The sequence below is a fragment of the Hibiscus syriacus genome, unplaced genomic scaffold, assembly GCF_006381635.1.
Source record: "Hibiscus syriacus cultivar Baekdansim isolate YM2019G1 unplaced genomic scaffold, ASM638163v2 tig00116996_pilon, whole genome shotgun sequence".
Taxonomy (NCBI): Eukaryota; Viridiplantae; Streptophyta; class Magnoliopsida; order Malvales; family Malvaceae; genus Hibiscus; species Hibiscus syriacus.
In genome coordinates, this window is record NW_024063512.1 from 314,252 (window position 1) to 386,340 (window position 72,089).

The 72,089-nt window shown below is 34.1% G+C and overlaps 6 protein-coding genes and 1 pseudogene across 7 annotated transcripts; 4 read left to right on the top strand and 3 right to left on the bottom strand.

Moving 5' to 3' along the window:
* The first annotated feature begins 16,196 nt into the window (after positions 1–16,196).
* Positions 16,197–18,406, top strand: LOC120193557. Its single transcript, XM_039196044.1, has 4 exons — positions 16,197–16,306; positions 16,574–16,859; positions 18,014–18,176; positions 18,371–18,406. Exons 1-4 carry the CDS (start codon positions 16,201–16,203, stop codon positions 18,404–18,406), a joined length of 591 nt encoding a protein of 196 aa, XP_039051975.1. The 5' UTR covers positions 16,197–16,200.
* Positions 17,619–20,114, top strand: LOC120193697 (protection of telomeres protein 1b-like). 2 transcript variants are annotated; one of them, XM_039196132.1, is made up of 4 exons: positions 17,619–18,274; positions 18,349–18,429; positions 19,162–19,284; positions 19,843–20,114. In XM_039196132.1, the coding sequence occupies exons 2-4, from the start codon at positions 18,406–18,408 to the stop codon at positions 20,080–20,082; spliced, it is 387 nt and encodes a 128-aa protein (XP_039052063.1). In that variant the 5' UTR covers positions 17,619–18,274; positions 18,349–18,405; the 3' UTR covers positions 20,083–20,114. The 2 variants fall into 2 exon arrangements, with proteins under 2 accessions (XP_039052063.1, XP_039052065.1); XM_039196134.1 differs by having other exon boundaries at positions 17,619–18,429.
* A 1,631-nt stretch (positions 20,115–21,745) lies between these two features.
* Positions 21,746–22,165, bottom strand: LOC120193558 (auxin-responsive protein SAUR71-like). Its single transcript, XM_039196045.1, has one exon. The coding sequence runs from the start codon at positions 22,163–22,165 to the stop codon at positions 21,746–21,748; it is 420 nt and encodes a 139-aa protein (XP_039051976.1).
* A 1,995-nt stretch (positions 22,166–24,160) lies between these two features.
* LOC120193559 lies at positions 24,161–26,799 on the top strand (annotated as a pseudogene).
* Positions 26,800–29,965: 3,166 nt separating this feature from the next.
* LOC120193490 (protein TAPETUM DETERMINANT 1-like) lies at positions 29,966–32,059 on the top strand. The gene is made up of 3 exons (XM_039195972.1): positions 29,966–30,237; positions 30,411–30,515; positions 31,426–32,059. The coding sequence occupies exons 1-3, from the start codon at positions 30,135–30,137 to the stop codon at positions 31,767–31,769; spliced, it is 552 nt and encodes a 183-aa protein (XP_039051903.1). The 5' UTR covers positions 29,966–30,134; the 3' UTR covers positions 31,770–32,059.
* Positions 32,060–32,857: 798 nt separating this feature from the next.
* LOC120193451 (membrane-anchored ubiquitin-fold protein 3-like) lies at positions 32,858–35,428 on the bottom strand. Its single transcript, XM_039195939.1, has 4 exons — positions 35,335–35,428; positions 34,978–35,245; positions 33,818–33,988; positions 32,858–33,206 (listed from the first exon to the last, which is right to left on the bottom strand). The coding sequence occupies exons 2-4, from the start codon at positions 35,105–35,107 to the stop codon at positions 33,151–33,153; spliced, it is 357 nt and encodes a 118-aa protein (XP_039051870.1). The 5' UTR covers positions 35,108–35,245; positions 35,335–35,428; the 3' UTR covers positions 32,858–33,150.
* Positions 35,429–51,936: 16,508 nt separating this feature from the next.
* Positions 51,937–53,357, bottom strand: LOC120193461 (bidirectional sugar transporter SWEET10-like). Its single transcript, XM_039195949.1, has 5 exons — positions 53,164–53,357; positions 52,870–53,080; positions 52,628–52,786; positions 52,419–52,538; positions 51,937–52,311 (listed from the first exon to the last, which is right to left on the bottom strand). Exons 1-5 carry the CDS (start codon positions 53,241–53,243, stop codon positions 52,072–52,074), a joined length of 810 nt encoding a protein of 269 aa, XP_039051880.1. The 5' UTR covers positions 53,244–53,357; the 3' UTR covers positions 51,937–52,071.
* Between the last annotated feature and the right edge of the window lie 18,732 nt (positions 53,358–72,089).

A 72,089-nucleotide genomic window follows, 5' to 3' on the forward strand; every position in this document is an offset into this window, starting at 1 on the left:
GTCATAAGCCCATTACAAGCTTGTGTGGACTAAGTTAAACTCGAGATGATACATTCCCTTATGCCAATACGGAGAATAAATTCACATGAAAGCATAAGGTATATGAATCCCGAAGGTTACTTGCTAGGCCCATACGGAGAATAATTTCTCACGAGAACATCGCTTTCACCCCCACTTAAAAATGAGTTTGGAGTTCGGTTTAGAGCCTGAGATGAAAATTTTGAAAATATGAAATCATTGAAAAAACGTCAATACAACTATTTATTTAAAAAATAATCAAAAATAAATAATTAGAATCGAATAAATAAATTAAAACTTAAATTTGTAATTTTCACTCAAAAAGATAACTGGAAATTAATTTCGGCCTGACTCACTTACCTGTCCCCAGCAGAGTCGCCAAGTTGTCGCGACTGTCTTTCGGGTGGACCCGGAATTGGGCTTCGACTTGAAATGAGTGGGTTAGAGTCACCACCGATCACTTTAAAAAACATTTAGGTGGATCGGACACCATCTTATTTGGCCTACATTTTACCAGAAATATGTCGGGTTCGAGAGTCAGTTACGGTCAATGAAGGATTAACAGCCTTGAACCGCCCTTTCGGTACCAATTAATTTGTCGGTTGTCTTAATTGCGAAAATTTAAATTTAAAATTAAAATTCAAAAATTCAATTCGAATTAATTATCTTTGATTGATTGAAAATATCCCTAAAAAGTAAAAAAAATGTTAGATAAGAAATAAATGTTAAATAAAAGAAAAAAAGAAAAAGAATAATAGTAAAATAGAAAATAAGAAAGTAAAAAAATAAAGAAAATACTAAATAAATCAAAAGGTAAAAAATGTTAAATTCTAAAAGTACTAAAGTAGGAAAAAATAAAATAGGAAATAAGTTAAAAGATCAAATAATAGTTATACCAAAACAAGGTCATGACTATAATCAAACACTTGCAACTATTAAAATTCGAATCGAAAATAAATAAAATGATGTAATACATAACATAAGGGATTAAAACACAAATTGGAAAACATATATGTCCAAAATAAAATAACACGAAATTTCCTTAATGGCTCACGTACAAAGTTACAAAGGAGTAGGTGCTCTAAATGATATTATCCCCTAATCAAAATTACCAAACCACTCCCAATCGAAACTACGCCGTTTTGTTGGGACTATATAAAGCCCAAAACCAAGGCAAAATTCATACAAAGCCTCATTTGCCTCCTTACCTCAATACCAGAAGAGAGAGAGAGAGATATGAGCTCTCTCAAAGGCTTAAACCGAGCCCAGAATCCGGCGAAGCTCCACTGCCTCGGTAGTCGCTAACCAGTGGTGACTGCCGTCCGTCGACGCCGGAGAAGGGAAAAGGTGTTACCTTTCGACACGTTTTTCACCCCTGGATACAACTCCGGGCTTCGTTTTGCCTGGAAACGCCTCAAAGTCCGTAGATCTACAAAGTAACCTTTCGTATTTTTTTCGCTTCTGTTTCGAAGGCTTCGGGTTTCCCGAATGCTTCCTTGTTGTTGGTTTTGTGTTTTTCTGTTGGTATTTGTGATCTATTGTGTTTACTTGGTTATTGGCTCCGATCTTGGTTTCAACGTTGTGGGTTGTTTTGGTTCTCGTTGTACTCGATATTTTCTGTGTTCCCGACCGTCGTTGTTTTGTGATGGCTCGATTTGTTGGCCGATTATTGTTAGATGTAAATGCCTGGTATGGTATTTATACAGCCCCGATGGGGTCTGTTTTTGGCTATTTTGGGGTCGATCTTGAATATTCTGAGGGCGTTCTATAGTGGATTATTACGGACTATTGTGATCCCTCGTTCTACGCCGACCGTTTCGCCGGTCGCTCCCTGTTTGACCGACCATTCGTGCGTGAATTCCACGTTTGTTCCATGCGGCGCCACTGCCTAATGCGAAAACCCTAATAGAATTTGGGCTGGGTTATACCCACCTAACCGGGTCTACTGGGTCAGGCTTACTCGGTTGGGTTTCCTTCATTTGGACCTATAAAAAAATAAAATAAAATAAAAATAAAAATAAAAAATGATAATAATAATATTATATATATATATATATATATATATATATATATTTTCAAAAAAATTATATAATATATTTTTTTAAATAATTTTCAAAATTATAATATATATATATATATATATATATTCAAAAATATCTCCAAAAACTATATATTATATAAAAGTTTTCAAAATATTTTAAAACCCATATAATATATATATATATATATATATATATATATATATTTAAAAATGTTTTAAAAACTAAATATTATATATAAGTTTTCAAAAATGTTTTAAAAACTATATATTATATATATTTTCAAAATGTTTTAAAAAAACTATATAATATATATATTTTCAAAATGTTTTTTTTTTTAAACTATATAATATATAAATGTTTTCAAAAATGTTTTCAAAACTATATATTATGTATATATATTTTAAAAATGTTTTCAAAAACTATATAGTATATATATATATATATATATATATATATATATTCGAAAACCGTTTTGTGAAAATTATATATTATAATTTTCAAAAACATTTTCAAATATTATACTCTCTATATATATATATAACAAAATAAATTCGGACGAAAATGAGTGTCTACAATTTTATTACTTGACTTAAATTTTATTTTTCTTCAAGTCAATTTTATAAATTTATGAATCGAATTAATTCGAGTCGAGCTTTTTATAAATCAAATGATTGATTTTTTGAATGTGTTGGATTTTGTTCACTCCTAAAAGAAAGGATGATATGTCATTTATAGGTGATCATTATAATATTTTTTTTTATTAATCTTTACAATATCTTAAGTCCAAAAAGTATATGGGCTGGAAATTACACCAAAAATATTAGGGTAAATTATGTCATTATTCAGTTAACGTTATTCTATTTTTCTCTTATTTTATTTAATGTATTTTTAATTTACTTACTGAACTTTTAAGTTGTTTATATTTTAATAGTTCTTAATTATTTTGGTATGCTGTGACTTTTTTATTGTTTAATATAAATAATTTAAAATATAAAATAAAAACAGATGATAGTTGTCCATTATTCGTCGATGTTGGGTACTATCGTCGACGGTTGAAGATGGTGGTTGTTTATTCTCAGAATTCATCTTTTGCATCGTCTCGACCCTTTGAGTTCGAATATGACCTCTATTTTGTTGAAATATGCTTAGAATCTGATCAAAAATGAGAAAATCGAAACATTGGTCGTCATCAACCGTCGTAGAATGGTGGTCATTTGGTCTCAGATCTAATGGGTTGTTTCGCCTCGATCCCTTGAGTCCAAATCCGACCTTCATTTTGTTGGAACATGCTCTGAAGTCCACGAATAGAATATCGAAAATGAGGAAACTAAATGTTTCAGTCAAGATTTACGGATTTTAAAACATTTTTCGGTAAAGCAACCACCAGATTCAGACTCAGCGTGTCAAAGCGGGTCCCTCGATACAATTTGGTATCAAATAGTTGACGATTCTGATGGTCGACGATAGTCGACTGTAACGAGAATGAGCGATGGTGATATTATATATGGTTGGGAAGTGAGAATATTATTTTATTATTTATTTTAAATTATTTTTTATATTTTAATAATAATAATACTATATCATAGATTAATAATAAAAATAATAATTTATAGTGATCTCAATGAATAAATTGTAAAAATTAAAAGTACAATAGATAAAATAGGAGAAAAAATAAAGTTAAGTGGAAAACAATGTAGTTTACCCAAGATATAATGACTAGAACGATTGAGCATGTTGAGTTATTCATGTAATCATCGGGATCGTACTCGCATTTTCTTCACAGATTCCTTTTCTTATGAATTTCTTTTTCCATTTTTTAAAGACATTTTTACATTTATTATTCCCTTTCTATAAATATCTAATATTAACAATAATTTAATCAAAAAAATAATATTAACAATAATAAAAAACATTAACAATAATAACACCAATTAATAATAGGGTAAAGTACACAAATAATCCTCTAACTATAGGATGTTGCTTTGTTGAGCCCATTGACTATTAAAAGTTGTAAAATAATCCATCGACTATAGGGTACTGTTTTGTTGAGGCCTTCGACTTTTAAAAGTTATAAAATGATCACTCGATTGTTCATATGTTTCAAATTCATCATTTTTTGTTAAAGAAATTTCAGTCGTCTGAGCTGAAAGTTAACTCGTTTACTGAAATATGATAAAAATCTAATATCAAACGCGTTTGAGCTATATTTTATAGATTGACTCTCCGTTTACATTTTGACGTATAGTCAATGTTTGAAATATTATATCATCGAGCCAGTGCTTGAAAACAACGATAGTGCTTGAAAACAACGATAGTGTTAGTAAATATCATTAAAATATGATTTTATCATATCCCAATTAACGTGTTAATGTCCAACTCAGACGATTGTTTAACAAAAAGGATGACTTTGGAATATATGAATAGTCTGGTGACCATTTTGTAATTTTTAATAGTCGTCAAAGGATCATTTTTTAACTTTTAATAGTCGAATAATTCAACAAAACAATATTTTTATAGTCGATGAATCATTTTTGTACTTTACCTTTAATAATACTAACAACAACAAAAACAATAAGGAGAATGGTGACAACAATAATGGCTACGTATTTAGGGACCTAATCATCGAAACAAAAAAATGTGAGTGAATAAAAAAGAAATATATCATAAAAATAAGGTTTCAATTGAATTAAATAGATTTGGGTTGAGGCATAAATCCTCTTGTTTCAAAACGATTTCATTTTGCATTTTTTTACGTTATAAAATCCATTTTTTGTTCATTTTCTTCTTTCCTTTTATAATTTTATTCTCTCGTTTTTCTCGATTTACCTAAAACTCGGCCAATTACCATCGTTTTCAACGATCAATGAGTCCTAAAACTTTTAGACCATTATTTTTTACACTTAAAATACGTATGTACCTTCCGTTTTATCATAAAATACATTAAATTTCATGAATATGATCTAGAACTCTTGGTTTCTTTTTTCGATTTAGGTTGTTCGTTGTTAGATGAAATTAATTTTGAGATATATTAATCATCTCATCATTCAAATTTAAAAGATATATTCTAATCATGGAAAATCAACAAAGACAAAAAATAAATATAATTAATTTTTTTTTCATATTATTTGAAATTGATATCTGAAATTGAAATAGTAAGAATGATTGACTTGAAGCGACAATGAAAAGTTAATTTAAAAATTAGTTTTAAATAAGATTTAAGACTAATGTGGAAAAACTAAGGGTTATTGTGAAGAGGGGGTAATTTTTTTTAAATAATGTTGTGAGTTTTTTTTTTTTAAGAATGTTGCATTTAGATTATTTGCTCGATTGTTATAGTGAGAACTTAAATTATATTGTGGTCTCTGTGACCCATTGGAGCTGCATTTCACTCCCTTCGACTCATCGATCTTTTAATTTTGAGAAAATAACCTCAGTGACCGAAAATGCCTTATAATATACGATTTTGACCAATTTTTTTTTCAATTTGCCAAAATGACCAACTAAATCGCAACGCGATCTCCAGTATCACAAACCATTTTCCAGATTCGCAACACGATTTTGACTATCGCAACGCAATAATACAAAATCGCAACGCGATTCTGACTATCGCAACGCAATAATACAAAATCGCAACGCGATTCTGACTATCGCAAAACTGAATTTCAAATTCGCAACAGGTTTTAGAAAATTCCATGCGAATATGTATATCGCAACGCGATTCTGACTATCGCAACGCAATAATACAAAATCGCAACGCGATTCTGACTATCGCAAAACTGAATTTCAAATTCGCAACAGGTTTTAGTTTCGCAACACAAATGTTTTGGGTATATAACTACGCAGCAGCAGCAACTCATAACCTAAATCCCTAAATCACAACTCATTACATCTCCATCTATCACTCTCTCCGGCGACATCCGTTCCTATATCCAACGACATCCTATATCCAACGACATCCTTCCCCATCCGACAACATGTTTTAGTTTCACAGATCGTTTGTTTAGTAAATTAATTTACAATAATGAAATCATCTAATGTTGATCATGTTTGGATAGATTTGTGTTTTGGAGGGTCATGGGAGAATGTTCATGGTGTTTTACAATATATGCCTTTACCCATGAATCTTTAACTAAAACTGTCATTAAAAAAGTTAACTTATGAAACTCTAATGTTACGTGTTGCAAATAAATTGAATTTAGAGCCCCTAAGTGGATTTAGGCTATCTTATCAGAGAAAAGGTAAAGTTTATTTGTTAACCGACAATGAAGATGTTGAACGATTCATTGCTTACATTAGTGTTTCGCAAGATGATGTTACATTGTATGTTGTTGAACCTAGAAGTAGTGAAGTTGGGTCAGTAGCGGGTAATAATCAACTAAGTTTTTCAACCCCAGTTTATGGTGCTCAAAATTTAATGGTTCCACCACAATTTCATCACCAAGCAAATTTTGTTTCACCACATTTCCAATACCAAACACAATCTCAAAACCCACAACCTTTCCCTAATCCAAATCCCAATCAACTTTCAGTACCAAATTTCGATTTTCGTATTGACCAGTTAGACGATGATGAGCCAACAGAAAAAATTGTGAGTACTAGTCAGTATTCGAAATTTGATCTTGGTCAATACTCAGATTTTGACGATGTTTCAGAAGAAGAAATAGACCCTGCGTGTAATGATTTTGATATTGTTCAATACCCAAATTTTGATGATGAAACAGCCGCTACTGAGGAAGATGTTGTTGATGATAATGAGTAGGAAGTTACGACTGTGAATGAACATGTTGAACATCCATTCTGTAATTCATATAACCCTGAAGAAGAAAAAGAAGAAGAAGAAATCCCCGAAGAAAAGTCCCCAAAGAAAATGCCACGGGAGTATAACTAGAATATGCCATAATTACTTCAGATACCGGAAGAAGAGTTGGTAAAGATAGTAGTTGATTGTTACACAAGAATTATTCGTATCAAGAAAGATGATTGTTTTGATACAAAGGAAGACTTGAAGATAGCTTTGTATACGAAATGTGTGGAAGATGCCTATCAACTAAAAGTTAACAAATCAAGCAAAGATCGTTTCGAAACAAGGTGTATGATTGACAAAAACTGTACGTGGCGTATGATTGCAAAGATGATAAAAGATTGCGAAATGTTTCAAGTTAGGACTTTTATTGATAAACATACATGTTCAAGAACCCAAGTTTTTCCTCACCATAGATAGGCAAACAAAAAGGTGTTTGGTGGTTTTCTGTCTGAGTTAATGTTTTTGAATGGCAGGATATATCGAGGACATAAAATTATGACTGACATGAATGCTCGGTTCAAGATTAGTATCTCATATTCTCAAGCTTGGAGAGCCAAATGTTATGCCTTGGAATTGTTGAGGGGGTCGCCAGAAGCATCGTTTGCCCAACTGCCGGCTTATTGTCACAATTTAAAGCTGAAAAATCCTGGGTCGGTAACTTATATCAAAACAGATAGAGATGGACGCTTTGAGTTGCTGTTTATCGCCATTGGTGCTGCAGTTAGTAAATCAATATAATTTTGTTGACTCATTTTTGTTAGTTACATGCATTTCACATTTAAATGATTATATTTCTTGTGTATATTATTTTGTAGATTCGTTCATTTATTACTTGCATGCGCCCAGTTATTATAGTTGACGGAGCATATTTGAAAGGTCGATACCTTGGAGTAAACTTATTAGCAGTAGTCATGGATGCTAACAATGGGATATTGCCAATAGCTTACGGGGTTGGCAAATTTGAAACCTCTGATTCATGGACATGGTTTATGGGGCATCTTAGGGATTGCATAGGTCCTATTAGCAATCTGACAATCATATCCAATAGGGCAAACTCAATTGACAACGCTGTTAGAAGGTGTTTCCCAGATGCTTTTCATGGTCTTTGTGGTGTTCATTTGTATAGAAATCTAAAATCAAGGTCTGCTGGTATAAAAAATACAAATGGACATACTGGAAGGCTGTAAAAGCTTATTGGGAAGTGGATTTTAATAAGCATATAAATTGTTTAAGACGTGTTTTGCCTCAGTGTGCTCAAACACTAGAAGATGTCGGGTTTGAAAGATGGTCAAGAGTACATCAACTTGGAGCAAGATATGATTTCATGACGTATAATAGTGCAGAATCAATCAACGCTCTAAGTCGTCATTCCCGAAAATTACCCATTACTATGTTAATGGAGTTTTTTCGAGCCTCTATTCAACAGTGGTACTACAAGAAAAGAAACCATGCAGGTATTATTTCTTTAAATTCGTAACTTATCATATATTTTACTAAGTATTATTTATTTAAATTTACAGGAACATTGGAACATAGTGTTACACCATGGACTGAAAAAAAGATAACGAAACGTGTTGTGAAGTCAACATCATGGAGAGTTGAACCATATTCAAAAACTTTGTTTGAAGTACTGGATAATAACTTAAATGGGCTTGTCGATCTAAATGCAAAGACGTGTAGTTGTATGAAATGGCAAACATCTGGTTATCCGTGTGGCCATGTTATAAAAGTTGCTCTTCATCTAAACCAATATGATTCAAGCGTATACACTATGGATTGCTACACTACAGAAGTATATCGACAGACTTATGCCGAGATTATCTACCCTATTCTACATCCTTCTGAGTGGGACATACCAGATGACTTACAAACATTTTTTCCACCAGCCATGGACAGAAGGCTACCTGGCCAACCAAAAAGTCACGATCGTATGCCGTCTAAGGGTGAAGAGAAGAAGAGATTGACATGTAGTCGGTGCAAGGAAAATAGTCATACAAGGTTGACATGTGGATCACCAGTGCCATCACAATCATCTTTTCCTCTACCAAAATATGGATCCTCATCAAAATCCAAAGCTCATATGGTGTCAAGCAAAAGGAAATCAAAATCGCAATCAAAATCAAAATCCCAATCACAACCGGCTTCACCTTTTGGCACTATTAACTTATATTATTTTTAAATACAAACGTTATATTATGTGTATTTTATGTGTAAACTTTTAACATTTTCAGTTAGGCATGTATTAGTAACTTGAGTTTGAACATTGCTATGATCTGTTCAGTTGTTATCACTTATTACACATTCATTTGAATATCGCAACGCGAATTTGACTATCGCAACGCGAATTTGATTATTGTAACATGAATTTAACTATCGTAACGAGAAAATCGCAAAGCGTATTAGACTATTACAACGCGAATTGACTTTCGTGTTGCGATTTTGGCTTTCGCATTGTGATTTTGACTTTCACATTGCGATTTTGAGTTTAGCGTTGCGAAAGTGTACCTTAACAAGTCTTTTGCCTTCAATATGATGCAGATTGAAATCAACAAATCAACTTTTACATTTTAATCAATTAAACAAGCACAAATAAGAATTATTTACACATCAATTAAACAAATCAACTTTTACAAATCAATTAAACAAGCAAAAAATAATAATAATTCTTATTTTCCTAATCAATTAAACAAATCAACTTTTAAGAATCAATTAAACAATAAAAAAAGTGTACCCCAGACAGTTGTTTATGCACCCATACATCAATTTCACGCAGCTCACTTTAGGATTAACCTGCAGAAACCAAACATTTGCTCAAACAACACTTTCAACACATCTAAAACCAACAAGCAGCAAATTATTGAATTCTAGGTACTTAACAACACTTGCATTATGGACACTTTCATAACGCAGATGCAGGTAGACAGCGTCTCGCATATATCGCTCTAGCTATAAAATGCCGAAACCATAAGGAGGTAGAAACTGTATACTTTCTGTCGTCAAACGCTCCAAGCACATGCATACGAGATGACCACAATCCCCTCTAGCTCCCCGCATTTATTGTGGCGCGGTCTCGTCTCTGATAACTGTAACATTGAACTTCTTTGGCTTCTTGTTTCCAGAATAAGTCCAATAATTAATCGCATCCAAGAATTTAGCCAAATGAGAGCTCTATCCCTTAATAATATCTCTCAAATCAGACAATGATATGTAATTTATCATGCTGTCACATACTATTGTTTTCAGGGATGGGAGCTGAAGGTCGATGAGAAACCAATGATTATGTTCAAAAACAGGGATAAACACCTGCAATCATAAGTAATAATTCAATTGCGCACTTATTTATGAACACCTTTAAAATATTTTAAAAATAAATACTAACCTTATCGACCTCCCACCATGCAGGATAAAGTTTAGCTTGTCCATTACCCAACACATATGATTCATCTCGTTGATTCTTCAAGTGAACTACGTGAAAAGACGTCGGTATAATTGTATATCGTGTATTTTTCCCTCATTTTCCTTATTATTAGAAGACGTGACACCCATGCATCAATATGCTGTTTTACAAAAAAAGACATATATTAGTGAATTACATAAATTAAAAAAAAAATTAATCAAAATGAAATATAAGAAAAATATAAGACTTACCCCAATCGAAATAGCCATTGTCTTCAACCCCTAATAACACACCCTACCAAGACCGATCAAGCAACAAATGCATATCATCGTTGAGTTTGTATATGTCAACGTAACACCCCTGGCTCCACTCATGTAGATAAAAATCAACTGCGGTCTTAGCCCAAAGGGTATTATCCAGAATTGTTTCTGGTAGTTTTCTTCTATCCACTTCATCTGCCAGAATGGTACTGGCCGGTAATTCATACGAAAGCCAACACGCATCCATCATATCTGGCACGTGAGAGGGTTTCTCAATAATTCAATATATTACACTGTGTGAATCGGGCTCTTGAATGGTGGGAGGGACCTCTTCAACGATGACAGGAGCCTCTTGAACGGTGGGAGGGGACTCTTGAGGGATGATAGGAGCCTCTTGAACGATAGGAGAGGCCTCTTGAACGATGACAGGTGAGTCGGGCTTCTTCTTACGGAGTCTTCGCACTATTGGGGTGAACGGAGACGTAATGGCACGTGCACGTCGTCTGATGCGTGAACCCCGTCGTGCAAGAAAAACCCGACGTAAAGCATCCACCTTATCGGGCCGCTAAAAATAAATTAATACATAAATTAATAAATAAACAGACATGATATTAAACAGTGAAAACAAAGACAAATATGTTTCAAACTTGCACGGTATTCACCCAAGTCATTATTCTATCATAGTTCACAAAATGCATCAGATAACATTCCAGAAGTAAGCACTTATATAAACATTTAAAAGGAAAACATATAGGTTTAGTGCATGTTCAAGGAATACATAAAGAGTAGTAGTTTATTCTTGAAACTTAAATTTACAACACTGTGAAGTTAGTATTTGTCTTTGTCTTTTGGTTGAAGTAATGCAATCCATTCAAGTTTCAATTTGCAGAAGAATAATAGTTTCTGAAACTTAAAATCGCAAAACGAAACTTAAAATTGCAACGCGAAAATGACTATCGCAAAGCGAATTTGACTATCGCAACAAGATAACCGCAATGCGAAACCAAAATGGCAACGCGAAACTAAATTCGCGTTGCGATTTTCATTTTCGCATTGTGATTTTCACGTTGCAATTTTTATTTCGTATTACGATTATCCCGTTGCGATAGTCAAATTCGCGTTGCGATAGTCATTTCCGCGTTGCGATATTCATTTTCGCGTTGCGATTTTAAGTTTCGTGTTGCGACTATTCTTCTTCTGCAAATTGAAACTTGAATGGATTGCATTACTTCAATCAAAAGACAAAACAAAGACAAATACTAACTGCACAGGGTTATTTTAGAATTGTTTAGCAGTATTGGCAGCAACCGAATAAATTTACTAAGCAATCTAAATGAAATGGTTAATCTAAGTGAAATTACGAGTAAATCAAGTTAAATATGAAAAATCTTAAACTTACCTTGTTGCGTAGAGTATGAACCTCATTATGCAATAATGCTACCATCTCACGTAGAGCGGCTACCTCACCACGTAAAGTAGATACCTCATCACGCCATGCACCATTATCATCGCGTAAAGTACCGACCTCCTCACGCAAGGCATTGACCTCATCACGTAACTCCCCTAACTCATCCCGTGGAGGTGGAGAACAGGGAGATAAATGTCGTGGCATCTTTGCCAGTCGCCTATCATGAGGTGATGGTGGAGAAGAGGCTCGATGATGTGACGGAATAGGTGATGACTCTCATTGTAGAGGTGTATAGTGTGGTCGATCAGGTGATGGCTCTGGGTGAGGTGATGGCTCTCGAAGTGGAGGCTGCTCATCATCCGTGCCATCAAAAAAATGCTTACTAGCTTGCCACCAATCAGTGGCAAGCTCAGCCTCCGTGGGTGTCAGCCTCTGTAATGGAGTGTTGGCCTCCTAACAATATAAAAGCTCAAACAAAGTTAAACGTGTACTAGTAATAACTTGTTTATATATGGTAGTATTTGTGTTAACTTACATCATTTATTGTCGTATACCGTAGTAACTCTTCCCAATCCAACAACCACTGTTTCCTCTTCTAGGAAATAGCCCTAGGAATATCATTTGAAGTTTTTAATGCATATGTCCGCATGCCGGGAAAAACCTCAAATATCCAAATCTACAAACAATATAATACACAAACATTAGTAATTGTTAAATAATTAATTATAATTTTGAAAACATTATATAGAAATTCTCACCTTAAAGGCCCAAATAAAGCCTGACAAAGTGTATTTGGAACCATCGCCACGCAAACTTTTTCGGTCATCAAAGGCAGACGACAACTTATTCCAGGTAGCTTTCCATAGATACGAACCCCACAGAAACAGGTTCCATGCATTTAGGTCATCTACCAATAATATTAGGTCCTTAGGAATAGGTTGTCTGGCCTCTCTGCCTAAAAAGCCGGCATGCAAAAGTACTAAAAGGCATACTCGGACGACATCGACGTCATCCATCCGAGTAAAACCATTTTTCTTATTAAATAATCCCGTCAAGTCGTCGAAGTGTAAATTCGGCTTCTCCATTGACAGCTCAGGAAAAACCCGGGATAACCATGATGGGCGGGTAATATGACTAGTGTATCGACCTACATCATCGTGTCCGAAGCGTAGACCAATGATTAAGCAAAACTCTTCCCGCCCAAAACACGTATATGCCGGTGGAAAATGAAACCATATCTCTTTATTACCACGTTTTATACTCTCGGGTAGATCGTTAGTCATGGTCTGAAGCCACAAATGGGTCAACATAGCATCTCCACCCGGATGTTGTACTTTCAACCATGGCCCGAAGTAAGTATCCTCAAACAATTTTCTTTGTACAGGTGAAAGCTTCGACGCAATTGTAGTGACTAGGCTTATTTTATTCCTTAAGGTCAATTGAGCCGAAAAAAGTTATACAAAAACAATAAACATACTAAGTTAGATATACCAAAAACTACACTGTGAAGATATACCAAAAACAATAATAAACATAAAGTGTATTAGTAGTTTATTTTTCAAACTTAAATTTGCAACACTGTGAATTTTGTATTTGTCTTTGTTTTTTGGTTGAAGTAATGCAATTCATTCAAGTTTCAATTTGCAGAAGAAGAATAGTTTCTGAAACTTAAAATCGTAACACGAAAATGAAAATCACAACACGAAAATGACTATCGCAAAGCGAATTTGACTATCGCAACGCGAAACTAAAATCGCGTTGCGATTTTGTCGTTGCGATTTTCATTTCGCGTTGCGATTCTCGATTTCAAATAGTCATTGTCTAAAATTGAAACTTGAATGAATTGCATTACTTCAACCAAAAGACAAAACAAAGACAAATACTAACTTCACAGGGTTAAAGACTAAACAGTTTAGCAGTATTGACAGCAATCGAATGAGTTTAATAAGAAATCTAAGTGAAATGGTTAATCTATTATTGAAATTACCAGTAAACTTATCATCAATTTCAATATGAAAAACCTAATAATAATACAAAAATTTCAAAATAAAAATAATTAAAAAAACTAACCCTCAGTGGTTGATTTGGTTGATTTTCCATTTCTGACCGTGAATGATTATGAGGGTGGATCTGAGAGATGGAGATAGAAGGATTTCGCTGGAGATGGGGACAGGTTTCGTAGGATATGGGGACGGATATCGCTGTAGAGAGTGAGAGATGGAGATGAGACTGAGTTGTGATTTAGGGTTTTAGGTTATGAGTTGCAATTATGGGATATATTAATATCTGTGTTTGGAATTTGAAAATAAAATACGCGTTGCGATACTAATGGCGCTTTGAAAATCCCATTGCGATAGTCAGAATCGCGTTGCGATTTACATATTCGCATTGCGATAGTCAAAATCGCGTTGCGAATCTGGAAACTGATTTGCGATACTGGATATCGCGTTGCGATTTAGAGACCGCATTGCGATTTTGTTGGTCATTTTGGAAAATCGAAAAAAATTTGATCAAAATCGTATATTATAAGACATTTTCGGTCACTGGGTTATTTTCTCTTTAATTTTTGTATCCGTTGATGTAGGCTTGTTATCTCTGCAATTCTTATTCTTTTCTCAGCTCTTATCCTACCAACTCCACATTCCCTTTTCTTACAAATCTAATTTTTGAATTCTTAACTTATTTTTTTTTAAAAAATTATTAAATTCTTATAGGAGTGATTAAGAGTTGAAGGAAACGCATTACAATACTAACGTTTCTCCTATTCAAACTTAATGGTGTCGCATGATGATCTATAGGTTTTCCATAATTATTGTAATAAACACTTCAATAACAACAACAACAACAACAAAACCCAATTCCCATATGCAATGGGGTAAGGGGGAGGTAGGGTAGTAGGCTGCCCCCAACGCCAGGTTGAGAGTAGCTTCCGTGGAAGACCTCCGGCAGTCAGAAAATTAAAAATATAGATAAAATGCAAAGCATGTATAAATAAATACATAAATACATAGTTGAACAGTATTCATATGCAGTCATAAATATCATTAATATTACATGCGCGTTTGAAATGGGAAGTAATCCCTGCAAATAAATCCCTGCGAAAAAATCTCTTCATATAGGCAGAAACGTAAGACCCGACTAAATTTAAAAGTGAAGAGAATATTACACAGAAGTCCACGATAGCAAGCCCAGTTCTAAGCCTTCATAAATACCAATAACAGAAACGTATAAAAAGTAGAATTCATGGAAATTACTACAAAGGCATTAAAAGAAGACAGAGATGATACACCCTAGAGATGTGACCCACACTACTCGACTACCCTAGTATTTAGTCTCCATACTTTCCTATCAGAGGTCATGTCCTCGGTAAGGGCTAAATCCATCAAATCAGATCTCAAGCAGTCTTCCCACTTCCGCCTTGGTCGTCCTCTCCTTCTGGCACCATCGACTGTAATCGACTATACCCTCCTGACCGCATCCGACGGTAGTCGCCTAAGGACATGCCCAAACCACCGTAGTCTTCCCTCCCTCAATTTTTCAGAAACATGCACCACCCCCAAGGACATCCTAATAGTAGAGTTTGTTGTCATATCCCACAGAGTCCTACCGCATGTCCATCGAAGCATTCTCATTTCTGCAGCCTCTATCCTCCTTACATGATCCTTCTTGGTTGCCCAACATTCTAATCCATACAACAACGCTGGTCTTATTGCCATTCTATAAAATTTTCCCTTAAGTTTTAGAGGCACCTTCTTGTCACACAAAACTCCAGTAGCAGCCCTCAACTTTAGCCATCCCGCCTTTATACGGTGTGTTACATCATCATCTACACCCTCATCTTTATGTATCATAGACCTTAGGTACTTGAAACAATCCTTTGAGGGGAGAACGTGTCCTTCTATGCATACTTTTACATCTTTATCGTTTTGGTCCCCACTGAAGTTTGAACATAAATACTCTGTCTTTTCAATATTGTAATAAATACTTCATTCAAACAAATAGTTTCATAACCGTATTATTTTATAAATTCTTTTTTTTCATTCAATTATTAAAAAAAATTTCCCCGTGAAGAGGGTATAAGTTCAATGGCCAAATGTAGAATTGCGTTTTTTAAAATCATTTTAGGAGTATTTTTTCCTAAAAAAAAATATATATATATAACCCTTTAAAAAATAAATTTGGCCTCCTTTTCCCTTATATTCTTCCCTTCCCGGATTTTTATTTATTTATAAAATTAGACATTGAATCCATAACAAATTGCAGACAGAGAGATGGGTGATTACAAGTTTCTTAAGATAAAGGACGCCATTACTTGCATTAACCAGAAAGTTGCCGCCATTGCCGACCTCAGTCCGCCCCATAGAACCAAAGGCATCTGTAAGTACCGCCATTTCTTAACTCTTTTTTTTGTCTGCTCGGCAATATATCGAGATCCGAAGCTTAGTTCAAATGTGATTGTGACTGGCTAGGATGACACCATTTTTTCCTTACTGTTTACAATCTTTCTATGAAATTTGTGGAGATGCGGAAGACGATTCTTTTTTTGGAATAATTCTTCTCTTTTTCGCTGACGTTCTTGATCGTTTTTTTTCCTGATTGTTGTAAACTTATTTTGATCGCCCAGAGTTTATGGTTTCTTTGCAGATTATATCTGTAAGCTGAAAATAATTGACGAGTCACATGAGTTCAGGATTCCCGTGCATTTATTTGCTCAACAAATAGATGATCTTCCTCTTGCTGCGTCTGTTGGAGACATTATTCACCTTTCACGTGTCAAGGTATGCTCTGATATCCAAAGTGTATTTTCTGCCCCCTTAATATTGCTTAGTTCATATTTCAACTTTTTTTTTAACTATACTTTGTTGAAACTCTTAACACTTGCGATATTTCAGTTTGTTATCCTATCCTGTCTATGCATGGAGAAGATTAGGTTTCTTGAGATCTATATATGAGAGATGGAGTTGAATCTTTAGTCTTTAGTAGGTTGATTAAAGATAGAAAGTGCCAAGCATAAGGCTGTCCGACTTGCTGAAAGTGAAGAAGAAATTCTGGAATATTTTGGCAATTGGGACATATTTGATGGATTTAATAGGATAAATTGGTCTGAGCATTTGTGCAAGATTTATTAGGGATCGTTTGGGGATGTGATTGAGGTCAAAAGTTGCTGGTGTTATTCTAGCTGTCTGCACAGTGTGAGCCTTAATTTCTTTATGATGTTTACATTTTGTTCTTACTTAGGGTAATGTGTTAAGGTTATTGAAATCTGATATATACTTTGAAAGGGAAAAAAACAGATATGGATGTAAAATAATTTGGGGAGATTTAGAAAATGATGAGAAAGAAAAAGATTGCAAGAGAACAAAATGTTAGGCATCCATGATTTTATGACATAAACATAATTACTTGTAATTTCCTTAATGCTAAACCTACCATAATATAAAATCACATAGGTGTCTATGGAAACTTTAAAGGCTAATTTACCAATCTTCTAGAGATTTGAATTTTGGAGTCTTATTAGGAAACTTCCTTAGCAACACAACATTCTGGTCCACTAAAAATAGAATAAATAATAGTTTTGAACTGTTGAAGTGTTATTTGTGTTTAGTTGTTCAAAAACTGTTGAAAGAGAAGCTAAGATAGTGTTAAATACAGAAATGCTTTAGAATGCAAAAGATTTCCTAGCAACCTAGTTTTTTCATCTTTTAGTCAAGTACTTAAAACTTCAAAGAGTTGTTTACATTTGTACATAATTAGTGAGGTAGTCGGCCCGCGTGAGCTAGCTGTTTTCTGTTACTATTATTGTTGTTAACTTGTTACTTATTTGCTGTAAAAAGAAAAGAAGAAGGAATACATTAAAGGGAGAACATGTGTATACCTCACCTTCTTTGGGGCACAGTATCTTGATAAAATTGAGATCTGTCTATCAACAGTATTACATCTTATGATTAAAGTTGACTTCATTTATGACTTATGGCTAACAAAACAGCTTCTACCTGTACAAGCACCCTATTGATGCTTGCTATGTCTAGTCCTTATTTACTTGTAATCTAACAGATTTATTCATTTATTGAGTACGCTCCACAGGCTGGAAGATGAAGTGCATAATCCACTTCCTCTACATTTTGAACCGTTGCCAACATCAAGAGATGTGCTATCTACATTTCCTACTGCTGGAACCATCTTAAGAATGCGACTTGATGTGAACTGCAGAACGGATATCCTTCAGTTGCTGAAAATTGGTCAGCGGGTCAGAAATTTTCAATGCTTCACTCTCTTACCATATCCATACATGTCAGCAATTATGATCGTCGATCAATACGTAAACTAGATCGGATGCCATATTGGATTCAATCTCCTGGACGCAGTTAACACATTTTCCCTGGAACTTATTGAAATTTGTTTTTGATGTTGTATTTTTAATTTTTGTATGCCCTTGATCAGAGGTTAACTGCAATGATGCGCCATTTGTTACATTGATGGACCTTCTCACACATCAAAAGGTATTGCACCCTTCTGCATTTTGTTTTGATCAGAAGGTATTATGCATTGATGGATGACATTCTCCCCACTCTCCCAGCCACATCTTTCTTTTGATACAAAAATGCCCAAAATATGCCTCAGCATCTTTAAGATCGTTTTAAATTTTGCATAATCTGCAATCTCTTTTCTTCCCTCACACACAGCCACCTATATTATTGGTCTGTCAAGGATCTGGTTGAGTTTGTCTTGAACTCGGTTGAAATTTGAAACTTTTTTGCTGCAACAATTGGTTTGGGCTTTATAGTGTACATATTTTGGTTGCTTAAGTTTGGGTTTGATAGCTGTAGTAGTTCCAACTGGCATTGGGTGTCAGGATGGACCGAGTAGTTGAGCACCGTTTGTTTTCTGTTCATTTTTGTATGACAAATGGTTCTCTTCTCTGTTTGATTGCAATTGTCTCGATTGGGACTACTCTCTCCTTTTATCTTGATGCAAGTGAGAAAGATGGTTGGTGAAAATGGCACGTGATAGGTGGTTATACCTAATATAATCTTTTAACCACCACTGGTAGGGATGACTAAGCTCAATGGTTTCATCTTTTTCAAGGGGTTTCTGTGAAGGGTAAATGGGGAGTGGCCATGGTTTCATATGAGACTTATCTCGAATGCCGTGGCAGGCTGGCAGCAATACAAAAACCAGATAATAATGTTTAACTGGAGTTGTTCTTATTTGTTGCTCGGGTAACCTTCCAGGTAGCAATGAAATTCAGGTGTATAATCCGAGTTGAGGATTTTCGATCTCGTGGTAGAATTTATAGGGTTAGGTTTACCCTAGTGGATCCAACTACCCGAATCTATGCTTATGCTGAAGATGGGGTAAGGACATTTATTCGACCATTTCTTTTCACATTTATAACTTTTGTGGTGATATATATAATCTTTAGACTGTTCTGGTGTAAAATCATTTTACATGAACTCTTGAATCCAATATTGCAAACTTTTTTTTTTTGATAAGAAATGGAGACCTCATTAAAAACCCCCTTCATGATTGATGAAACACCATAAGGTGAACCAGAAATCAGTGAAAGGAGGAAGAGTGTCTCAAATTTTATTCATATCAGGATAAATAAACAGTCGGAGATTACAACCAGAAAATTCAAACAATAGATACAGCCACAAACAAGAAAAACCAAAAATAAACCCCAAACCCACATCCTATCTCAGCCGATTCCCGACTTTGCTAAAACATCTGCCTCTAAATTAGCTGGCCTAGCAATCCAGTGGATAAAGCCTTCCAAGTTCCTAATATTGTAAACTAGGACCATTTTGTAAAATATTTCATTTGTCATGTGAAATTGAAGTTTACTAGTACATCATTTTGTCATTCCTCATGACTTGTAAATTGTTCAATTTTATTTTGCTGCATTTGTTTAGGAGAAAATTTTCAATGCTTCATCCACTGATGCACCGAGACGGAAGCTAATTCAATTGCTTGGAGTGCCATCAAATGATGGTGCCAGAAACCCGCCGTGGGTGCAGTGTTGCTTGAAGTTTCATCCCGTCAAAAAGCGCAGTTGGATATGTGATACAAAGCTTCTTGATTATCGAGGTTCGACTCTACTTGCTTTTGTATGTAGCCAGCTTAGGTTAAGCTCAGGAGAATCAAGGAATTAGTTACTCTTTTGCTCTTGCTAACTGTTATTTATGCCCAGTTACTTGTATCAATGGGGATTATGTTGATATGAAACCCTTTACGTTAATTAAAAATGACATGTTCATGGTATTGGCATTGACATTGTCAACACATGGCAATATAGTTGGCATCGATATGTACCTTCCCAAACTCATCGAAGCTTTAGTTCGCTTGTCCGGTCTCATTTACGGCCACCAAGTGTTCGACCAAATAACCGAGCCACTCGCATTCGCTTTTCAACACCATGTTAAGTGACAAACGATTTAGTTCTGAGGTACATTCTTTATCTTCTTTGATAGTTCTTTTGGTGACTTTGGATCTGCGCGGTTGTTCGATAGAATCCCTCGGTGAAATGTGGTTACTTGGACTGGGATTATAACAAGATATGTGAAGCAAAAGAGGTATGAATAAAGTGTTGATTTGCTTAATCGAATGAAGAATTATGGGGTTGGATTAAATGAATTGACTTCGGTTTATGTACTCTTCGCTTCTGCTAATTTGGGAGGTTCGGAAATTGGTTAGTGGGTGCATGACTCTAAGATAAAAAGACGATGTTTTTAAATCCAAAGCTTGGCGCTGCTCTTATTGACATGTATGCTAAATGTGTTGACAAAGCTTATGAAGTTTTCAAGACTTTACCATGGAGGACTTGCAATGCATAGTTACGAGATTATACCATTCCATGCCATCATTTTCATTAATTTAACGACCAAATTTAATGATTAGCGATTAAGGGAATATTAAATATGATATTATATCAATAGGGGTTGATTCAAGTGGTTCATGTTTAATGAAAACATAATAAAAAGTAATATTCAAGAAATTTCAATTATAGTTTCACAAATGTAATTTTTGTATTATTCACTTCATTTACTCATTGTTTTTTTAAAAATTTTAAAATAAATAAATTTATTTATTTTCCAAGTTATTTCTTTTTAAATATATAATGTTTAGATGTAAAATTGAGTAGAACCATATAGTCATTTCAAATATAAAATAATAATAATAAGTTAAAAATGCCTACGTTACAAAGTGAACCAAAACAAAAGCTCATTTTAAATGTGGATCCCCTATTCCCTCTGACTTGAAGGAAACACCGTGGTCATCTCACCATCGGTGGTTAATGATTATGTTACGTAACATATTTATGATTATTTATGATCGTTAGATACTTAAAATAAATGGTTGATATTTTTTTTTTATTTTTTTAATAAATATTTTTTTTTATTTTTTAATATTAATTTCAGTTATTTATTTTTATTTATCTAACATTCCTAAATCTATATAAAGTTGAAAACTTTTACACAATATAATATATATCGAATTTCTTTTATAAATAATATTTTTGTTGATTTTCTGTCTGATGAAGTCTTTAAAACTTATTTAAAGATCAAAGTTTTTGAAGTTTCATATCCTTTAACTAATCAATCTTTTAACATTATCATTAATAATTCATATATCAGATAAAATCAATTCTATAATATGACAAATATAACTATGCATTAGATTTTAAGTAAAAGCTGTTTGTACTAATAAATTATGAAGGTTACACTGCACCATTTTTCAATTACGTTGATGTATTTGCATCATCTTCCCCAAAACATCTAATCCCATTTTTGGAAGAAAAGAGGGAACTGCGAGCATTCAAGATGGAGTGAGAAGTTTATACGATCCATGGCCTTTATTCATGGTTGGCCGACGAGCAGGGCGGCTGTAAGCGAAGCTGCAAATCGGAGTCATTTCTCGATCCTCGCCATTGTCGATCTCTGCTAAAACTCGGTTGAACAGATCAACATCACAAGGAAGGAGGAGTGGACCTTCATTGCTGAAGCCGTACTCGAGCTCGGCGTCTTCTAACAACATCTGGAACGACGGATGGTTGGCGATCTCGGCCTTGATCACGAATCTTCGTCTTTGGGGTCCAACGTAGACGAAGAAACACCCTTCAGGCGCTACGTTTTCGGCGCGGTGGCTGTTCGGAGACGTCGGCGATCTCGATGTGTTGCAGAATCTATCCCAGACCTTCATGACCATGTTCTTCCATTTCCTCTTTACGATATCCATTGCACTCCACTGAGAAAAAGAAGAGAGAAAGATATTTCTTGATAAGAAAAAAAAAAAAACTATTGAGAGCCAACTTGTTGGTCTTCTTCAACCTCCATGCTTCCTAGTGGATAAAATTAAAACAACAATAAATTGAATCAAACATTGAACTGAACATATGATCAACCAACAACAATAATTAAAAAAACTCAACTAATAATGAGTAAAACGAAAGACAAAACAGAAACCTCTTGTGTTGGGGATTGTTGTTATTCAGCTCATGGAGAGCAGAGCACATTGTAAATTAATGGGGAGTTTTATGTATGTATGTATGTATGTATGTATGTGTGTATATATATATATATATATATAGTATTCCTTTAGGGAAGAATCTGAAGAAAAGTTAAGAGTGTGGGATAAGAGGCTAATTATTATGGTGACGAAAGATTCACAACACGTAGTAGGACTAACCATGTAATCCAGATTCTATATTATTTATTCAACACATGTCAATTCAATTAAAAACATTATATTTTATTACATGAGTATGAGTGAACGTACGGAATATATAATTTAGATATGATAATGTATCAGGTCGAATTTTTGGTTTATCTGAATTTAATCTGAGTTAAATTCTTCTTCCGTATTCGATCGATATGAGTTTAAGAGAGTCCTATTCGACCTTTTCTATCCGACCTAAAACTCGACCTAATATTTTAGGTAAAAAATTGCACTCAACCTGATCCGACTCGACTTATATATATAATTCATTTTTATTAATTAGGTAAATAAGGATCTAAATGAAAAATAATAATATAGAAATAAATATTATTATGAATAAATGTATTAAGGATAATTATAATTTTATGTTGAGTCGGTTTTTTTATTATCATAAACTCAAACTCGACCCGACCCGACCCGACTTTACATTTAAAAAAATTTGATCTAACTCAAAGTAAACCTAATTTTTTAAAATTAAAAATTGATCAGACCTAATTGAGATGATCAAAATACTTTGGATTCATATGAAATGACCATATTAAATAATTACTACTCTTAGTTTTTTAATTTAAATATTATATATACTTTTTATTAAATTTAAATATTATATAAATATATAAAAGGTAAACTACATGATTGATCACTTTCGTTTAAGTTTTGTATATTTTTCCTTACTAAATTTATAAATATATAAAGGATAAACATAATATTTGGTCACTTTCGTTTTTATTTAAGATATAATCACTGAGGGTTAACTTCCGTTAGACATTTAACGAATTGCTGAAGTGAATTTAAAAAATAAAAAGAGTAAAGTACACAAATGATCACTAATATTTGAATAAATTTCTGATTTCTCCACTGAAGTTTCAAAAGTAACAAATTGATCACTAAAACATGAAAAGCTTTCTAATTTCTATTCCCCCCCCCCCCCCAAAGATCCCACCACCTCCATTATATTCACGTGAAGCATCCTTCACACAGCACCAACCCAAGCAGGAGCTGGTCTGCGCTGCTATTGTGATTGAGGTAATAAAGCAGTTGGTGCAAGTATTACCAGCTTCATGATAGATACATGGTTGTGAGAATGCGAGACTTGGGTTTGCGTCTCTAGTAGTTCTCTGCAATGTAACATTGATGCTGAGCTTTGTTTTTTTTTTCAACAAGAACATAGAAATTTAAGCTCTAGTTTTGTTAATAAAATTTGATAAGATTAACTTGGAAGGATATACACTCCTATTCTACTGGAGATCCAAAGAATCAAGTATATGTTCAATGGTTCATTTCCTGACATGGATCCATAAACCGTTTAATATTCAAGAAGCTCCATGTTCCTAGTAAAGAGAAAAGAAAAGGATAGCAAGTTTCTATCTCCATTTAAACATAAGGTACCATCACCGTGTGGATTAATTGCAAATTGGTTGAATGTACTAGGTTTTTCATCTCTTTTCTCATACCATCTTTTACTTGATGCACCTTCCCTTGTAATCCGCTAGACATCTGATTAATAATTGATTTTATCTGAAAGACAATGGCACACGAATTATTATATATAATCTCTGGGAGGATGACCAGGGACTCTTGGAGCTTGATTTTCATGCGGATCAACATGTATGTCTCGAACGTTCTGGACTTTTTCTTTACTATTAAAATCTAAATACAAACAGCATAGAATGCATTTGTGATGTTGAACTTATGGGGTGAATTATTCTTGGCAGGATATCCAACTCAGAGGTGTTAACCGTGATGAGAAAAATATACAAATGGCAAAAGAGTATCCCAACTCTAGGACATTCATTGAGGGTAACTAACATCAATTTCCTCTTTTTCCATGGCAGAAAATTTATGATTTTTACCCATGGTAAAAGCTCTTTGTATTTTACTATGCCTTCGCTGGAGATAGCACATTTATTTATTGGCATATGTAATTGATTTATATTTTTTTCCCGTGTTCATCTGGCAGAGTTATGAATCGATACTTTATTTGAGACTTCCAGCTAAATTCAGAATCATCTTACGTGGGAAAGATGTTGAGCACCACAACATAGTTAATGATATGATGCTCACCGAGATAATAACCTATCGACCAAATCCCAGTGCCGAGGGTGCCCCCAAGGATTTGAATGTAATAATTGAATAGAAATATATTTATCTTCGATGTGCTTTGCTATATGCTTGTTTGATGCCTGGTTTTCTTGCACTTTTGTCATCAGCTGGCTGCTGTGGTGACCATTGGTTTTGTGAAAGATGCAAAATATCATATTGATGTTCAAGGTTTCAATGTTTATCACAAAAACCGACTCATCGAGGTTTGCTTTATATTTTCTTGTACAATGTATCACAAGGATTGCTTATAACATTTATTTCACTTGTATTTTAATTGATGCATTTAATGACAGCGTGTTTTTGCACTTTGCATCACGCTAGTCAAATTTACCTTCCATGTATTTTCCTTTAGACATTCCTCTTGCCTAATGCCTCCTTTATAACCTATTTCTCGAGCCATTTTGGAGGGTCTGGAATGCTGCCTGAAGTGATGGGCGTGGGGTTATAGGTATATTTTCGGCACTTGACGCACTTATTTAGTTTATTTGTTTATGTACCAACGTACTGTCCCCCCCCCCCCCAAAAAAAAAGGGTCTAATGTGCTTCCTTCTTATGACAGGTGTTTTGGAGGCTAATTTTATTGAGCCAGTTCATGATAAGCAGGGTTTTGAGCGTACAACGGTTCTTGCTAGACTCGAAGCATGACTAAAAGAAATGCAAAAAGCTTACTGGTTTGTTTCGAGCAATGCTAACTTCTCTTTCTACTGCTCTACTTTGGATTCAAGCTAATTTCTAATTGCTTTTGACTTCTTTATTTTAAGACCACCAATTATCATAGAATTGGCTATGCTCCACGGCGGAATAAGAAAGGTATAGAACAGTCTTTAGACAGAGGTATGACATTTCTCTCTCTCTCTCTCTCTCTCTAAAGACATGCTTGTTGTCGACAGTGAACTTTAAGTTACTCCCTGATTGATGTCTAGAATTTTTATCCTGTAGATACCTTTCTTGATTATGATCCGCAACAATCTACTCGATCAAATAAGAAGAGTACATACAGCAGCAAGAGAATGTCTACAGACTCGGACAAGTTGTATTCACCCTCAAATTGGAACAAAAGAGGAAAAGGAAGTCAGGGATTCCTAAACCAGTGGATGGTGGAAACGGACGTGTGTTTAACAAGTATGACAATAGGGAAAAGGCAACAATAGATACTACGAAGGTCACCACAAAATCCGGGAAAGGAATAAGCTCTTTTAAATCATCTTCTCCTCCTACACAAGATGTCAGCGATGATGTGTGTGAGGTCTTGCCTGAGAAACAAGCTAATGGGAGCAGTCAAAAGTTTGTTACATGCACAATCAAAGTCGAAGGTTATTTTTGTGCTTTGGTCATTTATGGGTTTCAGAATGACCCGACTTTAATCTAAAAGGTCCTTATTACTTTTTGCATATTAGAAAAATATGAGGGAGGACATCAACATCAATTGCTCAACGATTTGCAACAGGAGAGAAACCGGCGTCAATCACTCGAAATTGAGGTTATGCCCCCTTCTCCATCTAGCTTAAGTAAAATGCAAGGAATTGTTTCACTTCTTTTTATTTATTTATTTTATATATCAGCTTTCAGAGGCACTGAAAAAAATTGAGCAATTGAGCCTTGAACAAGAAAGTATCATTAGCATATTCTCGGAGGAGAGAGATAAAAGAGACAAAGAGGAAGAGAAGTTGAGAAAAAAGCTAAAGGTGTTGTATTCCATCCACCCTCTTTCTACTGTTATTCATATCCAAAGTAAAGTTTAAGGTTTCATTCTCTTCCTGCACCCGTTTGATGGCGCCGATAAAACACGAATTTCGTTCATTTCATCTACTTTTACGTATTCGATATGCTTTGTTTTTCTCAAAAGGGACATGAATGTTGAGAACGGTTTGCATTGTAAGAAGCGTCCAATACCATCCAAGAGTTGCTTGACAAAGTTAGGATTCTGGAGATGATGAAATCCCCCGACAACAAGCAAGAGCGTCCACAGCGACTGTCGCGCCATTTTGTTGTCGCAATGGTAATTTCCCTTTTCGCTAGCAAAGCAACCGGAAGTGATTCTTGAATTCTATAATCCGATGCAGTTTCCGGATAGACTAGTTAACGGGATAAAAAAACATGGAAATTCAAATTTCATGAAAGTAGAATCAAACATCAATTTGCCCATAAACTCGACTTTCTTACGCCCCAAAGCATACATTCAGTGGGGTGCATTTATCTTTCCCAATTGACAACATCTCATTTCCTATTTTAAATTTTAAATCTCAAATAAATTAAGACCCCCAAAACAAGGAAAAGCCGAAGTGTCAAACCCCATGTCCCCCACCTTTTTGCCCTCTTCCTGTTTGTCCTTAGGTTAGGGCCTATTCCTCCTTTCCATTCATCTCCCCACTCATCATCTTCACAAGACTCTTCATTTAATGCCTACTACTATGATTGTATTATTTTTTTATTTTCGTATAAAATTATAAATGGTTTTATTTGTTTTTATGGAACATTCTTTTTTAAGATTGAATTTGACTTTTTTTATTTGATTATTTAGTTTATTTATCCTTGCTTTGATCCTCACGTTGGATATTAACGGTCGTAATCACCGAAGATAAGTGTTGATTGAATTGTGGTAATATTATTTTATCAACGAGTAATCATAGTATTTTCTCTTTATCCTCCATGTCGATAATAATATTTATTCATATATATCATTTATTTAATTTAAGAGGGAGAGAAAAAAAACTTTTTTTTCAATATTTAATTTGAAGAAATTTATCATTAATTTCGAATTTATCTAAGAACAATTGTAAAAGAGGAAAAATACCAAATCACCTGTCAAAATCCAGTTATAAGAAGAAGAAGAATTTTGAAGTGGAAATGCACCTTAATTCACATGCCCTTTAAAGTTTGAATTATCACATACCCAATTGGTTGTTTTGACCTATTTGTGTATCATCTAACATCACCCATTCATCCCTTTTGGCCATTACATTGTTTCTTTTTTTGACAACATGTTTTGATTTGATCATATCCTTACCCTTTGTTCTTTGATAATGTATTGCAAAAGTTATTGCCCATAATTCTGAATATTTGTTTGCTCCATTATTAGAAATAAAAATTACTTATTCCTTTTGCTATTGTGATTATCACTTTAAGCTTTTTCTATAATTAATTCCATTAGAGGTGGGCATTTAATATGTACATATTGCTTATCCTAATTTGCACGTCTGTTATTAATAAAAATAATAATAATCTTCAAACTGACATTTAAGATTAAAAATAAAACAAAAAATCACACGAACTAATAATCTCAACCGTTATAGGGATGATTGTTATTCTTAGAAATTATGGGTTCGAGAACGACGTTTGTAGGGATGTTTGCACATTCATTGTCAAATGATTGAGAGTTTTTCGAACATTTATTATCTTGTAATTATCTCATACTAATAAAAAGAAAAAAAAAATCAAATTATGGATACATTTAGCTGAGAAAAATGATTTTTTAAATGTGAAAATTATAAAATAAAAATGCATATTTATTGTTTCCCCTAAAAATATTTTAATAGCGTTGAGAGTCCTAAAACCTTTAATTTTAAATTTAATTAATTGTGCTTTGATTAAGTATTAGTTAAATTGACATGATTACTAACATGTCACAAATTGTGAATTTAGTACCCAAGACGTGTATAATTATCTATTAAAGAGATTCTCTACGACATTTTTGACGTAACAAAGAATATTCCTAGAGATACTTTCCACAACTAGTGTGATCATTTTTTTAAAGAATGTTATAATGCTGATTGATATGATTTGATTAATTTTGTTAGAAGATGAGGTAATTAGATTTTTATTTAGCTGGGTGATTATATGAAGATATCGATTTAAAATATTTTTAATTATTTAATAGTGAATATTTCAACACTCATGTAGATATAATATTTAGACTCGTGGTATGAAGTTCAACTTATTTCGGTGGTTAAATGAATCATTGTTGTTTCTAGAGGTTACAAGTTCGAACATCAGTGATTATAAGAGTGATTAAACGTTTATTATCAAATAATTAAGAAATACTTAAGACCGAGACTCCTAAGATAACAAATATTTCTTTAATTATTGAATTCGTTTAATTCATGCCATCCTGAATAATTTCAATACAACCAAAACCTCATAATTTCAAAAAGATGTTATTTCCCTTTCTGAAACTATAAATCACACGCAGTTTTGTTTGCCTCCTACCTTGGCCCTTGGCCTTACTTATCATCTCTCTGATCCTGAGCTCCATTTTCGAGCTAAAAGAGATCCCAAAACGCATTCGTTCAAGTGTTGAATGTTTTCTGCCACTATCTATATACTTCATTCTCATAAGGTGAAGAGCCTCTCCTTGTTTTCCTTTTGTTTCTTATTAGATTGTAAGCTGTAAACGAAGAAAAATGGTTAAATGTAGTTGAAATTTGGGTTTTAGATCAATACTTGCAATGAACTTTTCTTGGATTTTATTGTTTTTATCATTTCCGTCTTCCGCGATCTTCTATCTGCAAATTGTCTCTCTTCAAATATATATGCTTAGTAAAAAAGAGGAAAATAAACCCATTAACATAATTCATGCAAATAAAAATGCAATTCTATCTTGCCTGATTCTCCTCTGCATTGCTGTTTGCATTGATTGTGTACTGTAGTACTATTTGCTCTGTCATCTGCTCAGTAAATTCCAACACCTCTTTGTAGCTACTGAAATTTAATTTTCTACGCCCGTTTTTATTTAAGTTTCACTGTGTATGTTTTTTATGGGTTTGTCCAACTCCTTTCTCTTTCACTCCAAACATTTCTTTCGCTTTTTCCTTTCCCTCACGAACTGTTACTTTTCTCACCATAGAAGAAACACTTTCGTTTCTTGAGATAATAAGGAAAAAAACAAGAACATTGAAATGAAAATGGGTTTTCAAACTCTTTGTTTAATGAGTTGGACTGGTACGAATCGCCGTCGCTTAGGTCACCGTTTAATCTGTTTTGGTGCCTGTACTTCACCTCTCGTAAAACCTAGTCGGTTTTTGTACACTTTCTGTTTGGTTCTAGTCAGAATCTGAATCGCCTCCGCCTTCTGATCTGACGGTTGTTTTTCATCCCCTTTCATTTTATTGATATATTTATTCTGATGGATGGATGTGGTATATTTATACGTATATGTATATGTATATGTATATATTCATTTTCAATCTTGTTTTTATGCAGATTTTCCCAGTTTCTAAACACCCAACAAACGAAAATAGAGAATCTCTTTGCTTCTGGGTTTTTTTCCATGGCGTTTTGAACATATTCCCTTATCAACTCAGGCTCAACTCACCCGTTTCAGGCTCTCCGAGTCTACTTGTTGACTTTTAAGAACTTGGTTTTTTTATTTTCGAGAAGAGAATCTGATATGAGGGTTTCTCTATTTTCACCGATGAATCGGCGATTCCTTTTGGTACTATCCTTGTTTTCCTTCGCTGTGTTATTTCTTTTCCTCGTCGCCCTTTTCTCAGGTGCGTAATTTACATGCATAGATACCTTTTTTGCTCCATTATTTTAATATATATTTGCTTCCTTTTATCAAAGTGGACGATGACACCTCTTTCAGAAACATGGGGGTTCTCCATGTTTTTTCCTTTTAAATTCCCTTCATTTTTTGCTATTTCTTTCTGGGATTTTGTTGTAGGTCAGGGTAAAAACATCAATGGCTCATTTGATTTGAAGCTATTGAGGGTAAGGTTCCATCAAAGGAACATCAACACCCTTTTCACGCCACATCGCAAGCTTCTTCGTAAGTACCAACTTTTGTTCTTCATCATATGATGCCAAAAAAAAAGCAGGGTTTTTGTTGTTTTAGAATGTGGGGCTTCTTCTGGGATGATGAGGTTAAAATTCCGTGGAAACAAATACCAATGCGTACGATTCAAAAATGTCAGAGGCGCACACGTCTGTTGTATTTCTTTTGTTGTTTTTTTCCGTTACGGTTGAAGCTAACGTGCACTGTTAACAATGGTTGTCATCTTGGCATTGAATATTGATGATTCAGTCACTGTTGATAGCATCTTTGAGATGGGCATTAATATCCCATCGAATTTTTTCTTCCTCTTTTGCCTTCATAAATGAAAAGCTAATGGCTTTAAAGTTTAGCCCACCTAGTTCACAATTTAGCACCATCTTTTTATGCTAGCCTATGGATTAAAATGTATATTTTTGTTAATCAAATAGAATCTGTGATATATTTGGAGAAAAGTTATGTTTTTAGTGTTTGAATTTATCATTTTTTTGAATAGAAAAAAAGTTAAAACTTTAAAGCAATTTGCAGATAGTGTCCCTACTTTATAGCAGGCCTTTTTGGGTTAAAATTTGTCTGTTTCCTTTTCCTTACAATTCCTGTGAATCATCCTACTAAAAAGTGTAATTTGTCTGCAGAACTTTTCCCTTATTGGTTAAGTTTTTTTGGTGAGGTTTTCACATTACCATTGTTTTGTTTAGTTTATTGATGATAGCTTTGACTTTCACTATCGGAAATTTTATTTTAAAGTATGGGTTCTAAACATAGTGCTAAATTGAGGTTGTGGCTGTGGACGTGATTTATTTTTTAAAAATAACTATGTTTTTATGTTGCATATGCGACCACAATTTAATACTATAATTCTAAATTGAACTGAACACATTCTGGTTTTGTCCTTTTTTGGCTTCAGGTACAGTGATGGCGGAACCGAACCGGATACGGGGAGAGAAGTGTAGCAAAGCTGACATAGAGATAAACCAGGGACCTACTGCCCCACTCCCGTGCGGCATTCCCACCTACACGGTCGAAATCCTCAACATCTGTGCCACTGGCTGCGACATCTCTGGGATTCACGTAACCTGCGGCTGGTTCAGCTCTGCTCATCTTATCAACCCGAACATATTCAAGCGCCTGAGCTACAACGATTGTCTCGTTAACGACGGCAAGCCCTTGATCAATGGTGGGGTTATCGAGTTTCAATATGCTAATACCTTCTCTTACCCTCTTTCAGTCTCTAGTGTGGTCTGTTCTTAGTAATAATATCGTAAAAGCGAACACTTGATTGGCTTCCATGCATATATTCATATGATCCTATTGGTTTCATTTACTGGTTTGAGTCCTTTGTTGGAGATTCGATTGATTAAAAAGATTTGATGTGATACTGTAAAGTGTTTGTCATGTTAATGTTTCTTGATGTCGGTTGAAAAGACGAGTTCGTTGATCGGAATTGTCGTGAGAAGATGGTGGAACATGAGTTCTGATTTGAGGGTTTTTGTGAATGTGGCATATGGAATTTGAGGAATATTTTAGTATATTTTGAAGCATATATTGCGAGAATTTGAAACTGTGACTGTGATTTAGAGGACTATCGATGTTTTCTCTATTGAAATATGTTGTTTGATCCTGACATGGGAAAAATATATTGAAATATGAGATAAAGGTTCTATAATAGTCTTTGCCATATAACTTTTTTTATTATACCAAGAAAAAGACAAATCTGTTCAACATAGATTGTAATGGATAGAGACAGAGAGTAAATTCTATAGGAGGTAAGAAAATGTGATGGTAAAATGTAGATGAAGGTTGGATAAAGATTTAATTTTGAAGTATAGGAATTTATAAAGGAAGGCAAGGTTGTAAACTTGGTGAAATTTAGGAATGTTAAGAATTTGAGTCTACAATATATTGGATGAAACAAGATGGTATTGGGAATGTTGGAATTCGAATCTTTTGACCTATTTGATGGCTAGAAATGTTATAATTCGAATCTTTTAACCTATAAATGAAACATCTTAAATCGTGATTGCATGAACTAATTGGATTAAACAGACTTGGTTCGGGTTACTCTCATCGCCTATCACTAAGATTGTAATATTGAAATAACTATATGCTTTTAAAGTTTGTTAGAATCTTGCTTAGATGTACTTATCAAATTCAAAGCTTGAAAAGTTGAAATCCTCCATCATCCGAACGATAAAGGTATATTATTCATACGTTATTTGTGACCTGCATTACATGGCTTTCGAGAGTATGATATTCCAAATATATAGAAAACAGAACACTCATATTAGACACAAATACAACACACACCGTTCGTCCCAATATCAAGCATAGAGATAACATTTAAACAAATTATTAGTAATCGAAAGCATTTATACAAAAGCATTTCTCCTTACAATTTGATGTTTGCATATTGTGTTTGCATGGAGTAGTCTATACAACTTTACAAATGATTCATGCTAGTATTTGGAAACAAATCATAAATGGAACTGAAGTAAATAAAAATGCACATCTTCATCACTTCATTAAGAACTTGAAACATGGGCTTTGCAGCGAACACACACCGGATACTCAAAGACGATGTTTACATTCTTAAACATTCTTACCAGAAGCTCCAACTCTACAAGTTTTGGTTTCATAAAATGGAACAGGAACATACAATCTTTCTGGGTGAATCATCAACCTTTTTTTCTGTTCAGACAGAAAATCAAGCACATATGGGTAAAGTGATACATTAAGTTTTATGAAAAGGTATATTATTATTATTATCATCGCAATTTGTTAGTGAATCATGGGTAACTGACTTGACGAAGCAATCCAGATGCAAATACATGTGGGAGGAAATGTAGAAAGAAGCAAAAAATGTCTATGAGCATCTCTTAGTAATGAATGAAGGAAAAGGAAAAGATGGCCTCTAGTAGGCTCATCATAACTCAAGCAACATGCTCATCAATGATCAACGATAAAGTTTAAACAATAGTTCTCACTTTCCACATTGTTCTCCCAAAATGCTTGTAAGAAATGATTAATTTTTAAAATTGAGAAAATCCTCCACCTTTAAATTGGATTACATATATCACATCCATCAGAAGGACAATATAAATTATACATCTAAACATTGGCTACCAGTCAAGCAATTAGAAGTTTTGGCTTGTAGTATCACTACTAATTCAGGTAAAAATTAAATTAACAGGAATATCCTGATATCGACTTTGGCAAGAAAGCTAATCTTAATTGCCAAAAAGAAAAAATTCTTAAACTTGTACGAGAAAAGCTCTACATGAAGATAGAGACAAGAATACCTGTTTTAGTTTTTGCAAGTGAAGGCTGAACTACAACATGCATTATGGTAACCCCACCTGCAGCATCACCAAAGGGTATTTTACACTGACCAACAGTCTTGTCGTTCTCCAAAATTTTGCCAGAGCTTATCAGTTTGACTTCATTCACTGCCTTTGGAACAATTGTCTTACCTAAGGACAGACACAACATTAAGGAAGATTTAAAACAGAATGCTTCAAACTATTAGCCTTTATGCTTTCTTGTGGGTCTTATGGGAAAATAAGTCTGAAGATTGTTAATAGATGTAGGCCACAAGACAATGGAGCAAAAGGCAATGCACTCTTTGAAGTTATTTCACAATACTTGAAATAAAATCATGAATCATTACTTTAGCAATCCATTTACTTGAAGAAAGAACAAGAGTCAATAGCATCCATGGAATATTTCAGTAATAATCCAACAGTTCACAATAATAACACGTATTCACGGAGCAGCCAAGTTTAGCCTTCTCTCTAAATATACAGTCATAATGACATTTTGCAATTCCTATTAATCATTTCCACATTGATCACATGCAATAGATGCATCATTGAAGCAGGTACAACATCTGTATAAGAGGATCTCCACCCTTTATTAGGCCATTGGTAGCCTCTGCCATCCAAACTCAATGGTAAGAGATGGCATGACTCATGAGTATGCTCAGTTTTTTAAAATTTAATCTCATACGCTCGAAGAATCATATTCCTATACCTATTTCCAACTATGTCGGACAGGAATACTTTAGCGAAAATAAATCCAGGTAACATAGTCTGTGGCTACTTTAAGAATCTAAAGACACTATCTTGCAGCAAAAAGATAGAATCCAAGATCCTAAAATTGCCTATCATAAAACTCTGCTATCACCTTGTGCTATCAATTTTCCCTATTTATTGCATTGTACTGCTAACCTTACAGCTTTCTTCATTTGTTTTTACAATAATTAAGAACAAACTCTGAACTGGATCACCTCTGCACGATTAATATATACCATCTAGCAAACCATGTCTTCTAAATTTAACATAAATTTGCCTAGAAATTTACAACAAATGCAAAATTCAATCACTAAACACAAATCCAACAGCAAAAACTTCATAAGCAACTAGAAAAAGAAATGAAACAAGGAGAATTGTTGATGACAAACCTTTGGGCCAATCAGAGACAATTCTTTGCTTAAGCATATCCACCGTGGATGTGGCGGAGTACCGAAACGGCCCGATATCCGACCCGTCATAAAGCCTGAACTTTATATCCACCAAATCCTCCTCCGGCATCTCTGCTCACTTCTCCTCCGCGGTCTCCGCCTACCCACCCACCACCTGCTTCCACGCGTTTCAATTCTTCGCACAAATCGACTCACCAGTCAACACCCTCTCTAACTCATCAAACCAAATCCCGTAACATTCCGCAGCCTAAATTTCAACGATTAAAACCAACATGAAAATTGAACTAAAATCATGATTACAAAAAGACCCAGAAATAAAAGGATTAGAATTCAAACCCGAATTATTTGTGGTAGTTGATTTCTTGAAGCGCCTTCGTGAGGTTTATTTTGTTTTTTCCTCTCTTTTTTAAAAAAGAATTTGTGAGTTTGGTGACCTGAAGAAGACAAATAAGCATAGCCATCTACTGATCCCCCAAAAGCCAACCCACTACCAAAACGACGTCGTTTCGGTGGTGGTTTCGTTCATCCAGCGGTAGAGAAGTCGTTTTCTTTAAAATAGTAATACGCTGTCTTTAATCAAATTTAATAAAGGGTAAATTACACCTCAACTTTGAGTAAGCTACCATATTTTGAAAAGTTTTGTTTTTGTCATTAATATTATCAATTTATTCCATTTTACTCATTCATTCAATTTTTTTAATTAAAATGATCAATCTTTTTTATTATATATCAAATAAGGGATTATGCCATACACATATGAATTTAATAATGATGAACGTATGACATCCATTAATTGGTCGATTATGTTAGCTTAATTTATGTGAGCTCGAATCTCAACATTTATCTTGAAAATGTAATACCACACTATTTAATAAAAAAATAATGTCAAATGTCTTTAAATGTAAATTTAAATTCTCAATTATTAAAATGATAGTTGTTATTCTAAGAGATCTTGGAATCATCTTTCGAACAAATGAGAGATATAAATATATATAAGAATTAAATTCAAATATATAAGTATTTATTGTTTAAATAATTCAATTAATTATCGTCTTAAGTGGTGGCCTAGTGGTGTAGTTTCTCTCTTTTTTTAAAGAGAGTACTTTGTATTAAGAAAGATAACAAAGTACACCACCTCAAGGACCTCATTAAAAAACATTCCTAATCCTAAATGAAGGAAAAAGAGTGAACCTTAAGGTGGTCAAGATCAAACACACATAACACAATTACATGGTTCAAATCGAACCCCTTACCACAAGCTCAAATCTGACACATAATAACTAACACAGTTAAGTCGACAATATACATAGAGGAAACACTGAGTACCATACACAAACAACAATGCCAATGGTATGAACCTAATGGCACTATAAAACACCAGGACAAACCCAACATACTATACTTGGTACAAACCATTAGAAAACACGTTGCTTTTTGTAAGAAGTGGGAACACCACCCATGCTAGCACTACAACCACACAAAACCACCCATGCTCCCACTTACTCACCACTTCCTGCTCCACTCAAACGCCCATACCATGCTCACCCTAAACCAATAAAAAAACCCTGAAGCATCGAAAAGAGCTACCAATCACTTAACAACCACCTTATTTCCACCAAAAATATTAACATGCAGGGATCTCGAAACCAGCAACTGCAAACGAAAACCACCTTCAACCTAGGAAAACTCTCAACCCCGTCAACTGCTGAATTCACCACACCACCACCGGTCAAAGTGCCAACGATGAAAACTATTTCTTCTTCATGAACCACCATAAGGAATTTGAAGGGAAAACCCAACCAATAATGATAACAGAACAATACTCCGGTACCACCGAAGCACACAACACATCCAGAAACAATCTGGCTTAATCAAAATGAACTCAAATTCTTGTTTCTTCATGGATTGAAAGAAATGACCCCACAAGATCTAGAACACACGGAACTGCTGAAGAACACATGGAAAACTAACATAATAAATAATTCACACACAGTAGACCATCAAAGCTCAGGACATACACCACCCACCAAAGCACAGCCCCTAAACAACCAAAAACACATAGGCAATAAACGATGAAAGGAAGAAAACCACCAGAAAACACTTAGCAACAACTTTGAGAACACCACAAACAATATCTGAAGAACAAAAACTAAAACCTCCCCAACCCCTTACAAACACGCACCAAACTCAAGCAATTATAGAAACTCTAAATCCTTGCAAACTTCACTAGCAGGACCAACATCATAAAAGAAACCAAAAGTAGAGCCAACTCAACTCCTCTTCTTGAGAAAGAACACTCACAGAACCTCACCAAAGCATCCCACAATCTGCCAAAACCCTTCCAAAGAAAAGAGTTTGGTAGATTCTCCATATACAAAAAACCAAATTCCGAAGGAAGACAAGAAATACTCTCCCTCAAACTGAAATATAACAAACGATCAAAAGACTGAATCATTATGGCTTTTACACAAACACCTTGCATGCAATTTTAGTTAACGCAAACTAACTCCAGAAATTGACTAAAAAACTCACATAGAATCTGAACACCTTGAATCAAATTGCATACTTAAACCAAACCTCAAGCACGAAACAACAAACAAAAAGAACAGGAAAAAATCGCAGTATGAAGATGTTGAGTTAATCGATCGATGAATATGGCCAAGAGGGGGGTGAATTGGCAATTTAAAATTTCGGTGGAAGCTTTTGCAGAAAATTGAAAAGATTTGCACAACAATTTAGAGTGGTTCGACTTTCTCAACCAAAGTCTACGTCCACTACCTTAGCTATCCACACTAAGGATTTTCCACAAATTCACTAATTTGTCTTTCTTTTGAGGACAAAGAGTAACCTTATAAATTCCTCAAGAATTATACCCCAAATTCTTGAGAACACTTTCTCCCAAAGAGAACAATACAAATTTTGCAAACTTACAAGAAAATCCTCACAAGGCAAGATGTTTGCACAATTTTATAACAAAGAAAGAACACTAAAAAATAATACAATTGAGCACAATAAGTGTTCTTGAAAGCAAAAATGAATATTGAATGAAATAGGCTTGAAAATGCTCAAACTTGAGGTTTGATGTTTTCTCTTTGATTCTCTCTTGATTCTTGTTGATTGTTGTTTCTTGTTGTTGATCAATGGCTTCTAAGCTTGTTTAAATACTCCTTCAATTGATTCTGAACATTGGGGATGATTAGTGGAGTCAATAAAGCCGTTTAAGTATGAAAACAATTAATAAAATAGTTGGGAGCGTCTGGTGCATCGATGCATAAGGCTAGTGCATCAGTACACTATGTGTAAAATTCAAATATTTCGACCGTTGGACCCTTAGTGCATCGATGGATGAAGTGCATTCGATGTTTCAAACAAGTCAGAGTGCATCGATGCATAAAATGCATTCGATGTTCAATTTATTCAATGGTGTATTGATGCATGGATTGGTGCATCGGTACACTCTTTGGAAAAAATTGATTTTAGGATTTTTTTGGTTCGAAATACTTTGTGAAAATTGTTTCAAAAATATTTTAAGATTAAAACACAATTTTACACTTTAGTAAGGATTGAATTTGATCTTTGAAAGACTTGGAGTAATATTTTGATATTAGAGTAATTAAATCGAATACACTTAGAAAATCATTTGTAAAATCTTAAAATTCATTTATACTTAATTTGTTATATTGAAAAATCAAAATGTTTTCAACAATCTTCCCCTTTTTGATATAACAAAACATTTTAGTAATTTTAAGATTTTGAAATCAAGTTTTGAAAAATTACTCCCCCTTACTATAACACTTCTCCCCCTTTTTGTTAAATGAAAAAGACTCTAAACATTTTTAAACAAGGTTTTGAAAAACCTAGCCAATTGATTTATTAATTTAAAGATTAAGCTGCTAAGATCACAATAAAAAAAGATATTAGCCATTAGTCCCATCAATATTCATAATAAAAATGTGAAATGGTAAAAATTGGTCATAATGCAACTAATATGTAAATGATGCAAAAATTAATTATCATTATGCTCAAAAAGAAAACTAAACCAAATATATATATAATAAGTTCAAATATCCAAAGCAACCAAAATTAAAATCCAAACAAATAAAGTAAAACAATATGAAAGCATTCAAAATGCAAAGCAAGGTCTACTCGTCCATAGAATGATCAGGAGGAGGAGGAAATCGTGCTTGCATCTCAAGAGTAAGAGCATCCATACGTGCAAGCATCTCCCTTTGAAACTCCATTTGTTGAACTTCTAAAGTGTCTAAGCGATGATTCACCGCTTCGTTGTTTGCAGATAAATGGGATTCGATGGAAGCAAACCGTAGATCAAATGTCTCAAAAAATGAACAGAAATATGGAGGTACTTGATCCTCTTGTTGTGCTGGTTCCGGTGTATTGTCGGGATCGTCAATATCTTGAAATAGCCCTTGAAGTTCATGATATTCGTCTACAGCTGGTGTTGGAGGAGAAGTACGAGAAGAGCTAGGAGAAGCCCGTGAAGAACTAGCTCCCAGAGTTTACTTATTGGGTTGAAAGACCCATAGACCAGTTTCCTCGTCCTGTTTCCAATCAGCTTTCTTCAACGAGGTGAGATTGATTTGGTTTTAGAAAGGGATGGGAATTTCGAGAGAGACGTTAAGACCAAGTTTGATAAAAAGATTGCTAAGTAGACACCCATAAACTAAAGTTTCAACATTTTTAGAAGGGACAACATTTATGGTATTTACTAATTCACTAAAAATAATATGTGGCAAATTGATCTTTCTATTATGTTGGATGCAATGCATCCACCATAAATCCCTGACACGGAGAGTGGAGTACCTTCTTCCGGATGGTTGAAACCACCAAGAGATCATTAAATGTAGAAAACGATCGTGATGAGTACGTAAGGTACTGATACTAGCATTAGGAATATAGGGATATGCCACAGTTTCTTTCTCATTGTATAGACCATTGTCATCTAGCCCAAATTGCCTAGCGATAGACTCGGAGTCAATATGAATATATTATCCTAAAAGGTAGGATATAATTCCTATAGTCCCACATTGAGTCTGGTTTTGAATACATACCGCATTAGAGTAGAAAATGCGGACTAACTGATGATAAACAATTGGTTTAAGGTGAAATAGTTTATCAAACTTCCAGGACTTGAGAGTCGGTAGGTATTGAAAGTTGATGTCTACCATGGATTGAACAGAGGGAATACATTATTCCCAGATTTTGTAAGATTGGAAGGAGTTCTATACCTATGGTAGAGTTCATCCCTACGACGCTCAAACATATTAAAACAGGAACTTATAATGTTCATCTTTTGGTCATTCGGGTTTGGATTTTGAGGTTGAGGAGGAATAGGATTAGTAGGTCGGTTTGAACGACTTGATGAGGTCTTAGGGCGTTTAGGATTTGACATGGTTAAGGAATGAAATAAGGAATGTAACCTGCAATTTTGAAACATATGTATGCACAATAATCAATCCTAAAACTCGATTGAGTCCGCAATAATTCAAGGTTCTCTAAACCGAATCCTAATGGGCATAGTTTTGAAAAACTATTTAGAAAACAATGTTTGAAAATTATAATATGTATAGTTTTTCATGAAAACAACATAATTGAATCAAAAACATCAAATTTAAAAATTAAATTAAGATTTTCGAATTTTTTAATATATTTCGAAAATTCAAAAATTCATTGAAAATTTGTGAGTTTTTGATGAAATTAGTTGTAAAATCTAGTTTGTAATCATCAAACAATCAATGAACGATATAATGTTCATCCTAGAACTAATTAAAACTAGTCCTAAGATCAAAAAAAATAATAAAATAGAGGGTTTTTGAAATATTACCTTGAAAATTTCGGATTGAGAGGAATGTGAAGTTGTTTTGCACGATTTGATGATAAAAGCAAGATTAGGAGTTGAAGTATGAATGATTTCTGATCAAAAACTAAGGATTTGGAGCAATTTTTTAGAGTGAGGAGAGGGAAAGAGCGGCGGCAGAGAGAGTGAGAGGTTAAGGGTTTTGAGAAAAATGAAAGAAATCAGGTTTTTAAACCCAAAACCCGACGTATGCATCGATGCATGGCAGTGTGCATCGATGCACATTCAAGTAGTGCATCGGTGCACCTTCATGGTGTATCGATGCACATTCAAAGGGATGCATCGATGCACTGTTAAGTGTATCGATGTATTAAGCACAAAAATGTCAAAAATCCGTTTTAAACACTCAAAATGCTAAATTAATTAGCTCTAGTGGTATTGGTAACTCATATATTGAAAATTAATCATGTTCAGTCAATTAGTTTTACCCTTAAACTGCATTTGAACATAAAATTAATTTTCACCAAAGAATCATAAACTCCCCCTAACTAATAGTAAAGAATACAATAAAAAATTATTATTATTATAAGCATTTTTCATTTATTCTTAAAAGTGCTAAAATTAATTTAAACACTAAGTGAAGATATGTCAGTTAAACCTAATTCTCTCCTAAGTGTCCAAAATCTTTCTTTGTCTAAAGGTTTTGTTAAGATATCTGCTAATTGATGCAAAGTATCAACAAATTCAAGAACTACATCTTCCTTAGCGACATGGTCTATAATGTAGTGATGTCTAATTTTAATGTGCTTAGTTCTAGAGTGTTGGATGGGATTTTTAGTGAGACAAATAGCACTAGTATTGTCATACTTGATAGGAATGATACCTACTTCAATTCCATAATCAAAAAGTTGTTGTTTCATCCATAAAACTTGTGCATAACAACTACCAGCTGAAATGTATTCATCTTCAGTGGTAGATAATGCAACACAATTTTGTTTCTTTGAAAACCAAGAAATCAACATATTTCCAAGGAATTGGCAAGTACCGGAGGTGATTTTCCTATCTAATTTGCATCCTCCATAATCCACATCAGAGAAGTTATGCAAGCTAAAGCTAGAGTCTCTAGGATACCAAAGTCCTAAACTAGGAGTGTCCTTAAGGTATCTAAAGATTCTCTTAACAGCTAGTAAATATGATTCCTTAGGACATGATTGAAATCTGACACATAAGCAAACACTAAACATAATATCCGGTTTACTTGCGGTTAAATAAGCAAAGAGCCAATCATTGACCTATATAATTTAACATCTACACATTTACCTTCTTCATCTATGTCAAGCTTTGTTGATGAGCTCATTGGAGTGTCATGAGGTTTTCCATTTTCCAGTCCAGACTTCTTGAGCATATCTTTGACGTACTTAGCTTGATTGATGAAGATGCCATCTTTTCTTTGCTTGATTTGGAGTCCCAAAAAAAATGAGAGCTCCCCCATCATGCTCATCTCGAATTCACTTTACATTAGCTTAGAAAATTCTTGGCAAAGAACATCATTAGTAGAACCAAATATTATATCATCAACATAAATTTGAACTACTAATAAATCTTTACCTTTATGCTTTAAAAACAATGTAGTGTCAACCTTCCATTTTGAAAAACCTTTTTCGATTAAAAAATTTGACAATCTTTCATACCAAGCTCTAGGAGCTTGTTTTAAACCATAAAGAGCTTTTGTCAATTTAAGAACATGATTTGGAAATTTTGAATCTTCAAAACCAGGAGGTTGTTCCACATACACTTCTTCTTTTATAAAACCATTTAAAAATGCACTTTTAACATCCATTTGATATAATTTAAATTCATGAAAACATGCAAATGCTAATAACATTCTAATTGCTTCCATCATAGCTACTAGAGCGTATGTTTCATCATAGTCTATGCCCTCTTCTTGAGTATACCCTTGAGCAACAAGTCTAGCCTTGTTTCTCACTATATTACCACTTTCATCAAGCTTATTTCTAAATACCCATCTAGTACCTACAGTAGATTTATTATTAGGCCTTTCAACTAATGTCCATACTTTACTTCTCTCAAATTGATTTAACTCTTCTTGCATAGTCATAATCCAATGTTCATATTTTAATGCTTCTTTGATGTTCTTAGGCTCTATGCATGAAATAAATGCAACATAATTACAAATATTTCTAAGAGAAGATCAAGTAGTTACCCCTTTTGATGGATCACCTATAATTTCACCATCATTGACATAGTTGTACTCTCTTGGATAAGATACTTCCCTTTCTTCAATGGTTGGATTCTCGAGAGGATCATGAGTTTCCTCATCTTTTGTTTCTTCTTTTGATGATGATTCTCCAACGTTATGTCTAATGTCATTTGCTTGCATAATACCTACATCATCATCAACACAAGAATCTTTTCTCGGAAGGGGATTATCATTGAAAACAACATGTATAGATTCTTCTAAAACTAAAATTCTTTTATTAAATACTCGATAAGCTTTAGAATTTAAGGAATAACCCAGAAAAATTCCTTCATCACTTTTAGCATCAAATTTGCCAAGGTTTTCTTTACCGTTGTTTAAAATAAAACATTTACATCCAAAAGGATGAAAATAGCTAATGTTAGTTTTTTTTTGTTGAAAATTTCATATGGAGTTTTCTTTAAAATTGACCTAATCATTACTCGATTTATAACATAACAAGCAGTATTTGTGGCTTTCGCCAAAAAATATTTTGGCAAATTATTTTCACAAAGCATGGTTCTTGCCATTTCTTCTAAAGTTCGATTTTCCTCTCAACAACTCCATTTTGTTGAGGGATGTTGTTGAGGGGTTATAGGTGCTGAAAAATTATGGCTAATACCATTAGAGTTACAAAATTCAGTAAATCCAAGATTTTCAAATTCAGTGCCATGATCACTTCTAACACTAGTGATAGAGTAACCTTTTTCATTTTGGATTATTTTTGAAAAAGTGATAAAATGTTCTAATGCTTCATCTTTAATACTTAAAAATAGAACCTAAGTATATCTAGAATAGTCATCTACCAAGACAAATGCATATTGTTTTCCACCCAAGCTAGTAGTCCTAGTTGACCCAAAAAGATCTATATGGATCAATTGTAATACTCTACTAGTTGATACATCATTAATGGATTTAAAAGAGATTCGCTTTTGTTTTCCTTTAGCATAAACATCACAGATTTTATTATTATCAAATTTTAGTTTTGGAAACCCTCGAACTAAATCTCCTTGAATTAACCGTTGCAAAACACTCATACTAGCATGTCCTAGTCTCCTATACCATAACCAACTATTATGCTCATCCTTAGTAACTAGGCATAAATTAGTTATATCTATGGAATCTAAATGCACCATGTAAATGTTTCCTATTCTATGACCAACAAGCATAATCCGATTAGATGCAATGTCAATGACTTTACAACCATTAATATCAAATATGACATTGAATCCTTTATCACACAATTGACTAATACTCAATAGATTATGCTTTAATCCATTCACATAGAAAACATTCTTAATTTGTATGGAAGAGGTATTACCTATAGTGCCTATACCTTCAATGTGACCTTTTGAGTTATCACCAAAAGTCACCTCTCCTCCATTTTTGGCGTTGAGCTCTATGAATCGGCTTTTGTCTCCAGTCATGTGTCTTGAGCATCCACTATCAAGGTACCTTGAGTTTGATTTTGTTTCCCGTGCCTTGTAGCAATGCTCCTTTTCCTACAAACATAGATTAATTTTTTATTTTTGGTACCCAAATTATTTTGGGTCCATATTCATTAGCTTCCAAAATCCTAGTCGCCTTAGGTATCCATTTGTGTAGGATATCCTTATCTTTAGTAGTAATGAGTTCTTTAGGAACCCATATACTTCTAACGATTTTTCTATTAGAGGTTAATCGGGGACCTCTATGATTGTAGTTTCTAAAACTTTTTCTAATTAAATTTGGTTTTTGAATTTTCTCATTTTTCAAAAAGTTTTGATCAAACTTTATCAAAAGAAGCTTTAAGATCATCAATTTCCTTTTGATGATCATCATTGACCTTTGAAAGTAAATTATGTAAATCAGAATTTTTTTTTCAAACTCTTCTAGTTTGATTTGCATATTTTTTTATTTTACTTTCAAGATCATTGTTGGTCTTGGATATGAGATTATTTTCATTTTCAATTTCGAAATATCATGTTTATATTGTAAAAAATAATTTCTTATAATTCGACGCCAACCCAGTATATTCCTATAATAACTCATCATATGATAAATCATCTAAATCAAATGAGTTAGAGGTTACCTTAGAATCTTCCCCGAATGCCATCAAGCACAAGTTTACTACTTCTTGCTCCTCTTTATCGGAACCTTATTCATCGCTCCATGTAGCCACATGAGCCTTGTGCTTATTCTTTGATTGATCCTTTCTCTTCAATTGTGGGCAATCATATTTGACATGCCCTGACTTTTTACATTCATAGCAAATGATCGGGTCCTTCTCTTTTGGTTCATTTTTGAAGCCTTCATTTCGTTTGAATTTTCTTCCTCGGTAATGTCTCATCATTTTTCTGAACCGTTTGGTAAATAATGTCATTTCCTCGTCATCTTCATCTTCATCCGAATCACTCTCATCTTTTGTGGATTTGAGAGCAACTCCAATGTTTTTCTTCTTCTCATTATCCTTTGGTGTCTCGTCAATCTTATCGAGGTCCACCTCATCTTCAAGCATCATTTCATGAGTGAGGAGGGAACCAATTAGCTCTTCAAGAGTTAAGGACTTTAGGTTCTTAGCCTCGATGATTGCCGTCTTCTTTGATTGCCACGATTTTGGAAGTGAGTAAACTAACTTCCTTATAAGCTTTTCGTTTGAAATGATCTCTCCATATGATTTGAGACCATTGACAATCGTTGAAAATCTATCCGTCATAGCTTTGATATCTTCATTTGGTTTCATCCTAAAAATTTTATAGCTATGTGTTAGAAGACTAATTTTAGATTCTTTACCTCGTCGGTGCTTTCATGAGTGACTTGTAGTTTATCCCATATTTCTTTGGCGGTTGTACAAGATGAAACTCTTCCATATTCATCTGGTCCAAGAGCACAAAATATGATATGGATGGCTTTGGAGTTGAGCTGGAACATTCTTGTCTCTCCTTCACTCCACAATCTTGGATGAGTGAGAGGCTTGATATATCTGTCTTCTACAACATTCCATGCTCCCATGTCACTTGCTTGAATGAAAAACATCATCCTATTCTTCCAATAGGCATAGTTAGCTCTATTGAAGAAAGGAGACTTGTTGACGGGCATCAAATCAAGACTGAAGTTGAAGTTTGAAGTGGAGGCCATTGATGACTTGATTATCGATGTAACTCTTCCCGAATCGACTCAAGAGGCGATTAAACCTTCAAATGAGTGAGGCTCTGGTACCAATTATTGAGTTAATCGATCGACAAATATGGCCAAGAGGGGGGTGAATTGGCAATTTAAAATTTCGGTGGAAGCTTTTGCAGAAAATTGAAAAGATTTGCACAACAATTTAGAGTGGTTCGACTTTCTCAATCAAAGTCTACGTCCACTACCTTAGCTATCCACACTAAGGATTTTCCACAAATTCACTAATTTGTCTTTCTTTTGAGGACAAAGAGTAACCTTACAAATTCCTCAAGAATTATACCCCAAATTCTTGAGAACACTCTCTCCCAAATAGAACAATACAAATTTTGCAAACTTACAAGAAAATCCTCACAAGGCAAAATGTTTGCACAATTCTAGAACAAAGAAAGAACACTAAAAAATAATGCAATTGAGCACAATAAGTGTTCTTGAAAGCAAAAATGAATATTGAATGAAATAGGCTTGAAAATGCTCAAACTTGAGGTTTGATGCTTTCTCTTTGATTCTCTTTTGATTCTTGTTAATTGTTGTTTCTTGTTGTTGATCAATGGCTTCTAAGCTTGTTTAAATACTCCTTCAATTGATTCTGAACGTTGGGGATGATTAGTGGAGTCAATAGAGCTGTTTAAGTGTGAAAGCAATTAATAAAACAGCTGGGAGCGTCTGGTGCATCGATGCATAAGGTTAGTGCATCGGTGCACTATGTGTAAAATTCAAATATTTCGACCGTTGGACCCTTAGTGCATCGGTTTAGTGCATCGATGCATGAAGTGCATTTGATGTTTCAAACAAGCCAGAGTGCATCGATGCATGGTTTGTGCATCGATGCATAAAATGCATTCGATGTTTTCATAAAACCCTGAGTTCATAGATGCATGGTATGTGCATCGATGCATAAAATGCATTTGATGTTCAATTTATTCAATGTGCATCGATGCATGGATTGGTGCATCGGTACACTCTTTTGAAAAAAAAATTGATTTTAGGCTTGTTTTTGGTTCGAAATACTTTGTGAAAATTGTTTCAAAAATATTTTAAAATTTAAACACAATTTTACACTTTAGTAAGGATTGAATTTTATCTTTGAAAGACTTCGAGTAATATTTTGATATCTGAGTAATTAAATCGAATATACTTAGAAAATCATTTGTAAAATCTTAAAATTCATTTATACTTAATTTATTATATCGAAACATCAAAATGTTTTCAACAGAAGAGAATGAAACAATCTCACCAAGCTATAATAGAACACCCAATCCATCGAATAGCTAAAATGGTGACTAAAACCAACGACCTTAAATCCCAAAAACACCAGAGTAGACTGACCAAACCTTTATTCAGAGGACATAAAGAAGGACACTATGTCGCTGTGTTGTTTTTTGAAAACTTAAGAAAAGCGTTCGTAGAAGGGCGAGATTTCTTTCTTGTTTTATCTGATTTTATGAAAGATTGTCCATCTGACTTATACGACACAATTTTTTTCTATGGTTATGATAGTTTAACGTTTTGTATTGTATTCATCACATCACACCTCTTAATTAGAAAATGTCGACAATCTCTTATAGTTAGATCCCTTTTCCATTAATTGTCGATATATTCAAAACTGTATACATAGTAATTTGTCATAATGAGTACACCTACATCAGTATTTCGTCAAATTTTGAATAGAGACAAAGTGATTATTGTTAGTTCCTATATTTTGTCTTTTTATTTAATGAAAAATTAATTTATTGTTTTAAAAAATAATTCAATTACTCAATGAAAGATTGACTCTTCGTGGATCACTATCAACATCTCTTCTTTCATCGCCTCTACTATCATAATTATCAGGGACAAATTTATAAATTTTTAAATAGAGGAAACTTATAAATTTTTAAGAGTACAAAATCAAATTATCAATATAAAATACACAAAAAAATTTAAAACATAATAAAATTTAAATGGAAGGAATAACTATCCCACCCGCCCTCAATCCATTCAGACCACAATCTATCACTAAACTGGTCGTCTACCATTATTACTTAACCTAAATAATCCTAAACTAATACTCACCATCTTAATCTTCGTCAGCATCAAACTGATAATTCAAGAACAATGGAAAGATAGAGGGGTTATGACCTCTTTAAAAAAATATTTTTTTAATATATATATATATATATTTGATTTTCATAAATTTAAAATTTTCAAATGTTCTCTTCATGATAGACATTTTAAATGATAAAAAGTGGCTAACAATAAAATAAATCAGTGACCAAAAGAAACACCAAATTAAAGTCTTCCTTTTTTATTTTTTAGCTAACTTAAAGGATAACAAGTGGATGAAGGCAAAAGGCTTAAAGCAAGTTTATATTTTTTCATAAAGAAAAAAAAGAGATAGAAATATGGGATTGTTTAGGGTTTAAACGTGTTAATTGAAGATTTAATGTACTTTTAACTTAGAGTAAAATTTTTGAAATTATCATATTAACTATTTTTAAAACTAAATTAATATTTTCTAAAAAATAATTTAACTTTTAATGTTTTGATATAAATTTGTTTCTAGAAAACTGAAAGTAATACACATATAACTCCTACAAAGTAATAAACAAAATGAATATCTTTAATCACTCCAGATGATACTTATGAAATATAGACATTTCATTAATAAAACAGTAAATATGAACTAATTGCAGAATACATATGAGATGTCACAGAGAGATATTGTAACCCCTAGACCTGGCCTATGCGTTATGACCAAATCTAGTAGATTATGATAAAATTTTCCTAAACATCTTTCAATAATTTAAATCCATATTATGTATAAACACATTTTAAAAACACAGTTATTAATAATAAGTTCTAATTCGAGTAATATATAAAATTATAAGTGTCTGAGTAAAATAAAATCTTTCACAAATCAGTACCGATATAATTCTAATATCAGTCGCAAAAGCAATTTACATCGCAAGACAAGAATTTAAAAATAAATAGGAACATGTCACCCATCATAATGACAAATCAGAAGATAAAAACATTACAACAAAATAATATTGTACGAATGTGTCGATCCTCCAAGTGTCAGGTCCGAGTCGCCTATCAAAAAGTATCTGAAAGATAAAAGTTTAGGGGAGTGAGCTAGGGAGCTCAGTGTGTTCCAGCAGTGCAAAATAAAAACATACAGTTAAGCTTCAAAATCTGTTCATTATCAAAGTTATGAAAACGATAGTAGAGTTGTAGTTTAAAATACAGAACAATCTTCCAACCGTACATCATATACAGTTCCCTAGAACTGCATTATAAGGACTTACCTTAGGCCCAAAGGGCGTAGGTGCCAACCTAAGAGAGCACTTTGGGTCTATAAGGTCTTACCCTAGCCGAAGTGTAGGTGCCCACTTGAGGGGGTGCCCTTAAGGACTTACCCAATGCATATAATAGAAGGGCCACCTTAAAGGAGTACCTTAGGGTCCATAAGGTCTTACCACTGAGCCCATTGGACCCAGGAGCCCACCCAAGGGTCGTCTTAGGTCCATAAGGGATTACCAGCTTGATCGATGTTGAACCTGCAGGAGGAATTACAAGCTTGATCGGAGCTGAACCTGTAGAGACTTCATACCAGATCCAGAGTACCCCAAAGAGAATAGTTTCAAACAGTAACTAACAGTAGCAAGGCATTCAGAGTTCCAACATATATCAATTTAGTAAAAACAATAACTAGAGAACATGATTTCAGTAAATCAGAAATCAGGCTTGAAACATATAAATCATGCGAAATTAAATCAGTTCAGCTAGCAATATTGCAAATCAGGTAAAACAGTCATGTGCACATGATATTTCAAATATGTATTTAAAAAAGATATATATATATATATATATATATATATATATATATATAACACATAAGGAATATACATCGCAAAAAGAATCAGTCTGGTAGATCTATTGAGCACCAACTTCACTACGCTCTTCGATTGTACGATAAGCTAAGTCATATCAGAACAAAATTAGTATCGGAGTAGTACACTAAATTGAGTATTTAACAGGGTTGCAGAACTATACGAGTAATCAAAGACTTTTGCAGGCGAGTAGGTCGGGAGGAACCGTGCCAAGCAGACGAACGTTCGGGAAAATCACATGTACCTTAATTAAATGATATAATAATTTAGTCATTGACCCTCAAATTAGATGCACTTAATTAAATCCTTAAATAAATACTTAAATTACATATGCATATTCGAGTTTAACATGTCAATTCAGATTTGAATTTCAAAAAACGAACTTCGAATTCAGACTTAGGACGTCGAAAAACATAAAATATGACTTTTCAAAAATTTTGATTTTTTTGTCAAAGTCAACGGTCAAGCTGATCAAAGGTCAAAGTCAATGGGTCTAGTCAATTGTCAATGAATAAGTCAATGGTCATGTCAAAGTCAACTTATTAAACCATATTAGGTTGACTCGGGCCAGTTTGGGTTAACTCAGTTCGGTTCGAGTTGACTCAGACTGGTTTGAGTTCTGAGTTGACTCAAACTAGTTCTAGGAGGTTTCAAGATCGGGGAGGAGCCCCACGTGCACACGACGACACGTGGCTGCGAGTGACAATGACGGCACGTGGCTGCGAGTGACAACGACGATGGGGTTGGGGGAGTCAGTCGAGAACTCCGATATCACCAAAACATCATTTCCAACATATATCAGACCCAAATCAATCAAAAACCACAACCAACAACTGAGAAAAATAATATCGGGACTTACCCAACGGCAGACGAACGGGGGAGCATCATCGGAAGACCACCCCGGTTAGGTTTTGATTGAAGATGGTCGTGGAACACAATGTTGGGAGCAGTGAGACAAACTGACGTCGGGTTTAACCTGAATCGAGAAAGATAAGAGCGGCAACGTTTTATGTTTCGACAAAACCACAATCGATCCTCTACGGTGAATGGCTGAGAAACATGACGAGTGGCCACCTTGGTTACGATTGCAACGATCAGGCGTACCAGATAGGAGCGACGGTGATGCTTCCTAACACACGATGGTAGAGAACCACGATTGGGGGGTCAAACAGTTTTCTCCTTCTTCACGATGATAGATTGTTGATCCGGGTAAACTAGGGGTCAGGGTTAGTTCGCGGGATGGTTCTGGTTCTACTGGTGGCAGGGGTGACCGCTACCGATGGCCGGAGGATAGTGATCGATGGTGGGGTGATTGTTTGAGGAGATGGGTTTTTAGGGATTAGGGTTGGTTCACACAAAAACATGGTTTGAAAAATGGGTTAACACCCAATATATTAAGTATAAAATAAAATTTTATTATTCTCAATAAAAAACTATAGCATAGCGCGATTTGTAAGGGCATGGTTGGTCATGTAGTAGGTTAGGGGTTAAAAACCCCTTTGATACACATTTTTTATTTTTTAAAATTTTCTCTACCGACCCAAAAAGGTAAAATTCAGGGATAAGTCCCTGAACTTCCCAAACATTCGAGATTAACCCAATTTTTTTTTCAAAATTGTCCATTTTAGTCTCTTAATTCCTGAACTTCTCAAACATTCGAGATTAACCCAAAATTTTTCAAAATTGTCCATTTTAATCCCTTAATTAAATTAAATAAATTAAATATATTTTAAATTAAAATTTGAGGTGAGATAGATAGAAATGGAGAGACAAAGATTTCACGATGTTTACCGGTCGGAAAAAGAAATTAAACGACATTATTTTTTTAAAAAAAAGTTATCGTTTTTGCATGGGTTAACTTCATCCCAGATTTTCCCATGCAAAATCAAAGTAAACACGTAAGCTTAAAACATCTCTAAGTGGAAACCGCTTTTCATAGCACCCACAATATGCAATTAGTTTTTTTAAACTTTGTTGAAAGCATCATCCCTTCCCTTGTTGTTCGAGTGGACCGGGTGAAGAACGAAGACGTGTGCATCCGAGCAGACATTGGTGTCGAGCTTGGTAGCATCGATGACGATCGATTGGTCGGATAATTGAAGCTTTGGATTGGATTCTTCCACCGTTTTCTTGGGATGGTTTCTGTAAACTGCGTAAAGTATCATTTGAAGAACTCCAAAAATGAACCCCAGAATGTTTGGAACCTGTTGACTCAAAACATTTCGAATTCAACCATTATTAGAAATTAGAAGAGAGGAAGAAATATTGTCTAAGTAAATTCATTTCGTTTAGGTTAAATGAGATAACGTACGGCAATGTTCATGTCTTTCAAGAAAAGCCCATAGAAGAACCACATAACAGCTCCTAAGGTGAGAAACACTGATAAAGTAAATGGCATGAACTCCACGCTCTTCGTTTTAATCACTTTTCTCTGCAATAAAAGGGATCAAATCATGTTCGTATTGTCAGTAATCATATGACAACACGTTAATCGATTAAAATGATACGAGTGAACCTCACCACAATGGCTAGAGGTGCGGCGAACACTGCCAAAGAGAATGCCATGCAAATGTAACCCAAAACTATGAGACGGATGGAAGGGTTTAGGAAGAAAGTTGAGAGAAAGACAACTCCGAATCCAAAAACATTGAAGAGTAGCATAAGCTTCACTGTCACAATCTGCAATTCACCCATTTCCACATATTTGAATCATGTCATATACATGTATGCGTTGAAGGAATAGATGGATGAAGAGATGTTACCTTTTCCTTCTTGGGGCCATAGTAAAAGTAAGTAACAATGTAAAAAGTTTGAATGAAAATGCAGAAAGTGTTGATGGTGATGAGGAACATAGCATCTTTCTTAAGCAGTGCATAGTAAATCCAAAGCATCGCACTGAAGAGCGAAACCACGTAGGGAATCGACTGGAAACCTTCCGATGTTTTCTTCTTGTATATTTGGTAAAATGCAGGCCTGCAAATAATCCTCCATTGATAACACAAATTCTCACTAAAACAACAGTAAAAAGAAAGAGAGAGTTTGAGAAGAAAACTCACAGTGGAGCCAAGGAGACCATGAATGAAACAGCGTTTCCTAAAATGCCAAAAATGAAAACCCAAGTGAGGTGAAGAGCCATGGTGATGTATATATGTATGTGTCTCTGTATATATGCAGTGTAATATCTTTCTCTCTCTGGATCTCTACAAAAGAGAGAGTATGTGTTGTTAGCAAAGTGAAGCTCTAGCTCTTTACTCTTAATCCCACGATTTATGAAGCGTTCTCGGGCTTCATATTTATAGCCATGAAAAGGTGGATGTAGAGGAGGAAAGGACAAGGAAGGTGTGGTCACGTTTTATTTCTATTTAAACATATTTAAAATTCCATTTCTCTAATCGTATTTTCAAAAATATGATTATAACAAATCAATTACATTAGAGTTTAACTCTCAAGTCTCGTTCTAACTTAACCAAGGTTTGAAGCTCTAGATTTTGAGAAGGCATAGTGCTGAAGCTTTATCATTCTTGAATAACCCAATAAATTTAGGTTCTAACCTCAGGTCAAGGTCTTATTACTGGCGAATATACAACAAGTTTAGAGTGAGCACGTCTAGAATTCAAATTTTTTTGACTAATTATTTATTTTGTTGCTGTACACACTTTAAAATTTTATTTGTGTGAGGCCCATATTAAAATTTTGTATTATTAATATATGTGTCAACCCTAAAAAATATTTATAGATAAGTCATCTTTGTTTTTGCCACAACTTGGGTTTCTATAGGGACGAGGTTGAGTTAAAAAGGAGAGAAAGAGTAAGGAAGAGCAGCAAAATGAAGCACCTAAACAGCATCATAGTTGGTACTTCGAGTCTGAGATAGATTGTGGGGTGTGTGGTCGCACACTCTAGAATTTTTAAATTCTCTTATATTTTAATTTTTTTAAGTTCAAATCCTCTAATATAATTTTTTGCATCTGTTCTTGTTTTGAGTGTTATCCAATGTTTAAGTAAGAGAAAATTCTCAAAGAAGAAAAGCAAGGCAAGGAAGGAGTGAGTTTTTAAGGTTTTTCCCCTCTTAGGAGGAAGATGGACAGTACCATAGGGAAAACATAAGCAATACTGGAGGGGACATGGTCCCTCGAAATTAAAAAAAAAAATATTGACAGGCTTCTGAATTTTCTAAAACATGTTATTTGTCCTCTTTAAAATGTTTATTTTTTAAAAATGATCTCATTAATATATATTTATATTAAATTAAGTTAGTAGTTTTAAATTGTAAATTTTGTATATTTAATTTAAATTCTCGTAAATATGAGTAATATGTGAATTTAAACATGTTTTACTATCAGGCTTCCGACCAAAGTTCGAGTTATTGAACATGTGGTTTTAAATTTACACCCCTTGTTGATGATTGAATTAAAAAGAAAAGAGAAATCGGGTTGATGTCATGCACTACAAACAGTGTGGCTGCCATATTTTCCAGAAACTAAAGTTGCTCGCATTATGCTAGGATTGATTGGACTAAGGATAATTCCTACGCAAAGGAATGGTTTAGTTGAGTCTCTTTTGCATAAACAATTTTGTATATTTTATTAACGCGTTCATATTATTTTACATGTATCAAAATTAGAGACGTCTACATACATATTGATTAAGCCATGTCGTCAATGTTTTTTTGTTTTCTTTACTTATTTTTTATGTCGTGTCCAAATCAGAGATGTCTATGTATTGTGTTGGCCTTGTCGTCAAAGCCATTTTTGTTTCTTTACTTAAAACTAGGTCGGCCATCATCAAGTTAGCTAACCCTAATAGAGAATGGTGCACTTTAGGGCCAAAATAAAGGGAGAGGAAAAGAAACATATTGCTTATGTAAGAGTGGTCTTATCGTCTCAACTTTGCAAAAACGAAATGCAAAACTAATGAGAAAAAGAGCAATCCCCATGACGTATTTCTGGCTTGATTGTCTGAACTCTTCCATTGTATATATGATTGAAACCTGCATGACGACATTTTTATATCAAAGTGCCAACTTTATCATCACAGTATTGCCCATTGGCCACCATTTATGCAAATCTCAATTATTACAACATCCTTTTTGTTACTTTGGAGCATAAATGCATGACGTGCAGCCTCCACTTCCGGCCAACTCGGCCCTTCCCTTCAACCTTATCCCTCAAAAAAGGGCCCAATTTGCAGGTTTCAGTGCCTTGTATTCAAATAAATTCTATTACCCATATGTTTATTGAGTAGATAAAGATGTGTTTAATTATTCATCTTCATCTCTTTCTGCATTAGATTTTATCATATATATATATATATATATATATATATATATATATATATATACATAAAACATTTATATGAGGTGAGTACAAATAAAATTTTAAAGTAGACACAATCGATAAAATAAATTATTATCCGAAGAAAAATCATATTTTAATGTCCATCCTTACACCTTAGTGGATCTGCCACCGATGAAGTGTGTATAAAGTTGATAATAGTAAAGAAAGTACATATACATGTTTTATTATTTAAACCTAAATGGTGAACGAAACATAATTTTATTTGTTTTAGAAATCTGAATATTATTTTCAATTAAAATTTAATTTTATTCTTAAAAAATAGAAATATTTTAAAAATGTATTTAGATCAATCCAAGTTTAAAATCTTAACCTAAAATTTGGATTAGATAGAACTCTTATTAACTTAAATCAAATTGAACATGGAATCATTTTTTTTAATTTTATGTTAAATTTAAATGAATCAAAATCCGACTCATGACGATCCCTAAACATATTCACCACTATCCACTTATCAGTTCTGCTATGTAGGGCACCTTAACAAAAGTGCCTAATTTGTTGAAACCCAATTCTTTGAATTATTCATTAAGACATAAATAATACAAGATGCTGGGAAGTGCTCAGTTTGGCATTAACCAAAATCACCTGATAAACAACAATGAACCTACTCTTGTTTGTGGGCCTCCCATTTGCACCATTTCAAACATAAAGTAATAATTCAATAATACAATTATATATAAATCATCTATTAATCATGTAACCTATTAATAAAGTCGTTGTTACATTTTTAATAATTTTTTATAAGAAAATATTTTATGCCTTTATATTCAATTCTTATCTATAATAAATTATAATGTTCATATAATATTGCATAAAAAAATAATGTTTATATGATATTCATTCATTAGCATGAAGAGTCAAATCCTAAGAGTGCTTTTTTTAAAAAAATATTATTTTTATTTATGCCCTTTACTTATCCTATCTTAGACCCATAATTTATTGGTTGTTATTAAGAATCCAATGACATTAGTGAAAGCAAGCTTTGGCATATTATAATTGATAAAAGGGAAAATCAATATGTTTGTTTCAAGATTTTCATTGCTACTATTTATTTTGAATTTTTCAAATTATTTATATCTAATTTATTGGCTTTATTTCAAATTATAATTTAGACCCTTAAAATTTCCACTCAAAATTTTTGGAAAATGTATTAAACTTTAATATTTTTAAATGTTTTTAACTAAACACCATCCTATAATTTTTAAAAATTCTCATTAACTTTGAAATTTTTTAGTTCTGACCTAATTTTTTTTTTGGAAAAAGATGTAAACTGAACCCTTAAAAAATTAAAAATATGAAATTTTTAAAATTTTAAATTATCCTTAAACTCTATCATCAAATTCCGCCACTGTGGATAGATTAAGAAAGTTCACAGCATATACTACCTTATAATCACTTATTACTTATTAAACAAAATATTAAAAAATTGATCAACTTAAATTAATTCATACTTTAAGTTTAAACAACGCTGATAGAAAGACAATAAAGTAAATCAGTGACCCAAAAAAATTGGCATGTAAACGAATCGAACGCACACGAACGGATGTATGTTCATGTTCGTTCATTTAATAAATAAACGAACACGAACATAAACGATCAATTTTTTTGTTCATGTTCGTTCATTAAAGAATATAGCTTGTTCATGTTCGTTCATTTAAATAATAAACGAACATGAACGAACATAAACGAACACAATAAACGAACATAAACGAACAACACAAACACAAAAAAACTTATTCGAACACAACAAATGAATGTAAAAAAAAGTAAACAACAAGAATAACAACTTAAAATTTATTAATATAACCTGCAACTTTAGAGTTAATTTGTTCGAATACGAAAAAATATACATAAATCATAAATAAACTATATGAACATAATAAAGTCTTAAAGTTAATTTGTTCAACAAAACAATCTTCTTGAAATCCAAACAACTTCAATAATCTTCATAACATATTCAACTTGCCCTCTGTTCGAACATAAATGAACGAACATAAATAAACATAAATGAACGAACATAAACAAACATATAATCGAACGTTCACGAACGTAAATGAACGAACGAACCATTTGTTCGTGTTCGTTCATTTAATTAAACGAACGCAAAATCTTGTTCATGTTCGTTCATTTAATAAATAAACGAACATAAATGAACTTCCCGTCACACAGTTCATGAACGGTTCGCTGAACGTTCAGTTGATTTACAGGCCTACAAAAATGCACTAAATTAAAGTCTTTTCTTTTTCTGGTTTGGCTAATTTAAAAGATAACTAGTGGCCAAAGGCAAAAGGCTAAAAGCAAGTTTATTTTTTCATATAAAAGAAAAAGAAGAGATATAAAGATGGGTTTGTTTAGAGTTTAAACGTGTTAATTGAAGATTTTTAACGTGAATAATAGAATTAAATTTTTTAAAATATAGTCGCCATTTTTTGAATGTCAGTATGTAAAGGGTGACATGTTTACCATAACATAATTATATACTCAAAATTACATTTGGACTAAAATTAAATTATTCAATCACTTAAAGAAGATATAACTTAATATATTTGTATTCAAATTCTATGATACACATAATTCTTTTTTTTTGCTCCGCAATAAGGAATTTATTAAGCAAAACTTAAGTCAGAGGTCTTATTAAAAACTTCAGTAGACCTAAATGGAGGAAAAGAGTACCCTAAGAAAGTACAAATACCTTGAAAAATAACTCAACCAAAAAGATGACAGTCACTTGAACACGCAACGCATGTTGAAAATAAGGAGCACATTCAACACACAATTAGACAAGGAGACAAAGCCAACAGAAATTAAAAGCAAATACCAGAATACTAAAAAACTAAACAAAACACTAGTAAACTTCGAACACAACATCACTTGGACACCAGACTAGCTTTTGACACCACCATACAAATCACAGCAACAGAAGACATCAACACCGAAAATTAGGCTCAGCTGCAAACATTCAGTAAACTTCACCCAACCAACAAAATAAACACTCCCTTACCATAACTCGTCAAACAGGACTCTGCAAAATTCAACTAGGTTAACACAAATAGCTCACACGAACCAGCAAGAGGAAAGAAAATTACTTCACCACCAAACTTTATACGAATCCGACCTAGCAGCACAACTCTTTGATAGCCACACTCTCCCAACAAAGCAACAGATCAACCCTGATTGTGCAGACTCCTTGAAAACAACTCGGCTACCCACCAATACCCCAAAAATAACCAAACTATCACCTACACGTTGATTTGACTTCAAAAGAAAAGCGCCATCAACCCCCCAAAACCAACAACATAAAATGTTACATGATCCACAATTCCCTATAGACCACCCGCTTCAACTTTGCTTACTCCAAAGCATCTAACGAACCAAAACCAACTTCATCAATGGCTACAAGATCCACTAATCCCCACAAAATCAGCCCACCTCAACTTTGCTTACTCAATATTATGTGAATTTCCTTGCGCTTCCGACACATCTTGATTATTGAAATAAGAGGCGATATCCACCCAAAATGACAAAAGTCATACTCGTCTAAAGTCTCATCTTCACATTAATGCGACAACAACATCTCACCACTAAACTCCTACAAAAACAAGCAACAATCAAAAGACTTAGCTCCCTCCTAATAACGTCTAACAAACCTATAGAGAATTAACATCACAAAACTACTAAATACCAACAGACCCTAACACGATTCAACCCAACTTTAATTCATTTCTAACATTGCTAATTCCTTCACCACCTCTAGCTTATTAGTATATCATATATCAGTTTATAGCCGTTGCTGTAACTATTCTTGTTAAATCCATTGTAACGGATTTCTAGTCAGTTGGGCTAGTTAGATGGACTTATCTATATATATAATGGGCCTGTCCACTATTTAGAATTAGAATGAGTATTTTCTTATTTTCCTAAATCATTGTATCTTTTTACTTCACATTCTGAAATATCACTGTCTTCGTACCTTATTCTCTTCTTCTCTCTTGCACTTCCAGTTCACCATAGCTAGATTGTTTGTAGCTACTTTGTTTGATTTTTGTTATGGTATCATTCGCTTAAGATTCCTGCGGCCTTTTTTGCCTTCCGTTCTGCCTGATTTTCGTTCTTCGCCTTCTTTTTTCGCTTTACCTAACTTTTCCAAATTGATGCAAATTCCCTAATTCTTGGCGTAGCGGCTTCCTCTCCGCGTGATTCGTTGTGCCTTTTCACTCTGGCTGCTCTTCGTTCTGGTTCTTCGATTTCTGGCTGCCACAACACGTCTCTATCACTGTTTCGACTCTGGTGAGGTTGTTCTAGTATTGTTCTCGATTACACTGGTTTCCTATTTTTTGATCTGGATACTCGGTTCCTGACTGCTTCATCACATCTCTATCACTGCTGTTGCTCTTCGATTTGGACTTTGATTCTGGTGAGATTGCTCTAGTTTTGTTCTCGATTAAACTGGTGTATTACATTTTGTGCCTTTTTCTGTTTTCCTTCTGGTTGAGCTGTTTTTGCCTGGTATTCGGTTGGCTTCTTCTTTCTGGTTGTATTTTGTGCACTCTGTGACTTGCCTTCTGCTTGTTTTGGCTCTCTGTATAGCTAATACTGCGGATGACAGTACTCTAAATACCTTTGGTAGCTCTGCCTCTGTTGCCTCTACTAGACTGTTTTCTACTAAGAAAATTAATGTGACGTTAGACGATCACAATTACCTTATATGGCATTAACAAGTTTTTTTGACAATTAAAACTCATAGACTTCAAAAGTACATAGACTCTAATATTTCTTGGCCTACTCAGTATGTAACTAGAGATGGTGTATGTTGAACTATGTTTCGATATAACAATTTAAGGCAAAATGGTTTTTGGACTTGAATTGAATTTACAAAATGTATTTGGACTTAATTGAATTTATTCAAAATTTACAAAAATAATTCAAAGTTCTTTTAATTTAAAATTGAGCACAAAAATGTTTTTATGAATAGTAATTTGCTATTTGAACAGTAAATCACTGTTTGAACAGTAACCCGAGGCTCAAAAATTCCAGTATGTAAAAGGGGAACCGATTCCCCCCAAGGGGGTATCGATTCCCTCACTGTTCATCAGCCCAACGATCATAATATTTGAATATTATGAAGGGGTATCGATTCCCTATGAAGGGGTACCGATTCCCCCCATTATGGGCAGCCTATTTTTGCAGAAAAATTATTCCCAAACGGCTCCAAAACATCCCCAACGGCTAGATATGACTTCAAACACATTCCAAGCTATAAATACAAGCTAAGGAAACTTGAAGAAGAAAGAGAACAACTATCCAAGTAATCAAACACAAGAGAAGAGTTTTTCATTCTTATTTCATCTTTCTCTTGTAAATATTTTATTCTTGTGAGCTTAATTCTTGTAAACACCTACCTTAGAGAGGTTTTATTGTTTACATCTTTTATCCTTTTGTAAAGGGGAAATGTTCTAGCTTAGCCCGTGTAAAAGCTAGGGAAATGTTCTAGTTTAGCCCGGAAAAACTAGGGAGTTGTAAGGTTATCTCTTTATCCTCAAAAGAAAGAACAAATTAGTGAATTTGTTGGAAAATCCTTGGTGAGGAGCTAAGGTAGTGGACGTAGACTTTGATTGAGAAAGTCAAACCACTATAAATCGCTGTGCAATTCTCTATCTTTCAATCTCCTTACTCCCTAAACACAAAACCGTTCCGACCCCTCTTTGCAAATCATTCCAGTTGTCGTTTCGAGCTTCTGAAAATCCTAACAATTAGTATCAGAGCCTAACTCGTTAAGAAGGTTTAACCACCTTGAGATGATCCTAGAAGAAGCTCTACTAATTCCCTACACAACCGAGAAGATGGCTTCCACCTCCGGCTCGTTCCACATGGAAGACTCCCTACCAACCGACAAACCTCCATACTTCAATGGAGTCAACTATCACCATTGGAAGAAATTAATGAAGGTATTCATCCAATCCAATGATCTTGATGTATGGGAGATAATCGAGAATGGCTACTCTTCTCCAAAGAAGAAGGAGAAGAAGCGGAGTGACAAAGAACAGAAGAAAGCTCAACTTAATGCCAAGGCCATGCACATGTTTAATGAGTTACAAGATACTTTTAATAGGTTATATTCAGAGTTTGAGACCATGAACTCCAAATATAAGAAAATGATTTCAAAATTTAAATTTGAAAACGATTTTCTTTTGAAAACAAAAATAGATTTTGAAAGCCAAAATGAAATTTTGAAAAAGGATTTAGAGCTTTCAAAAATAAAAATTGATAGTTTTGAAAAACAGAATTTTGATTTAAAAGTTAAGCTTGAATGCTTAACAAAAGAAAAATAAATCATTTTAAATAATTCATTTAGTTCAATAATGACAATATGCTCACATTGTCATTATCATGGTCATTTGGAACATACTTGTCCTTTGAAGAAAGGAAAACGTTTTAAAAATAGGCAAGTATGGGTTCCGAAAGGAACAAGGGGCATTGAAACTAACGTCCAAGGATCCAAAGTAATTTGGATACCAAAATCTACTTAAATGTCTCTTGTAGGTGTGTGGGAGCAATGGTGATGAGAGTGATGATATTCAAGATGCTCTAGCCACACATGAAAAAGGAATGAGTAACCTCTAAGCTTAATGCTTTTAATTTTGGTTATTTGGTTGCTCATTTGATTTTAAGCATGCATGAGTTTTGTTTTTAAATGATTATGCATCATTGTTTTAATCTCATGTATGTTGAAAAGCTGATTATGATGAACATTTTAAAATTATATTAATTTTTAAAATTATTTTTCAATTGATATCAAAATTTATCAATTTTTCAAATTTGAATTTTATGCAAATAATGAAAATGATATCTCTCTAGAAATTGATATCAAATTTTTAAAATTGCATAACATTTTTGGAAAACTTTATGCAAATGCACTTAATTTTAGCAATTGGTATTAATATCAAATTTCAACAATTGGTATTGCATAAATTATTTTAGACTTAGATATATTAAATTTCATGTGCTACAAACATGTTTGTTATTCTTTTTAGAAATTCAATATTTTGTTTAAATGTCAAGATCTTAAAAGCTTAATTTTGTTTGGAATACATTTATTGAGGGGGAGCTTTGATTTTTCAAATTATTTTTAAATGTAAAATTTACTACTTACTCTCCAAAGTTATTTTAAACTTCAAAGATCGAATTAGTTTTGATATAACAAAAAGGGGGAGAAGTTTAGTTTGAAAAATTCAATTTCTTAATGAAAAAGGGGGAGTTTAACATTTTCATATGTTTTCCAACAACTAGTATCTTTTTCATTAAACGTTTTATTAAGGGGGAGTTTTTGCCAAAAACATTTTTTCAAATGTTTTGTTATATCAAAAAGGGGGAGATTGTTGAACTATGTTTCAATATAATAATTTAAGGCAAAATGGTTTTTGGACTTGAATTGAATTTACAAAATGTATTTGGACTTAATTGAATTTATTCAAAATTTACAAAAATAATTCAAAGTTCTTTTAATTTAAAATTGAGCACAAAAATGTTTATATGAATAGTAATTTACTGTTTGAACAGTAACCCGAGGCTCAAAATTTTCAGTATGTAAAAGGGAAACCGATTCCCCCCAAGGGGGTACCGATTCCCTCACTGTTCATCAGCCTAACGGTCATAATATTTGAATATTATGAAGGGGTATCGATTCCCTATGAAGGGGTACTGATTCCCCCCATTCTGGGCAGCATATTTTTACAGAAAAATCATTCCCAAACGGCTCCAAAACATCCCCAACGGCTAGATATGACTTCAAACACATTCCAAGCTATAAATACAAGCTAAGGACACTTGAAGAAGAAAGAGAACAACTATCCAAGTAATCAAACACAAGAGAAGAGTTTTTCATTCTTATTTCATCTTTCTCTTGTAAATATTTTATTCTTGTGAGCTTAATTCTTGTAAACACCTACCTTAGAAGGTTTTATTGTTTACATCTTTTATCCTTTTGTAAAGGGGAAAGGTTCTAGCTTAGCCCGTGTAAAAGCTAGGGAAAGGTTCTAGTTTAGCCCAGAAAAACTAGGGAGTTGTAAGGTTATCTCTTTGTCCTCAAAAGAAAGAACAAATTAGTGAATTTGTTGGAAAATCCTTGGTGAGGAGCTAAGGTAGTGGACGTAGACTTTGATTGAGAAAGTCGAACCACCATAAATCGCTGTGCAATTCTCTATCTTTCAATCTCCTTACTCCCTAAACATAAAACCATTCAGACCCCTCTTTGCAAATCGTTCCAGTTGTCGTTTCGAGCTTCCGAAAATCCTAACAGTGTAGTTAGTTTGAATCCTGAATATGAACTTTATGAAGAGTAAGATGGAACGCTTGCTTCCTGGTTGCTCTCCACTGTTAGTGAGGAAGTCCTACCACATCTCATAGGTCTTAATACTGTTGCTGAGATCTGGAATACTCTGCATAGGTTATACAGTGGCAAAACTACTTCTAGATTGATGTCATATAGGAGAATGCTTCATTCACAGAGAAATGGAGATCTGAGTATGAGAGATTATCTTATGAAAATTAAATCTGTGTGTGACAATTTAGCCAGTTGTGGTGAGATAATATCAGAACATGAACACATCACTGCTATATTGAAAGGTTTGCCACCAGAGTTTGAGTCTGTTATCACTGTTATAATTACTACCCCCACTCCTTCAGATCTAAGATCTGTCAACACCATATTACTAGATGCTGACACTAGATAATCACAGTCCTTTAACCATGCCACATCTTGTGCTCATGTTGCTACTCAAGCTACAAGTGATCAAGTGACCTCCAATAATACTTCACATTCTGAATATCAGTATAAGGGTGAACTTGTTGATAATACTGGTTAAAATTTCAGTAACAGGAACAATAACAACAACATCAATAATAGGGGCAGAGGTCGAGGACAATTTTCATCCACTAGACCACAGTGTCAATTGTGTGGTCAGATGGGACATTTTTTTGAAAGATGCTATTATAGATTTGATATGAACTATAAAAATGAATCTTCTCGGCCTACACAAAACACTAACACTAAAGGCTATTCTAGTATTCAAGCCAATGCCAGCTCGTATAGTCCCAGTAATGACAACTTCAACTCTTATAATCCAGTGTATTATACACGTTTTGCACCTCAAATTCCTCAATTTTCTGCATCTCAATTTTCTGCACCTCAAATTCCTCAATATTTTGCAGTCTCTCAAGCTCCACAAGTTTCTGATTTTTGACCACAGGATTATCCTGTTAATATTCAACATTAAATCTGTTCGAATCCCCACAACATGTCTTCATTCCCTACTGGAAATCAAAATTAGTTCACTGCTGTTACTCAACCATAAATCACATCTCAAGCCTATATAGCTACACCTGAGATAGTAGATGATAATGCTTGGTATCCAGATTCTGGAGCAACTCATCACATAACAAAAGAGTTGAATAATCTGCAGATTAAAGACACTCACCTTGGAACAAGTAGTGTAATTGTAGGCAATGGTAACTCACTTCCAATAAAGTATACTAGTCAGTCACATTTCTGTGTTAATTCTAATAAGTTTCACTTAAATAAGCTGCTTTATATTCCTAACATTACTAAAAATCTGTTGTATGTTTCCAAATTCACTCAGGACAATCAGGTTATGCTTGAGTTTTATCCTAATTTCTGTCAAATTAGTGATCTGCAATCTCGGAAAGTGTTGTTGAAAGGAAGTCAAGATGGAGGATTGTACAAACTCAATATTGCTATGAATAACACTGATAATGCTTGCATAACTGCTGATGATAAATTGCATATTAATAATGCTGATAATAATTCTTTGTCTTCAATAAACTGTTACATTGTGAATACTAAGGTGTCTGTAGATGTGTGGCATAAAAGACTTGGCCACTCTTCTAATGAAGTGTTATTTTTTGAATTAAAACATTACAATGTAACTTTTTCTGATATAAATAAAGAACAGATGTTGTGCAAAGCATGTCAGCTTGCTAAATCACACAAGTTGCCCTTTTATGACTCATTTACTGTGTATGAACAACTATTAGAACTTATAGTATCAGATGTGTGGGGTCCTGCTCCTGTGTACTCTAATGGGTTTAGGTTTTATGTTGCCTTTACTGATGCTTACAGTAGGTATACTTGGATTTAATTCTTGAAACAAAAATCTGAAGTTGAATTTACTTTTCTTCAGTTTCATAGACAGGTGGAAAGGCAATTTGATGTCAAACTCAAGGTTTTTCAGTCAGATGGAGGAGGTGAGTTTGGTGCTCTTCAAGCTTACATGAAAGAACAAGGTATAGTACATAGGCTATCCTGTCCTCATACTTCAGAACAAAATGGTTTAGTGGAAAGGAATCATGGGTAGATTATTGAGGTAGGTCTCTCTATGCTAGCCCAGGCTTCTATGCCTTTAAGTTTTTGGAATGATGCTTTCTCTAGTGCTGTTTTTCTTATTAATCGGTTACCTACACGTGTGTTGTCTGGTCTATTACCATATGAGAAATTTTTTCATAAAGCACCAGATTATAGCTTTTTAAGAATTTTTGGTTGCACATATTATCATTTTTTAAGACCCTATAATCAGTACAAATTTCAGTTTCGTTCTTCTGCATGTGTCTTCTTGGGGTATTCACATGTTCACAAGGGATATAAGTGTTTAGACTCTAGTGGTCGCATCTATGTGTCTAGACATGTTCGATTTGAAGAAAATGAGTTTCCTTATCAACAACACCAAAGTTTTCCCACTGTTTCTGGTTAGTCAGTATTAAACAGTCAAAAGTACTCAAGTGCCAACAATATTTCTCAAAATAACTTGTTTTATCATTCTTTTCTTTCCATCCCCACTAGCACACACAATCACAAATTTGTCTTACCATCGACTACACCATCAACACCATCACCTTCACCACATGTATCATCTTCAACACAACAACACATCACATCTCCATTTTCTTCCTCCAAATTCATCTCATTCAAATTTACATTCAAATTTATCATCTTCTACGCCATCATCATCTTCACCACATGTATCATCTTCATTAAAACAATTAATCTCCTCCCCATCACATCCATGCATCTCAGAATCAATTGAAACTACTACTTCATCTTCATCTTCACCATCTCTACCTCCATCATTACCACCTTCACCTTCACCATCATCACCACCATCTTCACATCGGCTAGTTCAAAATGCTTATCCTATGGTCACTCGTGGCAAAGCTGGCATCTTTAAACCTAAAGTATTGCTTGCTGAGACAAGTCCTCAATAGCCAGTAAATGTCTATGAAGCATTGCAATATCTTGATTGGTGTGAGGCTATTCAAAGTGAATATACTGCTCTTATGAAGAATGGTACGTGGGAGTTAAATCCTCTGCCATCATCGCGTAAAGCAGTGGGTTACAAGTGGCTTTTTAAAGTGAAAAGGAAGCCAGATGGGTCAGTTGACAGACTTAAGGCTCGCCTAGTGGTCAAGGGGTATTCTCAAATGGTAGGGAGAGACTTCTCTGAGACATTTAGTCCAGTAGTTCGAGCAAGTACGATAAGAATTGTACTAGCTGTTGTTATCATGAAAGAATGTCCACTTAGGCAAATCGACATCAATAATACATTCCTAAATAGAAGGTTAATAGAGGAAATATACATGTGTCAGCCTCCTGGCTTTGAGCAGAAAAGTGAAGATGGGAAGGAGTTAGTGTGTTACTTAAAGAAGACTCTTTATGGGCTTAGACAAGCGCCTAGAGCATGGTTTGAGACTTTGAAGAAGTTTCTGGTTGCAAACTTGGGTTTTGATGTTTTGAAGGTTGATTCTTCCCTGTTTATAAGAAACTCAACATGTTCTCAAGTATTATTAATGGTGTATGTAGATGATATAGTCATCACAGGAAATTGGGTGATAGAAGTGGATGCCATAGTGCAAGCAATTAACGTAGAATTATATCTTAAGGACATGGGACAGTTGGAATTATTTCTTGGAATACAAGTTGAACACTCTCCAAGAGGCTTGTTTTTAAATCAGAAGAAGTATGTTTCTGAGTTGTTAAAGAGGTCAAACTTATATGAGTCAACTCCAACTCTCACTCCTATGGTCCTTACTCCTAAACTCAAGGCAAATAATAGAAAGTTGTTTGGTGATGTTCATCTCTATCGCAGTATTGTGGGAGGTTTGTGTTGAGTTAATTGATCGATGGAATCGGCCAAGAGGGGGGTGAATTGGCAATTAAAATTTTGGTGGAAGCTTTTGCAGAAAATTGAAAGTAATTGCACAACGATTTAGAGTGGTTCGACTTTCTCAACCAAAGTATACGTCCACTACCTTAGCTATCCACACTAAGGATTTTCCACAAATTCACTAATTTGTCTTTCTTTTGAGGGAAAAGAGTAACCTTACAAATCCCTCAAGAATTATACCCCAAATTCTTGAGAACACTCTCTCCCAAAGAGAACAATACAAATTTTGCAAACTTACAAGAAAATCCTCACAAGGCAAGATGTTTTCACAATTATAGAACAAAGAAAGAACACTCAAGAATAATACAATTGAGCACAATAAGTGTTCTTGAAAGCAAAAATGAATATTGAATTAAATAGACTTGAAAATGCTCAAACTTGAGGTTTGATACTTTCTCTTTGATTCTCTCTTGATTCTTGTTGATTGTTGTTTCTTGTTGTTGATCAATGGCTTCTAAGCTTGTTTAAATACACCTTCAAATGATTCTGAACGTTGGGGATGATTAGTGGATTCAATAGAGTTGTTTTAGTGTGAAATCAATTAATAAAACAGCTTGGAGCGTGGGGGGAATCGGTTCCCTAAGTGTAAAATTCAAATATTTCATCCGTTAAGCAAGGGGGAATCGGTACCCCCTTGGGGGGGAATCGGTTCCCTCTGGACATTATGGAATTTTTAGCTTTGAAACGGTTCGAAATACTTTGTAAAATTATTTTGAAACAATTTTAAGATTAAAATTTAATTTTACACTTAAGTAAGGATTAAAAATAACTTTTGAAAGATTTGGAGTAATATTTTGTTATTCGAATAATTATATCGAATATACTTAGAAAATATTTTTGGAAAATCTTAAAATTCATTTATCTTAATTTGTTATATAGAAATATTAAAATGTTTTCAACAGTTTGCATTATCTATGTTTAACAAGACCTGACATAGCCTATGCTGTTAACAAGGTTAGTCAGTACATGAACAGTTCGTGTGATACTCACTGGAGGGCAGTGAAACGTATATTGAGATACCTCAGTGGGACAATTGAGCATGGGTTATTTTTCTCACAAACTGGCATTTTCAGTTTAGTCTGCTACACTGATGCAGACTGGGCAGCCTCGGTGGAAGACAGAAGATCCAATACAGGCTATTGTGTATATCTTGGAGGTAATCCAATTGCATGGTGTTCTAAGAAACAAAGTGTTGTTTCTAGGTCCACTTCAGAGGCAGAGTATAGAAGCCTTGCTAATTATGTTTCTGAATTGATTTGGATTGAATAATTACTTGATGCAATTGGAATTAGTATAACTGGAAAGCCAGTTGTATGGTGTGAATACTCCTTTACAATTTCTATGGCAACAAATCCTACACACCATGCTTGAATAAAGCATGTGGAAATTGATATACAGTTTGTGAGGGAAAGAGTATTGGCTGAACAACTTAGTGTAAACTTTGTTCCTTCTGCAGAACAAGTTGCTGACATACTCACCAAGTCGTTGTCACTTGCTGTGTTTAGTGATATGCGCTCATGTCTTGGTGTTAAGTCTTGGGCAGAAATCAACAACATCAGTCATGAGAAGCAAGTCTGAAGAAGCCAGGAAAATGTTGAAGTGGCAGTTCAGATCATAAGAAAACCAGGAGAATATTAGTATATCATATATCAGTTTATAGCTGTTGCTGTAACTGCTTTTATAGCGTTGTTGTAACTATTCTTGTTAAATCCGTTGTAACAAATTTCTAGTCAGTTGGGCTAGTTAGATGGACTTATCTATATATATAGTGGGCATGTCCACTATTTAGAATTAGAATGAGTATTTTCTTATTTTCCTAAATCATTGTATCTTTCTACTTTACATTCTGAAATATCACTGTCTTCGTACCTTATTCTCTTCTTCTCTCTTGCACTTCCAGTTCACCATATCTAGATCGTTTGTAGCTACTTTGTTTGATTTATGTTATAGCTCCTCGCCGAATATTTGGATACCTAGGCTTTTTCCTAACTCCAAAGTTTTCTCAGCTTCTTTATACGCAACCAACCATCTACCTTTTAAATTTGAATTAGATAACGACCTTCCTTATAACTTAGAGGACTCCAAATCTTTTATCTTCAATTTGAGCTTCTTGAACTCTTGATCCCTTTTTCTTCTACTTGGAACCGATATAATTTGATTTTGTAGTTTCAAAAGGGATCCATACTTTTTTTATTTTTTGGATTTTCTCAACTGGTCTACTTCTGGAAAGAAATTGTCCAAATCAACAGTCACAAAATCATCCCGCCCTTTTATGTCCTTAAGAGCACTCAATTTGATATATTCTACCAATTCTTTTTGTTTCTCTAATTTCCCCTTAAGTTTGTTTATATCTTTCGGCTCAACTAAACTAGCAACTGAAAATATATTCTACCACTTCTTTTAGATTCCGTAAGTGATTAAGAACTTCATTAGTTGCAGGAGAATCAGTACTGCTACCCATATTGAAACCAACATCTCCATTTTTCAACACACTACTATCGACCTTCTTGCTAGCTTCTCGATTGTTTTCAACGTGCTCCTCAAGAGAAACTTTAACCTTCCTATTGATCCTTCAACTCTTTTAGCATCAACATCAAAAGGACAACCCATCTCCCCACCAGACTTGAAACGGTTTTTGTAGCCAAGATTTTCAGTTGAAAGCCCATCTTCAAAAACAATCACTTCTTCGACCTATCTTGAATCTAACCTAGCCAACCCAATTCTATCGTCACTATTTGACCTCTTTATTGATTCACAGTTACCATCAGTACGAGAAGGATCCTGAGCCACCAAAATACCTCATCCACCACTTAATTATGATTCATTCAGAAGGCGTGTTTTCTCTGGTAAATGAGGATCGTCATTTATATTGAATTCATTCCCAAAGCAACACGTAGTTAATACAACATCCCTCACCTCTTCAGTTATCTCAACCTCAGTCGAAGACGCGCCAAAGTTATCCTCTTTTGTTGAGCTCATCTGGAATTCCTCCTTATGATCATTCGAACCTCCCTTCAATTATTGTACGATTCCCCATTGATTTGATGTTCCAACATCATCCGAAATGTCGATTTCCAATAATTGAATCAAGTGAATATAGTTTCCAATTTCTATCTCCACTGTTTCATCGATCCTCTTATCTTGGTTTGTAGTTATCAGAATCGTTACGTTCTCACAATCAATGGAGTGATCTGTATTCTCACCTAAAGATTCAAAATTACCCCATAACTTCGCCACCCTTTTAAGGGTAATATGATTTCAACATTGCAATGGGATACACGAGACCTTAATCCAGGTCGCCCTCTCTGAGTTATCTAACGATTCTGACCAGAGCTCGACCTTCGAGAAGATTTTTTTTGAGATATGACCAATTCAAGTCTTCTAGCATCATGAACAATTCATCATCTTCAAAGCTTAATAGAAAGGATTTACCTATGATATGTTGGACTTTGATGCTCTCCATTCCCCATTTCTGCAAACGAAAACTAATCTCCCTCACGCTGCAAACCGTTGACATCTTTCCCACCAGGCATCTTTTCAATTTCAACAAGACCTTCTTCTCTACAAAGCCTTTTATTCGTTTCACTGAACTCACCTCATTTCTTCCCAATCTTACCCCTTCTTTATTTTTAACCTAAAAATTACTAATTTGTTCCTGCTCTTGGTACAAGTTCCTTTGAGAGGCCTCCTTTGATGACTTTGCTTGATTGAAACCCCCCATTTCCTTGTCTCTCTGTCTGCATTTCTTAGACCTCCCACTCTTGAAAATCCTCTAGACTTTTCAAACTGAACCGATAATTTGAAACCATTTAGAACAAAACCGTTAAGCTTCTCCATACCACGTTCTGCCTCTACCTTGCTTCCAAACCTAACAAAACCAAACCACTTACCTCTTCTACTTAGCTTATTTGCAATGAATGCACCAACAACATTCCCATATCGAGCAAATATGAACCATAGACCCTTCCAATGTAATGCCCTTGGGATATTTTCCAAAAACACACACAAACTGGTGGAGTGCAACAACAAAAAACAACCTTCTAGACACAAACTTTACTCAAGTCAAACATCAAACACAGCTTGACCATGAAACCAACTCTCGATCTCTTGAAACTGTACCTTACCAGGGAACGATCAGAAACCTACCAGGAAACTGCACCATAATAAATACAAACCAAAACAACCTGGGGTGATGAGATCCAAATCACAAGACACGATCAAGTTCTGGAAGTGGAAGTGGAACTGGAAAGGGAGACCGTAATACTGGTTGGGGTGCTGCAACCGAAAGTGGAAGCGGTAATACTGGTGGTTGGGGTGCTTCTGGAACTGAAAGTACACATAATTCTTTTTTATTTTAATATTACATATATGATAATATTTTAAAATTATCCGATG

Excerpts from the sequence above, each read along its gene's own strand:
- LOC120193490 (XM_039195972.1), top strand. The coding sequence starts at position 30,135 with ATGAGGGTTTCTCTATTTTCACCGATGAATCGGCGATTCCTTTTGGTA. Across the intron at positions 30,238-30,410 it reads CCTCGTCGCCCTTTTCTCAG|GTCAGGGTAAAAACATCAAT; the intron begins GTGCGTAATTTA and ends ATTTTGTTGTAG. Across the intron at positions 30,516-31,425 it reads GCCACATCGCAAGCTTCTTC|GTACAGTGATGGCGGAACCG; the intron begins GTAAGTACCAAC and ends TTTTGGCTTCAG.
- LOC120193557 (XM_039196044.1), top strand. The coding sequence starts at position 16,201 with ATGGGTGATTACAAGTTTCTTAAGATAAAGGACGCCATTACTTGCATT. Across the intron at positions 16,307-16,573 it reads CCATAGAACCAAAGGCATCT|ATTATATCTGTAAGCTGAAA; the intron begins GTAAGTACCGCC and ends GTTTCTTTGCAG. Across the intron at positions 16,860-18,013 it reads CTATGCATGGAGAAGATTAG|GCTGGAAGATGAAGTGCATA; the intron begins GTTTCTTGAGAT and ends TACGCTCCACAG.
- LOC120193461 (XM_039195949.1), bottom strand. The coding sequence starts at position 53,243 with ATGGCTCTTCACCTCACTTGGGTTTTCATTTTTGGCATTTTAGGAAAC. Across the intron at positions 53,081-53,163 it reads ATGGTCTCCTTGGCTCCACT|GCCTGCATTTTACCAAATAT; the intron begins GTGAGTTTTCTT and ends GATTATTTGCAG. Across the intron at positions 52,787-52,869 it reads ATGGCCCCAAGAAGGAAAAG|ATTGTGACAGTGAAGCTTAT; the intron begins GTAACATCTCTT and ends GGTGAATTGCAG.
- LOC120193558 (XM_039196045.1), bottom strand. The coding sequence starts at position 22,165 with ATGGATATCGTAAAGAGGAAATGGAAGAACATGGTCATGAAGGTCTGG.
- LOC120193697 (XM_039196134.1), top strand. The coding sequence starts at position 18,406 with ATGGACCTTCTCACACATCAAAAG. Across the intron at positions 18,430-19,161 it reads ACCTTCTCACACATCAAAAG|GTAGCAATGAAATTCAGGTG; the intron begins GTATTGCACCCT and ends GTAACCTTCCAG. Across the intron at positions 19,285-19,842 it reads ATGCTTATGCTGAAGATGGG|GAGAAAATTTTCAATGCTTC; the intron begins GTAAGGACATTT and ends GCATTTGTTTAG.
- LOC120193451 (XM_039195939.1), bottom strand. The coding sequence starts at position 35,107 with ATGCCGGAGGAGGATTTGGTGGATATAAAGTTCAGGCTTTATGACGGG. Across the intron at positions 33,989-34,977 it reads TGTCTCTGATTGGCCCAAAG|GTAAGACAATTGTTCCAAAG; the intron begins GTTTGTCATCAA and ends GTCTGTCCTTAG. Across the intron at positions 33,207-33,817 it reads ACTTGCAAAAACTAAAACAG|AAAAAAAGGTTGATGATTCA; the intron begins GTATTCTTGTCT and ends CTGTCTGAACAG.